Source organism: Ranitomeya imitator, chromosome 5, assembly GCF_032444005.1.
Source record: "Ranitomeya imitator isolate aRanImi1 chromosome 5, aRanImi1.pri, whole genome shotgun sequence".
Taxonomy (NCBI): domain Eukaryota; kingdom Metazoa; phylum Chordata; class Amphibia; order Anura; family Dendrobatidae; genus Ranitomeya; species Ranitomeya imitator.
The window spans coordinates 702,962,817-703,023,764 of record NC_091286.1 but is presented as its reverse complement, the minus strand read 5'-3'; the positions used below and the strand labels follow the sequence as shown (position 1 = coordinate 703,023,764).

Below are 60,948 nucleotides of genomic sequence, written 5' to 3'. Positions count from 1 at the left end.
CCTGTCTGCATAGCCTGGTTATTAAATATAGGGGGACCCCACAATTTTTTTTTGGGGGTCCCCCTACGTTAATAGCCAGTAAAGGCCAAAAATACAGCTGCGGGTTGATATTCATAGCCTGGGAAGGGGCCATGGGTATTACCCGATTCCTAGGCTACAAACATCAGTCCCCCAGTTTCTGGCTTTCCCACTCTGGACTTGAGAATTACGCAGGAGCCCACGCCATTTTTTTCCATCTTTTTAAAATTAAACAGATATTGCGTTTAAGGCCGGAGTCACACTTGCGAGAAACATGCACATCAATACCTGGCACTGCCGCCGGCACTTGGGTCCGAAGTGTGCGGCTGCATGTATTTCTATGTAGCTGAGCGCTCCGGTCCGAGTGCCGGGTATGGAGGTCAGAGACTCGTGCGAGTTTCTCGCAAGTGTGACCCCGGCCTAACAGAGATTTTGTGTGTGTCTTTATTTAACTCTATGTATCTTTTTATTATGTTTATTACTAAACGTTGGGCTTGGTCTATTATCTATCTTCTATCTATCATCTATCTATAGATCCATCTGTCTGTGTGTATAAACATTATTCTTCAGTGGAGTAAGTAAATGAAGAGGTTGGACAAGAAATGACATCACATTTTTTTATTTTGTGAACTATGTTAGCTTTATTTAGGTTACAAAAAGGCAGACAAATCCGCACCTGCGTTTTCTGGCAAGAGAGAGAAGAATCTGCACAGAAAATTCCACAGGCAAATCTGCAAAGTGTGCACATACCCTCAGGTTCTCACCTCGCAGAAGGGCACACGGCGATTTATGAGATTTCTCTGCAGCGTTATCGCACGTGGAGGACAAGTTTCTGGTGTAATTTACGGCTGGAGAACATTTCTAGCCGCTCCTGGGCTCTGTCGTCTCTTTGAGGACTCCGCTGTGCAGGAAGTGGAGCCGCTGACTGGTGGGAGCCGGGTGTCAGACCCCCCAAACATCTGACACAGAGCACAACAGTAGGCGGAGCCAGGACCACCCCTAATTATGCCATCAGGAGCGGTGTACAACCAGTGCTGACACATCGCGGCCGCCAGGTAACACTTTATTCCCTGACATTTCTCCTTACCAGTGTACGGCGTCTCTAGGAGAAGGGAGGGCGTCATCTCGGTGTACGGCGGCTCTAGGGGAAGGGAGGACGTCAACCCGGTGTACGGCGGGTCTAGGGGAAGGGAGGGCGTCATCCCGGTGTACGGCAGCTCTAGGGCAAGGGAGGGCGTCATCCCTGTGTACGGCAGCTCTAGGGCAAGGGAGGGCGTCATCCCTGTGTACGGCAGCTCTAGGGCAAGGGAGGGCGTCATCCCGGTGTACGGCGGCTCTAGGGAAAAGGAGGACGTCATCCCGGTGTATGGCGGCTCTAGGGCAAGGGAGGGCGTCATGCCGGTGTACGGCGGCTCTAGGGCAAGGGAGGGCGTCATGCCGGTGTACGGCGGCTCTAGGGGAAGGGAGGGCGTCATCCCGGTGTAGAGTGGATCTAGGGGAAGGGAGGGTGCTCTCACGGTGTACGGTGGATCTAGGGAAAGAGAGGGCGTCATCCCGGTGTACAGTGGCTCTAGGGGAAGGGAAGGCGTCATCCCGGTGTACAGTGGCTCTAGGGGAAGGGAGGGTGCCATCCTGGTGTCCAGCTGCTCTGTGGGAAGGGAGGGCGTCATCCCGATGTAGAGTGGATCTAGGTGAGGGCGTCATCCCGCTGTAGGGTGGATCTAGGGGAAGGGAGGGTTGCTCTCCTGGTGTACAGTGGATCTAGGGGAAGAGAGGGCGTCATCCCGGTGTACAGTGGCTCTAGGGGAAGAGAGGGCGTCATCCCGGTGTACAGTGGCTCTAGGGGAAGAGAGGGCGTCATCCCGGTATACAGTGGCTCTAGGGTAAGGGAGGGCGTCATCCCGGTGTAGGGTGGATCTAGGGGAGGGCGTCATCCCGGTGTAGGGTGGATCTAGGGGAAGGGAGGGTGCTCTCCTGGTGTACTGTGGCACTAGGGAAAGGGAGGGCGCCATCCCGGTGTCCAGCTGCTCTGTGGGAAGGGAGGGCGCCATCCCGATGTAGAGTGGATCTAGGGGAGGGAGTCATCCCGGTGTAGGGTGGATCTAGGGTAAGGGAGGGTTGCTCTCCTGGTGTACAGTGGATCTAGGGGAAGGGAGGGCGTCATCCCGGTGTACTGTGGCTCTAGGGGAAGGGAGGGCGCCATCCCGGTGTCCGGTTGCTCTGTGGAAAGGGAGGGCGTCATCCCGGTGTAGAGTGGATCTAGGGGAAGAGAGGGCATCATCCCGGTGTACTGAGGCTCTAGGGAAAGGGAGGGCGTCATCCCGGTGTAGAGTGGATCTAGGGGAGGGCGTCATCCAGGTGTAGGGTGGATCTAGGGGAAGGGAGGGTGCTCTCCTGGTGTACGGTGGATCTAGGGGAAGAGAGAGCTTCATCCTGGTGTACTGAGGCTCTAGGGAAAGGGAGGGCGCCATCCCGGTGTACAGTGGCTCTAGGGGAAGGGAGGGCGTCATCCCGGTGTACAGCAGCTCTAGAGGAAGGGAAGGCGCTCTCCCGTGTACAGTGGCTCTAAGGGAAGGGAGTGCGCTCTCCTGTGTACAGTGGTTCTATGGGAATTTCCTGTATCCTACTATGATCGCAGAATGTCACACTGGACACAGTGTAGTACGCACAGACCCCAGGGGTTACTTTATTTAATGTTGTTGAGCTTGAGACTTGATGAACTTTTAGAAGCCTAGCTGGGTCGACCAGGGTCTGCTCCGCTGTTATCTCGACAGGTGGTATAACAGCGTGACTGGTTCGCTCTGATTAGTCGTAGAGGACGGTGGCAGTGTGCAGCACTTGTGTTTCCTGACTGCACGTGATGGCGATGACATGACCACAGTATCTAAGGGAAAACTCCTATCATCACTTTGTATTAGAAAAATCCTGTTTGCAAAAAAAATAAGTAATTTTAATATTTTTAGCCAAAAAAAAAATTGTCCTTAAAATATAAACAATCGGCTTCACAGGGGTCTAACACCCTCACAATCATCTGGCTGCTAACATTAGGAGTCCGAACAGCACAGCGCCACACACCGAACAGTGGCCATTCTCAGTACTGCAGCTCCGAAGACATTCAGCTCACTAGGAGCAGCGCACGGAGCTGTACTGACCCCAGCATGTGCATCCAGCAGCTCATCAGTCACAGTGCTGGGGGTCAGATCCTCACCGACCGTTAGAGGGTCACCAATGTCGAACTCCTTTACCGCTAGAAAGACAGAATTGATAAATCCAATCTTATGTGAGGCTGAGAAAGCCCAAAGTCCCATCCTCAGCTGGCGAGGACTGATCTCGCCCACAGGCTCCTGTATGGCAGAGGCTCAGCTGTTTCTGTGGTGCGTCCTCTCGTGGACCCGGTGGTTAGACCTCTGGTGGAAGCTCTTGTCGCAGTGCTGGCACTTGTACGGCCTCTCCCCTGTGTGTGTTCTCTGATGATCTATCATGTTGGACTTTTTGCGGAAAGCCTTCCCGCAGGTGGAGCACTGATGAGGTTTCACCCCTGTGTGGATTTTCCGGTGTCGGGCGAAGCTGGAGTTGTCTCGGAAGGTCTTGTCGCACTGGGGGCACTTGTACGGCCTCTCGCCTGTGTGCGTTCGCAGGTGGATCTTGAGGTGGAAGCCGCGGATGAAGCTCTTCTCGCAGTGGGTGCACTTGTAGGGCCTCTCCCCCGTGTGTGTCCTCATATGCATCTGGAAATTAAAGTTTGTGCAGTTCTTGCCACAAATACCGCAGATAATAAGCGCCTGACCGCACTGCTGCAAATTGACGAGACCGTCCTCCTCCTCCGGGAGGGGAAGCTCGGGCTCACACACTGGGAAGAGTAGCGAATGAGGAGGCGCCTCGTTCTCTAGGGGGTCAGGCTGCTTGTTTTGGTCAGATTCGTGTAACGTGGCCACAGACTTAATCTGCCGGGCGAGCGCTTTCCTCCGAGTCCAATCTCCACAGGTCTGCTCGGGCGTCGGCTCTCTGGAATTCATCACGGTCCACTCACGGCCGGATTCTGAAATAAAAAGACAGTCTGAATCCTTGGTGGAAGGTCAGAAAGTGGCTGAACGCTCCAGTCACAGCCAAAGCTGTATATCTGCACTGCCGGAGCTCCGATCACTCACTCACTGTGACCCTGAACCAGCAGGGGGTGCAGGAAGTAAAAGGAGCTCGGGTTGCGTCACCACTGGTTATTACATGATTAGGATGAGACTGTCAGAATCCACACTGTCATACGAACAGCCTGCGCTGCCGCCATCTTACCAGACATCTGGAAACCACAACCTCCATCCTCCGCCTCCTCCTTTACTATCCCGGTGTGCAGAGAGTCAAGTACGAGACCTGCGGGCAGAGAGGGTGCAAATATATGGACGGAGCAAAAAGGGACAATATATATATATGTATGTATGTGTGAGAACTGGAGGCAGCTACCTGGGGTCCAGTCCTGTGGGGACGTGGCGGAGTCTCCGGTGTCGCCTAGATCCTCGTCTTTCACAGGCAGTAAATCTGGACAACACAAAAAGGACGTGATACCTGAGGGCAAACAGGCAGGCAGCATCCGCACCCCCAACTCACCAGGCTCAGCCTTCATGTCCCTCTGGTCAAGTTCCTCCGCCTCAACCGCACCACCTCGGTAGTTTATCCGCAGCACAATATCCGGCCCGAACCCTGCAACATCCAAGAGAAGAAAACTGATGACCTATGAGAGAAATGGCGTGTGCTCCAGCAAAATAACAAATCCGTATAAAGACCCCGTTACACGGAATGCAGTGACCCCTATTACACAGGGTGCAGTACACTCAGCGACCACATGGGCAATACAGAGACTCCCTATTACATGGGGTGCAGTGCAAAGAGCAACCACATGGTGTCAGTACAGAGACTCCCTATTACATGGGGTGCAGTGCACACAGGGACCACATGGTGTCAGTACAGAGACTCCCTATTACATGGGGTGCAGTGTACACAGCGACCACATGGTGTCAGTACAGAGACCACTTATTACATGGGGTGCAGTACACACAGGGACCACATGGTGTCAGTACAGAGACTCCCTATTACATGGGGTGCAGTGCACACAGCGACCACATGGTGTCAGTACAGAGACTCCCTATTACATAGGGTGCAGTGCACACAGGGACCACATGGTGTCAGTACAGAGACTCCCTATTACATGGGGTGCAGTGCACACAGCGACCACATGGTGTCAGTACAGAGACTCCCTATTACATGGGGTGCAGTGCACACAGCGACCACATGGTGTCAGTACAGAGACTCCCTATTACATGGGGTGCAGTGCACACAGGGACCACATAGTCAGTACAGAGACTCCCTATTACATGGGGTGCAGTGCACACAGGGACCACATGGTGTCAGTACAGAGACACCCTATTACATGGGGTGCAGTGCAAAGAGCAACCACATGGTGTCAGTACAGAGACTCCCTATTACATGGGGTGCAGTGCACACAGCGACCACATGGTGTCAGTACAGAGACTCCCTATTACATGGGGTGCAGTGCACACAGGGACCACATGGTGTCAGTACAGAGACTCCCTATTACACGGGGTGCAGTGCACACAGCGACCACATGGTGTCAGTACAGAGACTCCCTATTACACGGGGTGCAGTGCACACAGGGACCACATGGTGTCAGTACAGAGACTCCCTATTACATGGGGTGCAGTGCACACAGCGACCACATGGTGTCAGTACAGAGACTCCCTATTACATGGGGTGCAGTGCACACAGGGACCACATGGTGTCAGTACAGAGACTCCCTATTACATGGGGTGCAGTGCACACAGCGACCACATGGTGTCAGTACAGAGACTCCCTATTACATGGGGTGCAGTGCACACAGGGACCACATGGTGTCAGTACAGAGATTCCCTATTACATGGGGTGCAGTGCACACAGCGACCACATGGTGTCAGTACAGAGACTCCCTATTACATGGGGTGCAGTGCACACAGCGACCACATGGTGTCAGTACAGAGATTCCCTATTACATGGGGTGCAGTGCACACAGCGACCACATGGTGTCAGTACAGAGACACCCTATTACATGGGGTGCAGTGCACACAGCGACCACATGGTGTCAGTACAGAGATTCCCTATTACACGGGGTGCAGATCCTCTATTATGAGTGCAATACACACAGTGTCCACATGGCAACCGTACAGAGACTCCCTATTACATGGGGTGCAGTGCACACAGGGACCACATGGTGTCAGTAGAGACCCCTTATTAAATTGTGCACTGTACACACAGAGACCACCTTGTCAGTACAAAGACTCCCTATTACACAGGGTGCAGATCCTCTTATTAGTGCAGTACACACAGAGACCACATGGGCAATACAGAGACTCCCTATTACATGGGGTGCAGTGCAAAGAGCAACCACATGGCGACAGTACAGAGACTCCCTATTACATGGGGTGCAGTGCACACAGCGACCACATGGTGTCAGTACAGAGACTCCCTATTACATGGGGTGCAGAGCAAACAGCGACCACATGGTGTCAGTACAGAGACTCCCTATTACATGGGGTGCAGTGCACATAGCGACCACATGGTGTCAGTACAGAGACACCCTATTACATGGGGTGCAGTGCACATAGCGACCACATGGTGTCAGTACAGAGACTCCCTATTACATGGGGTGCAGTGCACACAGCGACCACATGGTGTCAGTACAGAGACTCCCTATTACATGGGGTGCAGTGCACACAGCGACCACATGGTGTCAGTACAGAGACTCCCTATTACATGGGGTGCAGTGCACACAGCGACCACATGGTGTCAGTACAGAGACTCCCTATTACATGGGGTGCAGTGCACACAGCGACCACATGGTGTCAGTACAGAGACTCCCTATTACATGGGGTGCAGTGCACACAGCGACCACATGGTGTCAGTACAGAGACTCCCTATTACATGGGGTGCAGTGCACACAGCGACCACATGGTGTCAGTACAGAGATTCCCTATTACATGGGGTGCAGTGCACACAGCGACCACATGGTGTCAGTACAGAGACACCCTATTACATGGGGTGCAGTGCACACAGCGACCACATGGTGTCAGTACAGAGATTCCCTATTACACGGGGTGCAGATCCTCTATTATGAGTGCAATACACACAGTGTCCACATGGCAACCGTACAGAGACTCCCTATTACATGGGGTGCAGTGCACACAGGGACCACATGGTGTCAGTAGAGACCCCTTATTAAATTGTGCACTGTACACACAGAGACCACCTTGTCAGTACAAAGACTCCCTATTACACAGGGTGCAGATCCTCTTATTAGTGCAGTACACACAGAGACCACATGGGCAATACAGAGACTCCCTATTACATGGGGTGCAGTGCAAAGAGCAACCACATGGCGACAGTACAGAGACTCCCTATTACATGGGGTGCAGTGCACACAGCGACCACATGGTGTCAGTACAGAGACTCCCTATTACATGGGGTGCAGAGCAAACAGCGACCACATGGTGTCAGTACAGAGACTCCCTATTACATGGGGTGCAGTGCACATAGCGACCACATGGTGTCAGTACAGAGACACCCTATTACATGGGGTGCAGTGCACATAGCGACCACATGGTGTCAGTACAGAGACTCCCTATTACATGGGGTGCAGTGCACACAGCGACCACATGGTGTCAGTACAGAGACTCCCTATTACATGGGGTGCAGTGCACACAGCGACCACATGGTGTCAGTACAGAGACTCCCTATTACATGGGGTGCAGTGCACACAGCGACCACATGGTGTCAGTACAGAGACTCCCTATTACATGGGGTGCAGTGCACACAGCGACCACATGGTGTCAGTACAGAGACTCCCTATTACATGGGGTGCAGTGCACACAGCGACCACATGGTGTCAGTACAGAGATTCCCTATTACATGGGGTGCAGTGCACACAGCGACCACATGGTGTCAGTACAGAGACACCCTATTACATGGGGTGCAGTGCACACAGCGACCACATGGTGTCAGTACAGAGATTCCCTATTACACGGGGTGCAGATCCTCTATTATGAGTGCAATACACACAGTGTCCACATGGCAACCGTACAGAGACTCCCTATTACATGGGGTGCAGTGCACACAGGGACCACATGGTGTCAGTAGAGACCCCTTATTAAATTGTGCACTGTACACACAGAGACCACCTTGTCAGTACAAAGACTCCCTATTACACAGGGTGCAGATCCTCTTATTAGTGCAGTACACACAGAGACCACATGGCGACAGTACAGAGACTCCCTATTACATGGGGTGCAGTGCACACAGCGACCACATAGTGTCAGTACAGAGACTCCCTATTACATGGGGTGCAGTACACACAGAGACCACATGGCGACAGTACAGAGACTCACTATTACATGGGGTGCAGTACACACAGAGACCACATGGCGACAGTACAGAGACTCACTATTACATGGGGTGCAGTGCACACAGCGACCACATAGTGTCAGTACAGAGACCACTTATTACATGGGGCGCTGTACACACAGACCACATAGTGTCAGTACAGAGACCACTTATTACATGGGGCGCTGTACACACAGACCACAGAGACTCCCTATTACACAGGGTGCAGATCCTCTTATGAGTGCAATACACGCAGTGACCACATGGCGACAGTACAGAGACTCCCTATTTTATAGGGCACAGTACACACAATGACCACATGGTGTTAGAGTAAGGTCTGGGTGTCTTCCTTCCCACAGGCAGTGATAGAAGCTGCACCCCCACATTTAGGATTTTTCAGCAGTTACCTTCCTGAGAGTGACCGCGCCTCTTGGATTCCTCTTCGCTGGTGATTCGGATCAGGACCCCAGAATTCTCAATACGATACCCTGAGAAGAGAAATGGAGCGATGAGAGGAAAAAACGGCAAGTTGTGTCCTACAACAGCAGCCGTCATCCATGGGAAATAGGTGGCCTATGTGCGGCTCCATCTCAGAGCAGCTTATTAGGTGCACATTAGAAATACACCTGAAAGTGACCAGAAGGGAAGAGCTACAACTGCTTACTCACTGCACCAGCCTCTTTACTTTCCCACAACTTCACCGTGCCGACATTTGCCCTTAGTGTGCAGTCACATGGCATTCAGGCACCCGTTTCTGAGCCCAGTTGTTGCTTGTGTCCGAATCCCCCACAAAAATGGATTTGGGCGTATGCGCCAACAAGGCCATAGGTTAGAATGGCACCGGAAGAGCGAACGGAGTGTGCACCATGTTTGGGCGCGTACGCCTCCTGGAGGCGAAACTCAGACTTGGTAGATGGGGCCCCCGTGTGTAACTAACGCAATGTGAAAGTGCCCGTACAGGGATTGCTCCACTAATCCTTACTCTCCTGCACTATCTCAAACTCCAGCACTCTCCAAATATCTCACCTCCCTCTTACACCCCCGACCCCATCTGCAGACCTGCTCCGCAACCTCATTTCCCTCCTTACACGCCGGACATTCTCATTCTCTCACCTCTTCTCTCTCCACCTTCTCCCTTCCTCCCACTTTCCCTCGCTCCTCATCTCTCCACTCTCTCAGCCTTCTCCCACCTCCTGTCCCTCTCCACCTCTCGCCTTCTCCACCTGCTCTGAATTTCTCCTTCTCCCCGCCTCCTGTCCCCCTCGCCTTCTCCCGCCTCCTCTGTCCCCCTCGCCTTCTCCTGCCTCCTGTCCCCCTCGCCTTCTCCCGCCTCCTCTGTCCCCCTCGCCTTCTCCCGCCTCCTGTCCCCCTCGCCTTCTCCCGCCTCCTCTGTCCCCCTCGCCTTCTCCCGCCTCCTCTGTCCCCCTCTGTCCCCCTCGCCTTCTCCCGCCTCCTCTGTCCCCCTCTGTCCCCCTCGCCTTCTCCCGCCTCCTCTGTCCCCCTCTGTCCCCCTCGCCTTCTCCCGCCTCCTCTGTCCCCCTCGCCTTCTCCCGCCTCCTCTGTCCCCCTCGCCTTCTCCCGCCTCCTCTGTCCCCCTCGCCTTCTCCCGCCTCCTCTGTCCTTCTCGCCTTCTCCCGCCTCCTCTGTCCTTCTCGCCTTTTCCACACCTCCTCTGTCCCCCTCGCCTTCTCCCGCCTCCTCTGTCCCCCTCGCCTTCTCTGTCCCCTTCGCCTTCTCCCGCCTCCTCTGTCCACCTCTCTTTTCTCCGCCTCACTGATGGTGATATATCTCCCGATTCAGAGCCCCACAGCTGATACCCTCAACTATTTCTCCCTCCTATCACTCACCATCTACTGGAAACTATCGTAATCTCTCCTACATATAACCCATTCCCTTGACCCCACTCTGCTGCTTTCTTTCTCTGGAATGTTCTTGGAACGCTTGTTTTATCTACAATAAGCGCCCCATCATTCATGACCTCTTTACCGCTCATAACCTATCTTTCCTGGCCTCATCGAAACATGGTTGACACCCTGCGACACCGACTTCCCTGCTACGCTGTGCTACAGGCCGGTGTCTCCACTTCACCCACATTCCTCGCCCCGGCAACAGACATGATGAAGGAGAGGGTCTTCTCCATTCTAACAACTTCACCTTCAACCCAATCCCGCCAAACCCTCTTTTTGTTTTTTATAAAAGTGCTCTCGGTCTGTATCCACTCTCCCTCCAACCTCCGAGTGGCTGTCATGTACCGACCAGGAGACTGCCTTTATTGAACAACTGTCCAACTGGCTTCTACATTTTCTGTGCAGACATCACTACCATCATCATGGGAGACTTCAACATCCCCACTGACACCCACCAGTCAGCAGCCCCAAAATTCCTGTCCCTTACTTCATCCTTTGGTCTTAATGGTCCTCCTCAGTCACCCACGAAGACGGACATACATTAGATCTTATAGTCACCCGACTCTGCTCCCTGGCTAACCTCACTCCCCCATCTGGCCACCAGCTACTCACTTTCTCATCCCTGTCCTCCTCACCTGTCCTCCATGTCCATCGACTAACACACTCCGGCAGAAACCTCACACACCTAGGCATCCACTGTTATGAACTGGTGGCCTAGGAGCAGCATGAGACGGACTCTGGAGAAGGTGGTCCCTGTACTGACCGCAAACCCTGAACCTAGCAGCGCAACTAGAAGTAGCCGTGGGGGGGGGTACCTAACACTCCCTAGACCCCTCGGCACAGCCTAAGATCTAACTACCCCTAAAGACAGAAACAGGAAACCTATCTTGCCTCAGAGAAAATCCCCAAAGGATAGATAGCCCCCCACAAATATTGACTGTGAGAGGAGAGAGAAATAACATACGCAGATATGAAATCAAGATTTTAGCATAGGAGGCCATACTAGCTAAAAAGAAAGGATAGAACAGAGTACTATGCGATCAGTACAAAAACACTAGAAAATATCCACCGCAGAAAATACGGATCATCATATCTGACTAAAGACATGGGGGGTATATCTGCATCTCCAGAGAAATATCTAGGCTGCAAAAAATCCTTCACAGACTAAGCTGGACAAAACAAAAACATGAAAATGCACAGAACTATAAGGTCCATGGCAGGTGGACAGCAAGAACCAAACCAGGACTTATCTTTGTAGAAAAGCACAGCAAACTGGAGAGACCAGCAGGGAAGTGAATCCTTCCAGAACAATGGACAACTGGCACTGACTGAAGGATCCTGCAAAGCTATATACCCCAGTCAGTTTTGCAATTAGTAGATACACCTGTCCACTCCTGCAGTCCAGGCACAACTGCATTACCCTCTACAACCACCGGAGGGAGCCAAAAAGCTGAATTCACAACAATCCACACGCTCTCCAATTCTACTCTCCCGCTGTCCTTCATATCTTCACTCCATAACAAGGTCCCCCCAATTTCTACAGCGCGACACTGGCATCGGCTATTGACTCAGTCGCCCCACTCGTCCATGGCAGAGTGTGACGAATCAGTAGACAACCCTGGCACAAGTTCACAACACCCTCACTAAAAAGCTTTGGCGAGTGTCCAGGGTTACAGAGAGACGGTTGAAGAAAACACATTCAAAGGAAGACTCCATTGCATCCATACAAGCCAGTGTCACATTCAAGTTGTCCCTCACATCTACTAAACAGGCCTACTTCACCACCCTCGTATCTTCCTTATCCCACAACGCCAAAACGGTAGAGATGAGCGGACGCGTGGAAGTTCTTCAACCAGAACCCCATTGAAAACAAGGAAGACCTGAACTTTGGAACTGGGAGAGTAAAGGCGGGCGCCATCTTGGGAGGAGGATTTTTTTTTCTAACAAGATGGTGCCACCGGCGCATGTGCAGTAGCAGCTATGGGATCACTGATACCTGCTACTGCCCAGTACTGCCTGGCGCCATTTACATACAGATTTTTTTTTCTTTTTTTTAAGGAATATCAGGAGAACAACAAAGAAATTATAAACACATTACACATGCGATCCGGCTGCCACCACCGGCATCTGCCTGCAGAAGGGTTTCCCCCCCCCCAAGATATAATAATCATTATGTAAACTAGGGAGAGATCAGTGACCTATCAGAAGCCATGCTGATGAATACCTAATCAGAGCACCACATGAAGACCCCCCCACAGGCCGCCCCGGAGCACGGGCATATCATTAACTCAACACTGAAAATAAAGATTAACCCCTTTCTGCCATTAGACGTACTATTCCGTCCATGTGGGGTGGGCTTTACTTCCCAAGGACGGAATAGTACGTCATAGGCGATCGGCCGCGCTCACGGGGGGAGCGCGGCCGATCGCGGCCGGGTGTCAGCTGCTTATCGCAGCTGACATCCGACACTATGTGCCAGGAGCGGTCACGGACCGCCCCCGGCACATTAACCCCCGGCACACCGCGATCAAAATGATCGCGATGTGCCGGCGGTGCAGGGAAGCATCGCGCAGGGAGGGGGCTCCCTGCATGCTTCCCTGAGACCCCCGCAGCAACGCGATGTGATCGCGTTGCTCCGGGGGTCTCCTACCTTCCTCCCTGCAGCAAATCCCGGATCCAAGATGGCCGCGGATCCGGGTCCTGCAGGGAGGGAGGTGGCTTACCAAGTGCCTGCTTAGAGCAGGCACTTAGTAACGCTGCAGCGCTGTTTGACAGATCGGTGATCTGTCAGAGTGCTGTGCAAACTGGCATATCACCGATCTGTATTGTCCCCCCCCTGGGACAAAGTTAAAAAGTAAAAAAAATTTTTTACAAGTGTGTAAAAAAAAAAAAAAAAAAATATATATATTATATATATATATATATTATATATATATATATATATATATATATATATATATATATATATATATATATATATATATATATATATATATATATATATATATATATACACATATTATTCCCATAAATACATTTCTTTATCTAAAAAAAAAAAAAACAATAAAAGTACACATATTTAGTATCGCCGCGTCCGTAACGACCCGACCTATAAAACTGGCCCACTAGTTAACCCCTTCAGTAAACACGTAAGAAAAAAAAGAAAAAACGGGGCAAAAAACTACGCTTTATTATCATACCGCCGAACAAAAAGTGGAATAACACGCGATCAAAAAGACAGATATAAATAACCATGGTACCGCTGAAAGCGTCATCTTGTCCCGCAAAAAACGAGCCGCCATACAGCAACATCAGCAAAAAAATAAAAAAAGTTATAGTCCTCAGAATAAAGCGATGCAAAAATAATTATTTTTTCTATAAAATAGTTTTTATCGTATAAAAGCGCCAAAACATAAAAAAAGATGTAAATGAGGTATCGCTGTAATCGTTCTGACCCGAAGAATAAAACTGCTTTATCCATTTTACCAAACGCGGAACGGTATAAACGCCTCCCCCAAAAGAAATTCATGAATAGCTGGTTTTTGCTAATTCTGCCTCACAAAAATCGGAATAAAAAGCGATCAAAAAATGTCACGTGCCCGAAAATGTTACCAATAAAAACGTCAACTCGTCCCGCAAAACACAAGACCTCACATGACTCTGTGGACCAAAATATGGAAAAATTATAGCTCTCAAAATGTGGTAACGCAAAAAATATTTTTTGCAATAAAAAGCGTCTTTCAGTGAGTGACGGCTGCCAATCATAAAAATCCGCTAAAAAACTCGCTATAAAAGTAAATCAAACCCCACTTCATCACCCCCTTAGTTAGGGAAAAATAAAAAAAAATTAAAAAATGTATTTCCATTTTCCCATTAGGGTTAGGGTTAAGGCTACAGTTAGGGTTGGGGCTAGGGTTACGGTTAGGGTTGGGATTAGAATTAGGGGTGTGTCTGGGTTAGGGGTGTGGTTAGGGTTACCGTTGATTTTAGGGTTAGGGGTGTGTTTGGATTAGGCTTTCAGTTATAATTGGGGGGTTTCCACTGTTTCGGCACATCAGGGGCTCTCCAAACGCAACATGGCGTCCGATCTCAATTCCAGCCAATTCTGCGTTGAAAAAGTAAAACAGTGCTCCTTCCCTTCCGAGCTCTCCCGTGTGCCCAAACAGGGGTTTACCCCAACATATGGGGTATCAGCGTACTCAGGACAAATTGGACAACAACTTTTGGGGTCCAATTTCTCCTGTTACCCTTGGGAAAATACAAAACTGGGGGCTAAAAAATAATTTTGGGGGGAATTTTTTTTTATTATTTTCACGGCTCTGCGTTAGAAACTGTAGTGAAACACTTGGGGGCTCAAAGTTCTCACAACACATCTAGATAAGTTCCTTGGGGGGTCTAGTTTCCAATATGGGGTCACTTGTGGGGGGTTTCTACTGTTTAGGTACATTAGGGGCTCTGCAAACGCAATGTGACGCCTGCAGACCATTCCATCTAAGTCTGTATTTCAAATGGCGCTCCTTCCCTTCCGAGCCCTCCCATGTGCCCAAACGGTGGTTCCCCCCCACATATGGGGTATCAGCGCACTCAGGACAAATTGCACAACAAATTTTGGGGTCCAATTTCTCCTGTTACCCTCGGGAAAATACAAAACTGGGGGCTAAAAAATAATATTTGTGGGAAAAAATTTTTGTTTTATTTTTACGGCTCTGCATTATAAACTTCTGTGAAGCACTTGGTGGGTCAAAGTGCTCACCACACCTCTAGATAAGTTCCTTAGGGGGTCTACTTTCCAAAATGGTGTCACTTGTGGGGGGTTTCAATGTTTAGGCACATCAGGGGCTCTTCAAACGCAACATGGCGTCCCATCTCAATTCCTATCAATTTTGCATTGAAAGGTCAAACGGCGCTCCTTCCCTTCCGAGGTCTCCCATGCGCCTAAACAGTGGTTTACCCCCACATATGGGCTATCAGCGTACTCAGGACAAATTGTGCAACAACTTTTTGGTTCCAATTTCTTCTCTTACCATTGGGAAAATAAAAAATTGGGGGCGAAAATTTAATTTTTGTGAAAAAAAAAAATATTTTTTATTTTTATGGTTCTGCATTATAAACTTCTGTGAAGCACTTGGTGGGTCAAAGTGCTCACCACACCTCTAGATAAGTTCCTTAGGGGGTCTACTTTCCAAAATGGTGTCACTTGTGGGGGGTTTCAATGTTTAGGCACATCAGTGGCTCTCCAAACGCAACATGGTGTCCGATCTCAATTCCAGTCAATTTTGCATTAAAAAGTCAAACGGCGCTCCTTCCCTTCCGAGCTCTGCCATGCGCCCAAACAGTGGTTTACCCCCACATATGGGGTATCGGCGTACTCAGGACAAATTGTACAACAAGGTTTGGGGTCCATTTTCTCCTGTAACTCTTGGCAAAATAAAACAAATTGGAGCTGAAGTAAATTTTTTGTGAAAAAAAGTTAAATGTTAATTTTTATTTAAACATTCCAAAAATTCCTGTGAAACACCTGAAGGGTTAATAAACTTTTTGAATGTGGTTTTGAGCACCTTGAGGGGTGCAGCTTTTAGAATGGTGTCACACTTGGGTATTTTCTATCATATAGACCCCTCAAAATGACTTCAAATGAGATGTGGTCCCTAAAATAAAATGGTGTTGTAAAAATGAGAAATTGCTGGTCAACTTTTAACCCTTATAACTCCCTAACAAAAAAAAAATTTTGGTTCCAAAATTGTGCTGATGTAAAGTAGACATGTGGGAAATGTTACTTATTAAGTATTTTGTGTGACATATCTCTGATTTAATTGCATAAAAATTCAAAGTTGGAAAATTGCGAAATGTTCAAAATTTTCGCCATGTTTCCGTTTTTTTCACAAATAAACGCAGATAATATCAAAGAAATTTTACCACTATCATGAAGTACAATATGTCACGAGAAAACAATGTCAGAATCACCGGGATCCGTTAAGCGTTCCAGAGTTAGAACCTCATAAAGGGACAGTGGTCAGAATTGTAAAAATTGGCCCGGTCATTAACGTGCAAACCACCCTTGGGGGTAAAGGGGTTAAACAGCACCCACAAGACGGATTCCATCACCAGGTATCATTGTAATCAGTATAACGGCGCTGACCTGACACTGTCTGTAGTCACTGAGCACAATCCTGCTGACAGGGACACTTTAAACAGTTACTCAACACCTCATCTCATCCCTAACCCATCTCTTCAACCTATCACTACACTTCTGGTACCATCCCTTCTGCCACAATCACATCTATCCTGAAGGAACCATCACCGACCCGACCTCTACAACCAGACATCGTCCCGTATTGATGCTCCCGTTCGTCTCCAAACACCTCGAACAAGATGCCCACGCTGAACTTTCCTCCCATCTAACTGCCTCTTTGACCTACAATCTGGCTTCTTTCCCCATTAAAATTGCCCTGACCAAAACTACTAACGACTTACTTACAGCCAAAGCTAACAGACAATTCTCTATAATCCTCCTCCTAGAACTGTCCTCTGCCTTCGACACAGTTGACCACTGCCTCCTACTACAGATCCTCTCTTCCTTTGGTGTCAAAGACCTCGCCCTATCGTGGATCTCCTCATACCTTACAATCTGCACATCTAGCATCTCCAGCTACCTTCTCATCCTGCCCTCTCTCCGTTGGAGTCTCTCTATGCTCTGTCCTAGGACTCCTTCTCTTCTCAATCTATTCACTCGGCCTAGGACAACATAAACTCTCATGACTTCCAGTATCATCTATACGCTGATGACACTCAGATCCACCTCTCTGGCCCAGACGTCACCTCTCTGCTGTCCAGAATCCCGGAGTGTCTATCAGCCATATCCTCCTCCTCCTCCTCTCGCTTCCTCCAACTCAATGTGGACAAATCTGAACTCTTGATCTTTCCTCCATCACGCATATCTTCCCTACCTGATCTTTCACAATAAATGATGCCACGTTTCCCGTGTACCAGAAATCCGCTGCCTCGGAGTAACCCTTGACTCTGCTGTGCCCTTCACATAGCACATCTAAGCCCTTGCCACCTCTAACTCAAGAGTATTTCCAGAATCCGTTCTTTCCTCAACACTCAATCCACTAAATTGCCCTCATCATCTCCCGCCTTGACTACTGCAACATCCTCCTCTGTGGCCTCCCTGCTAACACTCTCACACCTTCTCCAGTCCATCCATAACTCTGCTGACCAACTAATCCACCTCACTACTCCTCCGCAAATCTCTTCACTGGCTCCCATTCCCTCAGCATATCCAGTTCAAACTACTAATGCTGACTTACAAAGCCATCCAAAACCTGTCTCCCAGTCAGGAACGGGGACGGTGCGGAGATACTGTGCTTTTTATATGGACTCTGAGGGTGGAGCAATCAGGCAGCACTCACCGAGGTGGAGGAGAACATTGTGGATTTCGTGCATGGCGCTCCCGTAAAGACGGCGCTGCCAGTCTGCCAGGATGTCCCACTGCTCCTCCGAGAACGAGGCGACCACTTCTGTGAATGAGATGGAGGCCTGAGGAGGAAGATTCAGCAATCAGTAACACACCACGGTCACAACCGGCGCCGCCGGGCTCCTTCATGTACGTGGACTTGGGGTGACTTACCCGCTGAGCTGCCTCCATTGTCTGCATTCTCTTTTGGGCAAAATGAGGTGTGAAGGACACGGCCCGGACAGCTCCGCCCGCTGGACACGGCCCGGACAGCTCCGCCCGCTGGACACGGCCCGGACAGCTCCGCCCGCTGGACACGGCCCGGACAGCTCCGCCCGCTGGACACGGCCTGTGATAGCAGCAGTCAGTGGTGCACACAGGTCCAGGCTCCAATACAGCGACCACAAGCTCAGGAGCTTCTAAGTGTAAAGAAGACGACAGATCAGATTTCCATTACCAATGGTTTTTCTCCAAATTAGATTTATTGTGTTTTTTCCTTAACGATGATGCAATAAACAGATGAATATATTTTCTTGTGAGCGCGACGTCTCGGACCCTTCATAGCCTGAAGTAAGTGCGGTGTCGGGGAGACTGCGATGATTTCCTAGCAATCTCAGACTGTATAGGAATATAGCAGGGGAGGCACGCAAGCGCCAGTCAGAACTGACGGCGGCGGACATCGGGCCGCGGGGAGGAGGGGAAGTGCGGCCATCGGGGCAGGGAGATATGGCAGTCAGAGCACGGGGGAAAGGAACAGCGGCCGTCAGTGTAGGGTGGAGGGGAAGAGTGGTCAACAAGGCGCGGGGTGTAGGAAGGAGCGGCCGTCGCGGAAGACGGGAGGAGCGGTCGTCGGGGCAGGGAAATGTGGCAGTCAGGGCATGGGATGAAAAGGAAGAGCGGCCGTCAGTGTAGGGTGGAGGGGAAGAGCGGCCGTCAGTGTAGGGTGGAGGGGAAAAGCGGCCGTCAGTGTAGGGTGGAGGGGAAGAGTGGTCAACAAGGCGCGGGGTGTAGGAAGGAGCAGCCGTCGGGGAAGACGGGAGGAGCGGTCGTCGGGGCAGGGAGATGTGGCAGTCAGGGCATGGGGTGAAAAGGAAGAGCGGCCGTCAATGTAGGGGGGAGGGGAAGAGTGGTCAACAAGGCGCGGGGTGTAGGAAGGAGCAGCAGTCAGGGAAGACGGGAAGAGCGGTTGTCGGGGCAGGGAGATATGGCAGTCAGAGCACGGGGGAAAGGAACAGCGGCCGTCAGTGTAGGGTGGAGGGGAAGAGCGGCCGTCGGGGTGGAGGGGAAGAGCGGCCGTCAGTGTAGGGTGGAGGGGAAGAGCGGCCGTCAGTGTAGGGTGGAGGGGAAGAGCGGCCGTCAGTGTAGGGTGGAGGGGAAGAGCGGCCGTCAGTGGAGGGTGGAGGGGGAGCGCAGCCATCGGGGAGCGGCCGTCGGGGCAGGGAGATGTGGCAGTCAGGGCACGGGGGAAAGGAACAGCGGCCGTCAGTGTAGGGTGGAGGGGAAGAGCGGCCGTCAGTGGAGGGGAAGAGCGGCCGTCAGTGGAGGGTGGAGGGGAAGAGCGGCCGTCAGTGTAGGGTGGAGGGGGAGCGCAGCCATCGGGGAGCGGCCGTCGGGGCAGGGAGATGTGGCAGTCAGGGCACGGGGTGGAAGCAGTCGGGTCCGGGGGTCTGGGAGGGAGAGCGGCCGTTGGGTTGGGGGGTGCGGTGGAGGGGAAGAGAGGCTGTCGGGGCAGGGAGACGCGGAAGTCAGGGTGCGGGATAGAAAGAGCAGTCCTTGGGGCAGGGAGATTTGGTAGTCAGGGCATGGGGTGAAAAGAAGAGCGGCCATCTGTGTAGGTAGGAGAGGAAGAGCGGCCGTCGGGGCGGAGGGGAAGAGAGGTCGTCGGGGCACGGGGTGGAGGGGAAGGATGGTTAAAGGGGTGTGGGGGGAGGGAAGGAGCGGTTGTCGGGAAGAGCAGCCTTCGGGCCTGGGAGATGTGGAAGTCGGGGCGCGGAGTAGAAAAAGCGGCCCTTGGGACAGGGAGATGTGGCAGTCAGGGAACAGGATGGAAGCAGTCGGGTCGAGGGGTCCGGGAGGGTGGGGAGAAGCCGTCAGAGCGGTGGGAGGGAGTGGGGTGGAGGGGAAGAGCGAAAGTAGGTGGCGGGAGGAGAGGAGCGGGCTGTGGTAGAAAGGAAGAGCAGCAGTCAGGTCGGGACTCGGGGGATGGGGCGAGCAGGGTGGAGAGGAAGAGCAGCAGTCGGGGGATGGGGTGCGGGGTGGAAGGGAAGAGCAGTAGTCGGGTTGAGGGGTGCGGGGTGGAGGGGAAGAGCAGCAGTCGGGGGATGGGGTGCGGGGTGGAAGGGAAGAGCAGTAGTCGGGTTGAGGTGTGCGGGGTGGAGGGGAAGAGCAGCAGTCGGGGGATGGGGTGCGGGGTGGAAGGGAAGAGCAGTAGTCGGGTTGAGGGGTGCGGGGTGGAGGGGAAGAGCAGCAGTCGGGTCGGGGGGTGGAGGGGAAGAGCAGTAGTCGGGTTGAGGGGTGGAGAGGAAGAGCAGCAGTCGGGTTGAGGGGTGGAGAGAAAGAGCAGCAGTCGGGTCGGGGGGTGCGGGGTGGAGAGGAAGAGCAGCAGTCGGGTCGAGGGATGCGGGGTGGAGAGGAAGAGCAGCAGTCGGGTCGGGGGGTGCGGGGTGGAAGGGAAGAGCAGCAGTCGGGTCGGGGGGTGCGGGGTGGAAGGGAAGAGCAGCAGTCGGGTCGGGGGATGCGGGGTGGAGAGGAAGAGCAGCAGTCGGGTCGGGGGATGCGGGGTGGAGAGGAAGAGCAGCAGTCGGGTCGCGGGATGCGGGGTGGAGAGGAAGAGAAGCAGTCGGGTCGGGGATGCGGGGTGGAGGGGGAAGAGCAGCAGTCGGGTCGGGGATGCGGGGTGGAGGGGAAGAGCAGCAGTCGGGTCAGGGGGTGCTGGGTGGAGGGGAAGAGGAGCAGTCGGGTCGGGGATGCGGGGTGGAGGGGAAGAGCAGCAGTCGGGTCGGGGATGCGGGGTGGAGAGGAAGAGAAGCAGTCGGGTCAGGGGGTGCGGGGTGGAGAGGAAGAGCAGCAGTCGGGTCGGGGATGCGGGGTGGAGGGGGAAGAGCAGCAGTCGGGTCGGGGGTGCGGGGTGGAGAGGAAGAGCAGCAGTCGGGTCGGGGATGCGGGGTGGAGAGGAAGAGAAGCAGTCGGGTCAGGGGGTGCGGGGTGGAGAGGAAGAGCAGCAGTCGGGTCGGGGATGCGGGGTGGAGGGGGAAGAGCAGCAGTCGGGTCGGGGGTGCAGGGTGGAGAGGAAGAGAAGCAGTCGGGTCGGGGGTGCGGGGTGGAGGGGAAGAGCAGCAGTCGGGTCGGGGGTGCGGGGTGGAGAGGAAGAGAAGCAGTCGGGTCGGGGATGCGGGGTGGAGAGGAAGAGAAGCAGTCGGGTCAGGGGGTGCAGGGTGGAGAGGAAGAGAAGCAGTCGGGTCGGGGGTGCGGGGTGGAGGGGAAGAGCAGCAGTCGGGTCGGGGGTGCGGGGTGGAGAGGAAGAGCAGCAGTCGGGTCGGGGATGCGGGGTGGAGAGGAAGAGAAGCAGTCGGGTCAGGGGGTGCGGGGTGGAGAGGAAGAGCAGCAGTCGGGTCGGGGATGCGGGGTGGAGGGGAAGAGAAGCAGTCGGGTCGGGGATGCGGGGTGGAGAGGAAGAGAAGCAGTCGGGTCGGGGATGCGGGGTGGAGGGGAAGAGAAGCAGTCGGGTCGGGGGTGCGGGGTGGAGAGGAAGAGAAGCAGTCGGGTCGGGGGTGCGGGGTGGAGAGGAAGAGAAGCAGTCGGGTCGGGGGTGCGGGGTGGAGGGGAAGAACAGCAGTCGGGTCGGGGATGCGGGGTGGAGGGGGAAGAGCAGCAGTCGGGTCGGGGATGCGGGGTGGAGGGGAAGAGCAGCAGTCGGGTCGGGGATGCGGGGTGGAGGGGAAGAGCAGCAGTCGGGTCGGGGGGTGCTGGGTGGAGGGGAAGAGCAGCAGTCGGGTCGGGGATGCGGGGTGGAGGGGGAAGAGCAGCAGTCGGGTCGGGGATGCGGGGTGGAGGGGAAGAGCAGCAGTCGGGTCGGGGGGTGCTGGGTGGAGGGGAAGAGGAGCAGTCGGGTCGGGGATGCGGGGTGGAGAGGAAGAGAAGCAGTCGGGTCGGGGATGCGGGGTGGAGGGGAAGAGAAGCAGTCGGGTCGGGGGTGCGGGGTGGAGGGGAAGAACAGCAGTCGGGTCGGGGATGCGGGGTGGAGGGGGAAGAGCAGCAGTCGGGTCGGGGATGCGGGGTGGAGGGGAAGAGCAGCAGTCGGGTCGGGGGGTGCTGGGTGGAGGGGAAGAACAGCAGTCGGGTCGGGGATGCGGGGTGGAGGGGAAGAGAAGCAGTCGGGTCGGGGGTGCGGGGTGGAGGGGAAGAACAGCAGTCGGGTCGGGGATGCGGGGTGGAGGGGGAAGAGCAGCAGTCGGGTCGGGGATGCGGGGTGGAGGGGAAGAGAAGCAGTCGGGTCGGGGGTGCGGGGTGGAGGGGAAGAACAGCAGTCGGGTCGGGGATGCGGGGTGGAGGGGAAGAGCAGCAGTCGGGTCGGGGATGCGGGGTGGAGGGGAAGAGAAGCAGTCGGGTCGGGGATGCGGGGTGGAGGGGGAAGAGCAGCAGTCGGGTCGGGGATGCGGGGTGGAGGGGAAGAGCAGCAGTCGGGTCGGGGATGCGGGGTGGAGGGGAAGAGCAGCAGTCGGGTCGGGGGGTGCTGGGTGGAGGGGAAGAACAGCAGTCGGGTCGGGGATGCGGGGTGGAGGGGGAAGAGCAGCAGTCGGGTCGGGGGGTGCTGGGTGGAGGGGAAGAGGAGCAGTCGGGTCGGGGGATGCGGGGTGGAGGGGAAGAGCAGCAGTCGGGTCGGGGGTGCGGGGTGGAGGGGAAGAGCAGCAGTCGGGTCGGGGGGTGCTGGGTGGAGGGGAAGAACAGCAGTCGGGTCGGGGATGCGGGGTGGAGGGGGAAGAGCAGCAGTCGGGTCGGGGGGTGCTGGGTGGAGGGGAAGAGGAGCAGTCGGGTCGGGGGTGCGGGGTGGAGGGGAAGAGCAGCAGTCGGGTCGGGGGGTGCTGGGTGGAGGGGAAGAGGAGCAGTCGGGTCGGGGGTGGAGAGGAGCGGGCCGGGGGTAACAAGAATAACCAAAGTTCCCGAAATCACATGATCAGATGCTGGCGCCACGTGACCCCGGGGCCGGGAATACCTTCGTGCACGCGGCTTCTCCCGCTTTTCTCCCGTTTCTCCACAGACGCCTCTAATTCGCTTCTAAAATCTAGATCCGGGATAGTAGCTGTGCGCAGGCGCAGTACGCTTGGTCATCACGTGGTGCAGGTCGTCCTGGCGGTCATATTTCCGTAGTCCGATGTCAGCGACCTGAGGGGCGGCCGCGGCCATGTTATTGCAGCCTGAATCCCATCTTTGGCCGGAGCCGTGTCCAGTGACGTCACATCCGGCCGGAGCTCCGCGCTGTAGACGGCAGTTCTCTCAACCTCCTCAAAACTCCGCAATGACGTCACCCTACGTCATTACTGGACCATGACGTCATGAGTCACCTGATAAAAACAAGGTGAGCAATGGTGACGTCATACAGCAGCCGAGGATTCTCAATGCTGCACATCACTACAAGTCTCATCATCCTGTGTATGTGACTACTCCCCCATCATCCTGTATATGTGACTACTCCCCCATCATCCTGTATATGTGACTACTCCCCCATCATCCTGTATATGTGACTACTCCCCCATCATCCTGTATATGTGACTACTCCCCCATCATCCTGTGTATGTGACTACTCCCCCATCATCCTGCGTATGTGACTACTCCCCCATCATCCTGTATATGTGACTACTCCCCCATCATCCTGTATATGTGACTACTCCCCCATCATCCTGTATATGTGACTACTCCCCCATCATCCCGTATATGTGACTACTCCCCCATCATCCTGTATATGTGACTACTCCTCCATCATCCTGCATATGTGACTACTCCCCCATCATCCTGTATATGTGACTACTCCCCCATCATCCCGTATATGTGACTACTCCCCCATCATCCCGTATATGTGACTACTCCCCCATCATCCCGTATATGTGACTACTCCCCCATCATCCCGTATATGTGACTACTCCCCCATCATCCCGTATATGTGACTACTCCCCCATCATCCTGTATATCTGACTACTCCCCCATCATCCCGTATATGTGACTACTCCCCCATCATCCTGTATATCTGACTACTCCCCCATCATCCCGTATATGTGACTACTCCCCCATCATCCTGTGTATGTGACTACTCCCCCATCATCCCGTGTATGTGACTACTCCCCCATCATCCTGTATATCTGACTACTCCCCCATCATCCCGTATATGTGACTACTCCCCCATCATCCTGTATATCTGACTACTCCCCCATCATCCCGTGTATGTGACTACTCCCCCATCATCCCGTATATGTGACTACTCCCCCATCATCCCGTATATGTGACTACTCCCCATCATCCTGTATATGTGACTACTCCCCCATCATCCTGTATATGTGACTACTCCCCCATCATCCTGCATATGTGACTACTCCCCCATCATTCTGCATATGTGACTACTCCCTCATCATCCCGTATATGTGACTACTCCCCCATCATCCTGCATATGTGACTACTCCCCCATCATCCTGTATATGTGACTACTCCCCCATCATCCCGTATATGTGACTACTCCCCCATCATCCTGTATATGTGACTACTCCCCCATCATCCTGCATATGTGACTACTCCCCCATCATCCCGTATATGTGACTACTCCCCCATCATCCCGTATATGTGACTACTCCCCCATCATCCTGCATATGTGACTACTCCCCCATCATCCTGTATATGTGACTACTCCCCCATCATCCCGTATATGTGACTACTCCCCCATCATCCTGCATATGTGACTACTCCTCCATCATCCTGTATATGTGACTACTCCTCCATCATCCTGCGTATGTGACTACTCCCCCATCATCCTGTCTATATGTGACTACTCCCCCATCATCCTGTATATGTGACTACTCCCCCATCATCCCGCATATGTGACTACTCCCCCATCATCCTGCATATGTGACTACTCCCCCATCATCCTGTATATGTGACTACTCCCCCATCATCCCGTATATGTGACTACTCCCCCATCATCCTGTATATCTGACTACTCCCCCATCATCCTGCATATGTGACTACTCCCCCATCATCCCGCATATGTGACTACTCCCCCATCATCCTGCATATGTGACTACTCCCCCATCATCCTGTATATGTGACTACTCCCCCATCATCCCGTATATGTGACTACTCCCCCATCATCCTGTATATCTGACTACTCCCCCATCATCCTGCATATGTGACTACTCCCCCATCATCCTGTATATGTGACTACTCCCCCATCATCCTGTATATGTGACTACTCCCCCATCATCCTGTATATGTGACTACTCCCCCATCATCCTGTATATGTGACTACTCCTCCATCATCCTGCATATGTGACTACTCCTCCATCATCCTGTATATCTGACTACTCCCCCATCATCCTGCATATGTGACTACTCCCTCATCATCCTGTGTATGTGACTACTCCTCCATCATCCTGCGTATGTGACTACTCCCCCATCATCCTGTATATGTGACTACTCCTCCATCATCCTGTATATGTGACTACTCCCCCATCATCCGCATATGTGACAACTCCCCCATCATCCTGTATATGTGACTACTCCTCCATCATCCTGTATATGTGACTACTCCCCCATCATCCTGTATATCTGACTACTCCCCCATCATCCTGTATATCTGACTACTCCCCCATCATCCTGTATATGTGACTACTCCCCCATCATCCCGTATATGTGACTACTCCCCCATCATCCCGTATATGTGACTACTCCTCCATCATCCCGTATATGTGACTACTCCCCCATCATCCTGTATATGTGACTACTCCCCCATCATCCTGTATATGTGACTACTCCCCCATCATCCTGCATATGTGACTACTCCCCCATCATCCTGCATATGTGACTACTCCCCCATCATCCTGCATATGTGACCACTCCCCCATCATCCTGCATATGTGACTACTCCCCCATCATCCTGCATATGTGACTACTCCCCCATCATCCTGCATATGTCACTACTCCCCCATCATCCTGTCTGTGACTACTCCCCCATCATCCTGTATATGTGACTACTCCCCCATCAGCCTCTATATGTGACTACTCCCCCATCATCCTGTATATGTGACTACTCCCCCATCAGCCTCTATATGTGACTACTCCCCCATCATCCTGTGTATGTGACTACTCCTGTTATGAACTGGTGATTCAGAACCACAATGGACCTCACTTGCCTCAGTTAAGATCAGTGTTCATGACTCCACCATAAGAAAAAGACTGAGAAAAAATGTCCTGCATGGCAGAGTTCCAAGACGAAAACCACTGCTGAGCGATAAGAACATAAAGGCTCGTCTCAGTTTTTCCAGAAAACATCTTGATGATCCCCAAGACTTTTAGGAAAATACTCTGTGGACTGACGAGACAAAAGATGAACTTTTTGGAAAGGGTATGTCCCATCACATCTGGTGTAGAAGTAGCACAGAATTTCAGAAAAGGAACATCATACCAACAGTAAAATATGGTGGTGGTAGTGTGATGGTCTGAGGCTGGTTTGCTGCTTCTGGACCTGGAAGCCTTGCTGTGGTAAATGGAACCATGAATTCTGCTGTCTATCAAAGATCCAAGAAGTATCGTTTCTCCTTGCGGAGAGTGACATGTTAAGCATGTCGAGGTGAGGAGACTTAAAGCCGCAATGCTCCTCTGGGAAATATGCAAATTGTCTCTTCAGAGAAGAAGAGGACTAGAACTCTAGTGCCACCTATTGGAAGTAGCAATCCTCTCTGAAGAGACAATTTGCATATTTCCCAGAGGAGCATTGCGGCTTTAAATCTGCTCACCTCGACATGCTTAATATGTCACTCTCCGCAAGGAGAAATGATACTTCTTGGATCCCGGTCAGACGCCTCTCAATCAGCCAAACCTGATCTCCACTTTGCACTGATGAGGGGCAGTACCCCGAAACACAGTGTCTGCAAATTGAGATTCTGGTTTGGTTTTATCCTAAGTCATGTGACAAGGCTCGTTAAAGGGTCGACATTGTGTGTTAGGATTGCTACTTCCTGTAGGTGGGACTAGAGTTCTAGTCTTCTTCCTCTCTGAAGAGACAAGCTGTGTACCAAAAATATCCTGACGAAGAATGTCCGACCATCTGTTTGTGACCTCAAGCTAAAGCGCATTTGGGTTATGCAGCATAACAATGATGCAAAACATACCAGCAAGTCCACCTCTGAAAAACAAAATGAAGACTTTGGAGTGGCCTAGGCGAATTCCTGTCCTTAATCCGAATGAGGTGCTGTGACATGACCTTAAAAAGGTGGTTCATGCTCGGAAGCCTCCAATGTGGCTGAATTACAACAATTCTGCAAAGATGAGCGGCCAAAATTTCTCCAGAGAGTTGTAAAAGACTCATTGCCAGTTGTCGAAAACGCTTGATTGTAGTTGTTGCTGATAAGGGCGGCCTAACTAACCAAATATTCGGTTTAGGGGGCAATCACTTTTTCACACAGGATCCTGTAGGTTTTGATTTCTTTTTTTTTTTTTTCCCTTAAAGGGAATCTGTCACCCCAAAATTCGCCTATAAGCTAAGGCCACCGGCATCAGGGGCTTATCTACAGCATTCTGTAATGCATTCTGTAATGCTGTAGATAAGCCCTCGATGTATCCTGAAAGATGAGAAAAAGAGGTTAGATTATACTCATCCCAGGGCGTTCCCAGATCGTTCCGGTCCGATGGGCGTTGCTGTGCGGGTCCGGCGCCTCCCATCTTCATACGATGACGTCCTTTCTTTGCTTTCTGCCGCGGCTCCTGCGCAGGTGTACTGATTTGCCCTGTTGAGGGCAGAGCAAAGTACGGCAGTGCGCAGGTGCTGGGCCTCTCTGACCTTTCCCGCCTCCTGCGCACTGCAGTACTTTGCTCTGCCCTCAACAGGGCAAATCAGTACACCTGTGCAGGAGCCGGGGCAGAAAGCAAAGAAAGGACGTCATCGTAGCATTACAGAATGCTGTAGATAAGCCCCTGATGCCGGCGGCCTTAGCTTACAGGCAAATTTTGGGGTGCCAGATTCCCTTTAATAATAAAGACCTTCATTTTTAAACTGCATTTTGTGATTACTTGTGTTATATTTGTCTAATATTTGGTGATCGGAAACCTTTAAGTGTGACAATCATGCAAAAGAATAGGAAATCAGGACGGGTGTGAACACCCTGTGCATATGTGACTACTCCACCCATCGTACTGTACTTGAGACTACTCCCCCATCATCACGTGTACATAATTACTCTCCCATCATCTTGTTTATATGACTACTCCCCCCTAATCCTGTGAACATGACTCTTCCCTATCGTCCCGCGTACATGACTCCTCCTCCATCACCCCATGTACATGACTCCTCCCCCATCGTGCTCCCTGGCTGCCCTCCCGTGGGGGTCACTGTGTCTTGCTCTCCCACAGGGTCCCCACTCTCAGGGGGTGATGGAGCCGGCTGAGGTCTATGATCCGGTAAGTGTCTCCTCCCACAATGCCGCGCTGCACAGTGACCAGTGGGGGCAGCGCTGACCTCCCGCAACTCAGGATATGATCAGATAAGTAGGAGGCTACGTTGTATTGGCCGCCCACATGCTCCCCCTATAACTTACTGCCCCTCCCCTCTACAGGGGTCGGTCACATTCGAGGACGTGGCGATACACTTCTCAGAAGCGGAGTGGCGTTGGCTGCAGGACTGGCAGAAGGAGCTGTACCGGAGCGTGATGAAGGAGAACTACGAGACCGTGACCTCGCTGGGAGGCGCCTGGCAGACGGAGAGCTGCTTACCAGGTACGGGGGGCTAACAGCTCATTAGTCAGATCGCATGGGGATGGAGCTCCAGGCTTTGGCCATATTAGGGATGGATGACTCTACTACTCATTTCAGGGCTCAAGGCACAAGTGTGTGACGTCCTGCTGGTCCGAGGAGCAAGGAGACCCCCGACATCCGTGAAGGAGGAGAGCGGTAAGTGGAAGGGTCCTGTGATGGGGACGTTTCCGTATCATCCCCTCCCCCACTCTCGCTGCGGGGCTCTCACCTATAGGATGCCTCCGCTTCGTGAGATTACATTCTTATCAAAGCCTCATCATTTCCAAGATCTCTTATGTGTATCACGTGGCGTTCACTGGTGTTTCTTCTCTCAGATTCTACAGATTTGGACATGTCTTCCATTCGGACGGTGATTATAAAGGAGGAATCTGTGTCTGCTCCGTGTGTCAGCCAGGAATTGAGCAGGAGGAGGAGAAAAGGTGCCTCTGGCCCGGGGCTTGTGAAGGAGGAGGAGCAGGATGTGGACTGGCTGCCCGTCCCCTCATCCCTGAGCCGCAGCCTCAATGCCTCCTCCCAGAACAAGATCTTCCTGAAGCGGAAGTCGGCGTCCGTGCTGCTGGACTGTTACCGGAAGCAGCGCCAGCCGGACTCCACCTTCCCCTGTAGCATCTGTAAGAAAACCTTCCCCAGCCGTTACCGTCTCCGCATTCACTCCCGAGTTCACACTGGGGAGAAGCCATATATCTGCCGGGACTGCGGTAAGGGATTCTCCCGCTCAGACTATCTGAAGTTGCACCGCCGACTGCACACTGAGGAGAATCCATACAAGTGTTCCGATTGTGGCAAGGGCTTTTCTGACAAAGTTACCCGTAGAAAGCACCTGAGAGTCCAGCACAACCGTCTGGATCGAAGATTGAAGGAAGTAAGACGTCTCCTCCAGCAGGACACCACCGGCCGCCCGGCTGACTCTCCACCCAAGAAGCTGCACATGTGTGACGTGTGCAAGAAAGGTTTCAGTAAATCCTACAACCTGAAGGTCCACCAGAGAATTCACACTGGGGAGAAACCGTATCACTGTCCCAAGTGCGACAAGAGTTTCTCACAGAACATCCGGCTGAAAATCCACAAAACCACACATGAGGAGTGGGCACACGAAGCTGGACGCTTCCGGAGAGCCAAACCGACCGCTCCTCCAGAGAGGATCCACAAGTGTCATGTCTGTGAGAAGAGCTTCGGTAAGTCCTACACCCTTAAAGTTCATCTGAGGATCCACACGGGGGAGAAGCCATATCAGTGCGAGGAGTGCCACAAGTGCTTCTCCAAGAACAACCTTCTCACCGTCCACAAGAGAATCCACAGCGGAGAGAGGCCCTACCAGTGCATTGAATGTCCTAAGAGCTTCAGCGTCATCTCTCACCTCCGCGTCCACAGGAGGACCCACACCGGAGAGCGGCCGTACCAGTGCACCGAGTGCACCAAAAGCTTCAGTGACTATTCCTCCATGGTGCGGCACCACAGGGTGCACTCTGGTGCCAAGCCATACCTGTGCACCATCTGCAGCAAGAGTTTCCGTGAGAAGTCCCACCTGACCGTCCACAAGCGCACGCACACGGGCGAGCGGCCATACAAATGCGATGAGTGCGACCGAGCCTTCAGTGACTGCTCCTCTTTTGTTGAACACCGGCGAAACCATAGCGGCGCGCGGCCCTACAAGTGCGATGTGTGTGACAAGAGCTTCACCAAGGCCTACACCCTGAAGATCCACAAGCGCGTCCACACCGGCGAGCGTCCCTACAAGTGTAACCGATGTCCCCGGAGTTACAGTATCAAGTATCACCTGAAGGTGCACGAGAAGACTCATGACATGGGCCCCCGTGTGCGCGCTGCCCCCGTGAGGCCCAGAACTATATTAGTAGAGTAGTCAAGATGGCGGCTGCGTTCCCGCATCCGGGCGTTTCACGGTTTCTATTTTGCATGTTCATAATAATTGTCAGAAACTTATTATTTATTTTTAATAAATAGCTTCAGCTCTGAAATCACGCCCGTGTGAGCCGCCGACATGGTGCCGAGGGCCACCACAGGGCCAGGGCGTGGGGTGTACCCACTGAGAAAGCTGATCATAGGCTGGGATTACTCACAGGGTTGGACGCAGGTCACACCGCACACAGTCTGGGGGAGAACGAGGTTGTCAGCCTGGTCCTAAAATGTCAAGTGGCAGGGTCTTGACAACCTCGGCCCCTTTCTTCTGGTGGGGGGAGGAGGGATATTCCCCTAGAGGCCATTCTTTTAATACCTCTGGTGTAGAATTCCTTAAAATCATGTCACCTGCACCCCCCATCCCGATTGGCTCATTCCTCTGCTGATTTACTCTGTGCTGCTGGAAGAGCTTATATCTATATAATTACAGATGTGACCATATTGGAAGATGTGCACACATATCTCCTGAAATACTCTGTGCTGCTGGAGACCCCCTACTTCCACTAAGTAGATTCAGATGTGTCCCACTAGAACAGTCATGTCAAACTCTGGCTCAGGGTAATTATATTTGACCCATGATGCCATATGGAGGACTATGTGGGGCCATTATACTGTATGGAGCACTATGTGGGGCCATTATACTGTATGGAGCACTATGTGGGGCCATTATACTGTATGGAGCACTATGTGGGGCCATTATACTGTATGGAGGACTATGTGGGGCCATTATACTGTATGGAGCACTATGTGGGGCCATTATACTGTATAGAGGACTATGTGGGGCAATTATACTGTATGGAGGACTGTGTGGGGCCCATTATACTGTGTCAAGGGCTATGTGGGGCATTACATTGTGTGGAGGTCTATGTTGGGCTATCACACTGTATGGAGCACTGTGTGGCTATTATTATGTATGGAGGATTTTGTGGGGTCCATTGTTCTTTGTGGTGGTCACTGTTGGGGCATCATACGGTGTTGAGGTCACCATAGTTTGCCACGGGAGTTTGAGGGGGGTACAGTAGGGTCATCATACTTCCTCATACCGCACCATCCTCACACCGCACCATCCTCATAGCGCACCGTCCTCATATCGCACCGTCCTCACACCGCTCCGTCCTCACACCGCATCGTCCTCGGACAGTATCGTCCTCATATCGCATCGTCCTCACACCGCATCGTCCTCGCACCGCTCCGTCCTCACACCGCTCCGTCCTCACACCGCACCGTCCTCGGACAGTATCGTCCTCATATCGCACCGTCCTCATACAGCACTGTTCTCCCACAATATCATCCTCATACCGCACCATCCTCACAACTCACTTTCCACACACCGCATCGTCCTCATACCGCACCATCCTCAAACCACACTGTCCTCATACCGCACCGTCCTCATACAGCACTGTACTCATACCAAACTATTCTGATACTACTCCATCCTCATACTGAACCATCTTCATACAGGACCACCTGGACTCTCCTCATAGCGCAACATCCTCATACTGCCCCATCCTAGAACGTCCTGATATTGCACTATACCGTACCATCCTAATACGGGAAACCTTCTCTGCCATTCGCATACCGCACTGTTCTTCACTGTCCTCATCCTGGACTGTCCTCTTACCGCACCATCCCGGACTGTCCTGATACAACACCGTCCTGATGATGTCGCATTGCATTGTCCTGATACTGCACTGACAACCCTCCCAGATCTGGTACTTCATGTGATTCAGATGTTGATAATGTGAATGTTATTCATGATGATGATGTCTCTCATTGTACAGAAGAACTCAGCTATATCACGCTGCGGGGTGATGCTGCTAAGGATCCCCTCAAATGAGTGATGTCAAAGATATCAGCCAGAAAGATTGTTGAGATCCCACCACTGCCACAAGTTTGTCAGCAACGCAACTGCTGCCTTCAGTCATCATGACAATTACCCAATTGACTGACGAGTGATGGATGAGACCGCAGCTGTTTCCACTACTAGACCGGTTATTAGGGAACTCACAGTGAGTGTATGGTATATACACCTCCATTTCCAACACATGGAATATATATATACCCCCAGTATGAACACTGCCTTCTCTGCAATAACAAAAGGAACTACTAGCTCCCACCACCAATCGTTTATACAGGCTGAACACCCGTTACAGATAGCGTGTGGCTTCAAGGGTGCGGTTTACAGAGCAAGAGGAAAAAAAACTATTAAATTTTATATTTAATCCGGAAAGGTAGGCAGTGTTTCTAAAAAATAAAAAATGGGAACACCACAATATGGTATATACAATTACGTAAAATAAAAAGGACTGACAAAGAAAAATTACTAAACTTGATGTCACGGATATAACAAAATTACAGGATATCTTCGCCCCTGGAGGTCCCAGGCGGGAGATATCGCCGTCCATCATCCATCAGACCGTTATGAAATTGGAGATGTAAGAATAGCCTTACAGTGATGTGAGTGAATGCGTTATGTTCGTTCCTTCGCCACAATGCCAAAAATACAGTATATCTCCCATAAATATGGGATTGATGCAAACTCCAATATTTATTATTGACCACTGGCTCCACCTGGTTTGCCATCAGTGCTTTGATCAGAACAAGCTCTTTCATTTGGAAGCGTACTTGCGCAAACTCTCAGCTTTGATGTCTTCTTACCAGCAAAACTCACTGCTGAGAAAGCCTACATAGCTGTCACCCGCAGTCAGAGTGCCCAGAACGCAGGCAACGTACTTCCTTCTAGACCCTCATCATCCATTGGAATAACAGAACCATTTATGGACACAGAGCAGGTACCAGAGGGGTTCAGTGCCTTAATGTCACTTCTAGCTGCCTCTAGCCGGTAGTTCCAGGCGGCCCTGCGAAAGGTGCCAGTCTAGAGGCATTATGGAACCTGACAGAGAAGCCCATATCCGACTCCGATAATGAAAGGGTATTCTGGAACAAGGTGAGATTGTACTGTGAGAATGTTCCCTGTAACCTCCAACAGAAGTGGCTGAGGGAAAGATAACTGGTCATACCCTATCAGTTTAGGGAGTAGTTGTGGATTGTCCAAGAGATACCCCTAGCTGGACACTTGGGGGTCTTCAAAACCTAGGCCCGGATGTCCCACCACTTCTATTGGCCTAAAATGGAAAAAATATTGCCAACCACTGCCTCTATCACGTGTCAAAGAGTGGGGAGGGCAGGACCTGCTTCCAAAGCTCGCCTTATCCCTTTGTTGTTGACAGAGGAGCCTTTCCAGAGGATTGCTGTGAACATCTTGGGTCCACTGGCTGTCCCCAGCACCTCTAGAAAACAATTCATCCTTACTGTGTGTCACGGATCCCAGGGAGGATATCTTTATCATCCCCACCGCTCACACTAATATGTCATGAACTAGGGTTGTTTGGTTACCCAGTTCTTTCTGAAGGGGATTTATCTATATCCCAGTTCCAATTTGGACCCTGCAGCTATCTGGTGCCCCACCTACCCTCAGGTCAAACAGGGCACTGCACCAAGGATAATTAGTCACCAGAAAGGCTGCTTTACTTTGTACTGGCTAATGGGCACACAACCGCGAGGGCGACATAACTACTCCCACTCAGGCAGGAACAATAATTATCAACGCCGTCCATCACTACAGAGTCTCCCAAATGGACTGGACAAATCCGCTGCCAGCAGCTCAGATTTCTTAATAACTGGTCCGGAGCCAACCCAAATTAGTAGCGTAATTCACTTCAGAGGTCGTGACAGTACTGTTATGAAAGGCAATTCAGTATAACAATGGACATGGAGGTCAGAGCACACACAGTGATCTGACAATAACCCAAAATAACAAAACGAGCTCTGAGACATGGAAACTCTGCAGACCGCAATCCCTGATCCTCTCCAAACACAACTAGAGGCAGCCGTGGATTGCGCCTAACGCTCCCTATGCAACTCGGCACAGCCTGAGAAACTAACTAGCCTGAAGATAGAAAAATAAGCCTACCTTGCCTCAGAGAAATACCCCAAAGGAAAAGGCAGCCCCCCACATATAATGACTGTGAGTAAGATGAAAAGACAAACGTAGGGATGAAATAGATTCAGCAAAGTGAGGCCTGATATTCTAGACAGAACGAGGATAGGAAAGATAACTTTGCGGTCTACACAAAACCCTAAAGAAAACCACGCAAAGGGGCAAAAAGACTCTCCGTACCGAACTAACGGCACGGAGGTACACCCTTTGCGTCCCAGAGCTTCCAGCAAAACAAATAGACAAGCTGGACAGAAAAAATAGCAACAAATAGCAAAGAAGCACTTAGCTATGCAGAGCAGCAGGCCACAGGAATGATCCAGAGAAACACAAGTCCAACACTGGAACATTGACAGGAAGCATGAATCAAAGCATTAGGTGGGGTTAAGTAGAGAAGCACCTAACGACCTCACCAGATCACCTGAGGGAGGAAACTCAGAAGCAGCAGTACCAGTTTCCTCCACAAACGGAAGCTCCCAGAGAGAATCAGCCGAAGTACCACTTGTGACCACAGGAGGGAGCTCTGCCACAGAATTCACAACAGTACCCCCCCCTTGAGGAGGGGTCACCGAACCCTCACCAGAGCCCCCAGGCCGACCAGGATGAGCCACATGAAAGGCACGAACAAGATCGGGAGCATGGACATCAGAGGCAAAAACCCAGGAATTATCCTCCTGAGCATAACCCTTCCATTTAACCAGATACTGGAGTTTCCGTCTTGAAACACGAGAATCCAAAATCTTCTCCACAATATACTCCAATTCCCCCTCCACCAAAACCGGGGCAGGAGGGTCAACAGATGGAACCATAGGTGCCACGTATCTCCGCAACAATGACCTATGGAAGACGTTATGTATGAAAAAAGAATCTGGGAGGGTCAGACGAAAAGACACAGGATTAATAACCTCAGAAATCCTATAAGGACCAATGAAACGAGGTTTAAACTTCGGAGAGGAAACCTTCATAGGAATATGACGAGAAGACAAGCAAACCAGATCCCCAACACGAAGTCGGGGACCCACACGGCGTCTGCGATTAGCGAAACGTTGAGCCTTCTCCTGGGACAAGGTCAAATTGTCCACTACATGAGTCCAAATCTGCTGCAACCTGTCCACCACAGTATCCACACCAGGACAGTCCGAAGACTCAACCTGTCCTGAAGAGAAACGAGGATGGAACCCAGAATTGCAGAAAAATGGCGAAACCAAGGTAGCCGAGCTGGCCCGAATATTAAGGGCGAACTCAGCCAAAGGCAAAAAGGACACCCAGTCATCCTGATCGGCAGAAACAAAGCATCACAGATAGGTTTCCAAGGTCTGATTGGTTCGTTCGGTCTGGCCATTAGTCTGAGGATGAAAAGCCGAGGAAAAAGACAAGTCAATGCCCATCCTACCACAAAAGGCTCGCCAAAACCTCGAAACAAACTGGGAACCTCTGTCAGAAACGATATTCTCTGGAATGCCATGCAAACGAACCACATGCTGGAAGAACAACGGCACCAAATCAGAGGAGGAAGGCAACTTGGACAAGGGTACCAGATGGACCATCTTAGAAAAGCGATCACAGACCACCCAAATGACTGACATCCTTTGAGAGAAGGGAAGATCTGAAATAAAATCCATACAGATATGTGTCCAAGGTCTCTTCGGGACCGGCAAGGGCAAAAGCAACCCACTGGCACGAGAACAGCAGGGCTTAGCCCGAGCACAAATCCCACAGGACTGCACAAAAGAACGCACATCCCGCGACAGAGATGGCCACCAAAAGGATCTAGCCACTAACTCTCTGGTACCAAAGATTCCAGGATGACCAGCCAACACCGAACAATGAACCTCAGAGATCACTTTATTTGTCCACCTATCCGGGACAAACAGTTTCTCCGCTGGACAACGATCAGGTTTATTAGCCTGAAATTTTTGCAGCACCCGCCGCAAATCAGGGGAGATGGCAGACACAATTACTCCTTCCTTGAGGATACCCGCCGGCTCAGATAAACCCGGAGAGTCGGGCACAAAACTCCTAGACAGAGCATCCGCCTTCACAGTTTTAGAGCCCGGAAGGTACGAAATCACAAAGTCAAAACGGGCGAAAAACAGCGACCAACGAGCCTGTCTAGGATTCAAACGCTTAGCAGACTCGAGATAAGTCAGGTTCTTATGATCAGTCAATACCACCACGCGATGCTTAGCTCCTTCAAGCCAATGACGCCACTCCTCGAATGCCCACTTCATGGCCAGCAACTCTCGGTTGCCCACATCATAATTCCGCTCAGCAGGCGAAAACTTCCTGGAAAAAAAAGCGCATGGTTTCATCACTGAACAATCAGAACCTCTCTGCGACAAAACAGCCCCTGCTCCAATCTCAGAAGCATCAACCTCGACCTGGAACGGAAGAGAAACATCTGGTTGACACAACACAGGGGCAGAAGAAAAACGATGCTTCAACTCTTGAAAAGCTTCCACAGCAGCAGAAGACCAATTGACCAAATCAGCACCCTTCTTGGTCAAATCGGTCAATGGTTTGGCAATACTAGAAAAATTGCAGATGAAGCGACGATAAAAATTAGCAAAGCTCAGGAACTTTTGCAGACTTTTCAGAGATGTCGGCTGAGTCCAATCATGGATGGCTTGTACCTTAACAGGATCCATCTCGATAGTAGAAGGGGAAAAGATGAACCCCAAAAATGAAACCTTCTGCACACCAAAGAGACACTTTGATCCCTTCACAAACAAAGAATTAGCACGCAGGACCTGAAAAACCGTTCTGACCTGTTTCACATGAGACTCCCAATCATCCGAGAAGATCAAAATGTCATCCAAGTACACAATCAGGAATTTATCCAGGTACTCTCGGAAGATGTCATGCATAAAGGACTGAAACACTGATGGAGCATTGGCAAGTCCGAATGGCATCACTAGATACTCAAAATGACCCTCGGGCGTATTAAATGCAGTTTTCCATTCATCGCCTCGCCTGATTCGCACCAGATTATACGCACCACGAAGATCAATCTTGGTGAACCAACTAGCCCCCTTAATCCGAGCAAACAAATCAGACAACAAAGGCAAGGGGTACTGAAATTTAACCGTGATCTTATTTAGAAGGCGGTAATCTATACAAGGTCTCAGCGAACCATCCTTCTTGGCTACAAAAAAGAACCCTGCTCCTAATGGCGACGATGACGGGCGAATATGCCCCTTCTCCAGGGATTCCTTCACATAACTGCGCATAGCGGTGTGCTCAGGCACGGATAAATTAAACAGTCGACCTTTTGGGAATTTACCACCAGGAATCAAATTGATAGCACAATCACAATCCCTATGCGGAGGTAGGGCATCGGACTTGGGCTCATCAAATACATCCCGGTAATCAGACAAGAACTCTGGAACTTCAGAAGGGGTGGATGACGAAATTGACAAAAATGGAACATCACCATGTACCCCCTGACAACCCCAGCTGGACACCGACATGGATTTCCAATCCAATACTGGATTATGGGCTTGTAGCCATGGCAACCCCAACACGACCACATCATGCAGATTATGCAACACCAGAAAGCGAATAACCTCCTGATGTGCAGGAGCCATGCACATGGTCAGCTGGGTCCAGTATTGAGGCTTATTCTTGGCCAAAGGCGTAGCATCAATTCCTCTCAATGGAATAGGACACTGCAAGGGCTCCAAGAAAAACCCACAACGCTTAGCATATTCCAAGTCCATCAAATTCAGAGCAGCGCCTGAATCCACAAACGCCATGACAGAATATGATGACAAAGAGCAGATCAAGGTAACGGACAGAAGAAATTTTGACTGTACCGTACCAATGGTGGCAGACCTAGCGAACCGCTTAGTGCGCTTAGGACAATCAGAGATAGCATGAGTGGAATCACCACAGTAGAAACACAGCCCATTCAGACGTCTGTGTTCTTGCCGTTCAACTCTGGTCAAAGTCCTATCGCACTGCATAGGCTCAGGTTTAAGCTCAGGTAATACCGCCAAATGGTGCACAGATTTACGCTCACGCAAGCGTCGACCGATCTGAATAGCCAAAGACATAGACTCATTCAGACCAGCAGGCATAGGAAATCCCACCATGACATCCTTAAGGGCTTCAGAGAGACCCTTTCTGAACATAGCTGCCAGCGCAGATTCATTCCATTGAGTGAGCACTGACCATTTTCTAAATTTCTGGCAATATACCTCTATCTCATCCTGACCCTGACAAAGAGCCAGCAAATTCTTTTCTGCCTGATCCACTGAATTAGGCTCATCGTACAGCAATCCGAGCGCCAGGAAAAACGCATTGATATTACTTAATGCAGGATCTCCTGGCGCAAGAGAAAATGCCCAGTCCTGAGGGTCGCCGCGCAAAAAAGAAATAATAATCAAAACCTGTTGAACTGGATCACCAGAGGAACGAGGTTTCAAGGCCAGAAATAACTTACAATTATTTTTGAAACTCAGAAACTTAGTTCTATCTCCAAAAAACAAATCAGGAATAGGAATTCTTGGTTCTAACATAGATTTCTGATCAATAGTGTCTTGAATCTTTTGTACTCTTGCCGAGAGCTGATCCACAAATGAAGACAGACTTCTAATGTCCATCGCTACACCTGTGTACTGAACCACCCAAATGTCTAGGGGAAAAAAAAGACAAAACACAATGCCAAGAAAAAAAAATGGTTTCAGAACTTCTTTTTTCCCTCTATTGAGAATCATTAGTACTTTTGGCTTCCTGTACTGTTATGAAAGGCAATTCAGTATAACAATGGACATGGAGGTCAGAGCACACACAGTGATCTGACAATAACCCAAAATAACAGAACGAGCTCTGAGACGTGGAAACTCTGCAGACCGCAATCCCTGATCCTCTCCAAACACAACTAGAGGCAGCTGTGGATTGCGCCTAACGCTTCCTATGCAACTCGGCACAGCCTGAGAAACTAACTAGCCTGAAGATAGAAAAATAAGCCTACCTTGCCTCAGAGAAATACCCCAAAGGAAAAGGCAGCCCCCCACATATAATGACTGTGAGTAAGATGAAAAGACAAACGTAGGGATGAAATAGATTCAGCAAAGTGAGGCCCGATATTCTAGACAGAACGAGGATAGGAAAGATAACTTTGCGGTCTACACAAAACCCTAAAGAAAACCACGCAAAGGGGCAAAAAGACTCTCCGTACCGAACTAACGGCACGGAGGTACACCCTTTGCGTCCCAGAGCTTTCAGCAAAACAAATAGACAAGCTGGACAGAAAAAATAGCAACAAATAACAAAGAAGCACTTAGCTATGCAGAGCAGCAGGCCACAGGAATGATCCAGAGAAACACAAGTCCAACACTGGAACATTGACAGGAAGCATGAATCAAAGCATTAGGTGGGGTTAAGTAGAGAAGCACCTAACGACCTCACCAGATCACCTGAGGGAGGAAACTCAGAAGCAGCAGTACCAGTTTCCTCCACAAACGGAAGCTCCCAGAGAGAATCAGCCGAAGTACCACTTGTGACCACAGGAGGGAGCTCTGCCACAGAATTCACAACACAGTACATTATAGAGCAAGGAGAAACAAAACTAATACTTTTATATTTTACTCCAAAAAGGTGGGAAGTGTTTGCAGAAGTATAAAAAGATATTATAAGAGTAGACAAGTATGGTATGTACAGTACAATTACAAATAAAATGGGATTAACATTGAAAAAAAACAGTTTCTTATGTCATTTCATCATGGCTGTCCATGTCCTGTGGGGGATGGGCATATATCCCAGTGCATCGCAGATGTGACTCTCGGCTCATTCCTTGAACAAAAGACTAGTGAAGACTGATGTTTCACTTACTTATCTCCGTGCCCAAAACCAAGGCACTTCCTCTGTGGTGACCTCACTCAGAGGCTGAATACTCCCCTTTCTTAGAGTTATGACACGCCATTTCTATACATAATTCGCTGTATGAACCTCATAGAAGAACGATACAATGATCATGATGCTCACCACATCATGGGGGTTTCTTTAAGTATAAACACGGAGTAGATATATGACCCGGTCATGAAGAAATCCATTCCTTGCATTTCGTTGGGTTTAGATCCTAGCGATTTCAGTGAGTTATAGTAACATAGTTATTAAGGTTGAAGGAAGACTTTAAATCCATCTAGTTCAACCCATAGCCTAACCTATCGTGCCCTAACATGTTGATCAAGAGGAAGGCAAAAAAAACCATGTGGCAAAGAGTAAGCTCCAAATTGGAGAAAAAAATTCCTTCCCGACTCAACATATGGCAATCAGACTAGTTCCCTGGATCATCGCCCTTTCAAGGAATCTAGTATACATACCCTGTAACATTATACTTTTCAATAAATGCATCCAGTCCCCTCTTAAATTTAAGTAATGAATCACTCATTACAACATCATACGGCAGAGAGTTCCATAGTCTCACTGCTCTTACAGTAAAGAATCCAACGGCGTACTGGGACCCGCACCTGTCCCTGCCACAATAAATGGGCCCTGACTTTCCCTTATCTCAGGGGTACCTATGATAGTAAGGAGGCCTGAGCCACCAGCGTATCCCTGTCTCCTGTGCAGGCCCTGTCAGTGGCCCCCTCTCCCCCCAAGGGAGGTGGATTGCACCAGTGTATAAATACAGCAATAAACAGGGTATACAGACAAGGTAACAAAGTCTCAAACTCACCAAATGCTCACACAACCACAGAGGAAACACAGAGAAGGAAAAAACTTAGGAAGGAAAACAGGTTTAACATACAACCAAAACAGCAGACACCAATCTCTGTAAATAAACCTCCAATCTCCTAATACCACGTTCCTTCACTCTCCAAGCCAGGCAGCTGAACTGATCACTGACAATAGCAGTAGTCAAGGCTGGGTCTATATAGAGGATGAGATTACAAAATCCACTTCAGCTGAGAGACCCAGCTCTCAGCAAAGGTTAACTCCTGCACTGCTGGCACAAAGCAGCCAGGTCAGAACACAGGAGAAGAGCTTCTGTTCACTGTGTGTGAACGAGGCCCAGAGCGCTGCGGTTCTCTGGAACCTCTCTGTCGTGGTAGCCCCGTGACAGTACCCCCCCTTCTACGAGGGACCTCCGGAACCTCAGGACCAGGTTTCTCAGGATGAGCTGTATGAAATGCCTGAACCAACCTAACCGCATGGACATCGGCAGCAGGTACCCACGTCCTCTCCTCAGGACCGTACCATCTCCAGTGTACCAGATATTGTTGGGACCGATGAACTAAACGAGAATCCATAACCCTGGAAATCTGGAACTCGAGATTTCCATCAACAAGGACCGCAGATGGAGGTGAAGGGGACGGATTGGATGACGCCACAACCTTCTTGAGTAAGGAGCGATGAAAAACATTATGGATCTTAAACGACTGAGGCAAAGCCAACCGAAAAGCAACAGAATTCACGACGGCCACAAGGGCCAATGAACCTAGGGCCTAATTTCCACGAGGGAACTCTCAGCTTAATATTTTTTGAGGACAACCAAACCCAATCACCCACACACAGGTCCAGACCTTCCACACGTCTCCGATCAGCCGCATTCTTATACCTGGAACCCATCCTCTTTAATTTATCAAGAACCCCTTGCCGTACGGACGTGATGGATGAAGAAAACCTCTCCTCTTCAGGAACACCTGAGGAATCCCTCCTATTAAATGAAGTAAATTGAGGATGAAAACCATATGCCCCGAAAACGGGGACTTACCAGCAGACTCATGAGTACGATTGTTTATAGCAAATTCTGCTAACAGTAAGTACTTAACCCAGTCCTCCTGATTCTCTGAGATGAAACACCGGAGATCCAATTTGGAGAACCACTTAGCCCCCACAATTTGATTAAAGAGATCCGGAATTAGAGGGAGCGGAAAAGAATCCCGAACCGTAATTTGATTTAATTCACGGAAATCTAAGCATGGACGTAAACCCCCATCCTTCTTCTTTACAAAGAAGAACCCAGCTGAAATGGGAGATGAGGAGGGTCTGATATGACCTTTGGCCAGACTCTCCGTGATATAATCCTTCATGGCTTGCCTCTCAGGGGCAGAGATGTTGTATAGCATACTCTTAGGCAGTTTAGCACCAGGAATGAGACGTATGGCGCAATCATAAGGGCGGTGTGGAGGTAGCTCCTACCTTCCCTCCTCAGAGAATACATCCTCAAAATCTGAGATGAATTCTGGCAGAACCTGAGAAGCCACCCCGGCCAGCCGGGTGCCCAAGCAATGTTCCTGGTAAAACTTACTCCATTTAGTAACCTCTTGAATCTGCTAGTCTAGCACCGGATTGTGTAGCGTGAGCCAGGGTAAACCGAGAACTATAGGCGATGGTAATCCCCCCAACACATAACAATCTATTGACTCGGAGTGCAATGCCCCTATTTGCAGGCTCACCCCTCGGACAATCTGGGTGAAAGTCCCTTGGCTCAAAGGTGCAGAGTCAATCGCAATTATAGGTATGGGTCTAGGCAAATCCTGAGTTTTAAACCCCTGGGCCAGCACGAACTCAGCATTGATTAAATTAAACCCTGCCCCAGAGTCTAAGAAGGCAGAAACTAAGAGGTTATTTTCACCAAGACGAATCTCGGCAGGTAAGAAAAATTGTGGCTTACCTATGGAGGACACTAGAACACCTGGGTTGCCAACCTCCCCACAACCCAGGCTCACTAGTTTTCCGGCGGTTGTCTTCTAGAAGGACATACATACGCATAATGACCCTTTCTGCCACAGAAAACACATACACCTCCCTTACGCCGTACCACTGCTGCCCCCTTAGAACGAGTTGCGCCACCTAACTGCATAGGTTCCCCTAGAGACACAGGTTCTGATAACTCCAAATTCAAGTCACCCTTAAAAAGCGGCATCTCCTTAAGTCTCTGGCGCAGGCGGCGGTCTACACGAATCGCTAGAGACATAGCAGCCTCCAGAGTGGCTAATCTCTCCTGTAGGGTGAAGGCATCTTTTATCTTATCAGATAATCCCTGATAGAATTGACTGCGAAGTGCAGGATCATTCCACATAGTATCAGTAGCCCGTCTCCGAAACTCAGAGCAGTAATCCTCCACTGGCCGATCTCCCTGCTGGAGATGACGTATTGTGGACTCAGCGAGGGAGACGCGGTCAGGATCATCATACACATGACCCAAGGCTTGAAAAAACTCCTCCAGTGTCCGTAACGGCAAAGCGTCAGAGGGAAGTGAAAAAGCCCAGGCTTGGGGATCACCTTGTAAGAGCGAGATTACAATCCCGACTCTCTGGCCCTCAGAACCTGAAGTGTGAGGACGCAACCTAAAGTATAATTTACAGGCCTCCCTGAATGTAACAAACTTGTCACTACCCCCAGAGAACCTGTCAGGTAATGCAATCTTAGGCTCCAGTGAAGCTTGTGGAGGTGTAGCAACCCCTGCAGTGGCCACTGGAGTGCACTGTACAACCGCCGAGCGGAGGTCAGCCACCTCTAGACTGAGTTGCTGCAATTGTCCAGCTAACGCAGCCATGGGGTCCATATTGGATATAGACAACCAACTAGGATAATATGAGGATATAATTACTTAGACAACCAAAAAAGAAAACAATATCCTAAAAAAATATTTTATTAATGATATTAAAAAAATTAAAGATACTTAGATGTACTTAAATGTATGACTACCAACATCAACCACCTAAATCTGAGTGGGGTAGGAAAAATTCAGGAAGTAATAGTAATAATAATAGCAGATATATTCCTCACACAGTCCCTGTTAGGTGGCCCTAAAATAGCTCACGCCTACCTAACAGCGGAGGTTGGCACCCTAGAATTCGATGTGGCGCCCCCGCTCCACGTCGACTGTCCCTTCTTGCCCTACTGCGCCCTACCAACTACCCACACCCAGACCCCAACAACATACACACAAATTGACCTAAGGTCACACTAACAAAAAAATGTGTAAAAAAGGTGAAAAAAACAGTGTAGCAAAAAACTACTAAAAACAACACAGCAAAAAGTAGTGCTGCGTAAATGTCCACTAGATTGCATGTACCCCATGGGCTATATCGAAAAATGATCTAGATGATCTAAATATTCATCAATAGGAGAATTCTATATCGTAATAATATCAGGAAACCCTATACAGATAATAGTCAAAAAATACCCAGGGGTACAATAGAGCAGAGAGGTCCTATGCTCAAATTCACTTATGAGGTCAAAAAAATAGATACCTCTAGTGTGTATACTTATATATCACTGTCTTTGTTAGTACGTAATGACCTGTGGGTCATGATGGCAGACCTATACACAGGACTTGTAAAAAATAAACAAAATGCTAGAAAAAACTGAGAAAAACTAAACAAAATGAAATCTATATGTCTCTGTTGGATACCCAGTCCAATGTATATCAAATCCAGAATAGCAAAATGTAAGAGCTCACTCAATAGATGGTCATTTATACTGTACATAACTTCAAAGTCATATGTAAAGAACTTCAGATGCATGAAATAAAAAACCTAGCAAAATAGTCAAAGAAAAAATAAAAAATTAGGAAAATTGAAAAAAATATATGTACATAGCAATGCTAGTTATTGACCATTAAATTTCACATAGATACATCTGCTATATCAGAATGCCACATGTAGTGTGTCTCCTACACGGTTAATCAGTGCAGCTGGTCCATCTGAGGTTAATACCTGGTTATTATCCAATACCTGGTCCAATGTATCTCTTATAAGAGCTCACTTGTATGGGTGATATAATTATTTACACCCTAAATGCCAAACAGATCGACACATTATAGCCAATGCATATAGGAGCCCAAACCAGCTCTTACATTTTGCTATTCTGGATTTGATATACATTGGACTGGGTATCCAACAGAGACATATAGATTTCATTTTGTTTAGTTTTTCTCAGTTTTTTCTAGCATTTTGTTTATTTTTTACAAGTCCTGTGTATAGGTCTGCCATCATGACCCACAGGTCATTACGTACTAACAAAGACAATGATATATAAGTATACACACTAAAGGTACCGTATATACTCAAGTATAAGCCGACCCGAGTATAAGCCGACCCCCCTAATTTTGCCACAAAAAACTGGGAAAACTTATTGTCTCGAGTATAAGCCTAGGGTGGAAATGCAGCATTTACCGGTGAATTTCAAAAATAAAAATAGATCATTATTTCCCCATAGCTGTGCCATATAGTGCTCTACACCGTTCATTATTTCCCCATAGCTGTGCCATATAGTGCTCTGCACCGTTCATTGTGCCCCATAGCTGTGCCCCATATACAGTGCTCTGCACCGTTCATTGTGCCCCATAGCTGTGCCCATATACAGTGCTCTGCACCGTTCATTGTGCCCCATAGCTGTGCTCCATATAGTGCTCTGCACCGTTCATTGTGCCCCATAGCTGTGCCATATACAGTGCTCTGCACCGTTCATTGTGCCCCATAGCTGTGCACATATATGGTGCTCTGCACCGTTCATTGTGCCCCATAGCTGTGCCATATATAGTGCCCTGCACCGTTCATTGTGCCCCATAGCTGTGCACATATATGGTGCTCTGCACCGTTCATTGTGCCCCATAGCTGTGCACATATACAGTGCTCTGCACCGTTCATTGTGCCCCATAGCTGTGCCCATATACAGTGCTCTGCACCGTTCATTGTGCCCCATAGCTGTGCACATATACAGTGCTCTGCTCCGTTCACTGTGCCCCATAGCTGTGCCCCATATACAGTGCTCTGCACCGTTCATTGTGCCCCATAGCTGTGCACATATACAGTGCTCTGCTCAGTTCACTGTGCCCCATAGCTGTGCCCCATATACAGTGCTCTGCACCGTTCATTGTGCCCCATAGATGTGCCATATACAGTGCCCTGCACCGTTCATTGTGCCCCATAGATGTGCCATATACAGTGCTCTGCACCGTTCACTGTGCCCCATAGATGTGCCATATACAGTGCTCTGCACCGTTCACTGTGCCCCATAGCTGTGCCCCATATAGTGCTCTGCACCGTTCATTGTGCCCCATAGATGTGCCATATACAGTGCTCTGCACCGTTCACTGTGCCCCATAGCTGTGCCCCATATAGTGCTCTGCACCGTTCATTGTGCCCCATAGCTGTGCCCCATACAGTGCTCTGCACCGTTCATTGTGCCCCATAGCTGTGCTCCATATAGTGCTCTGCACCGTTCATTGTGCCCCATAGCTGTGCCCATATACAGTGCTCTGCACCGTTCATTGTGCCCCATAGCTGTGCCCCATATATAGTGCTCTGCACCGTTCATTGTGCCCCAGAGCTGTGCCCCATATAGTGCTCTGCACCGTTCATTGTGCCCCACAGCTGTGCCCCATATAGTGCTCTGCACCGTTCATTGTGCCCCATAGCTGTGCCCATATACAGTGCTCTGTACCGTTCATTGTGCCCCATAGCTGTGCCCCATATATAGTGCTCTGCACCGTTCATTGTGCCCCATAGCTGTGCACATATACAGTGCTCTGCACCGTTCATTGTGCCCCATAGCTGTGCACATATATGGTGCTCTGCACCGTTCATTGTGCCCCATAGCTGTGCCCATATACAGTGCTCTGCACCGTTCATTGTGCCCCATAGCTGTGCCCATATACAGTGCTCTGCACCGTTCATTGTGCCCCAGAGCTGTGCCCCATATAGAGCTCTGCACCGTTCATTGTGCCCCATAGCTGTGCCCATATACAGTGCTCTGCACCGTTCATTGTGCCCCAGAGCTGTGCCCATATACAGTGCTCTGCACCGTTCATTGTGCCCCATAGATGTGCCATATACAGTGCTCTGCACCGTTCATTGTGCCCCATAGCTGTGCCCATATACGGTGCTCTGCACCGTTCATTGTGCCCCAGAGCTGTGCCCCATATACAGTGCTCTGCACCGTTCATTGTGCCCCATAGCTGTGCCCCATATAGTGCTCTGCACCGTTCATTGTGCCCCATAGCTGTGCCCCATATAGTGCTCTGCACCGTTCATTGTGCCCCAGAGCTGTGCCCATATACAGTGCTCTGCACCGTTCATTGTGCCCCATAGCTGTGCTCATATACGGTGCTCTGCACCGTTCATTGTGCCCCAGAGCTGTGCCCATATACAGTGCTCTGCACCGTTCACTGTGCCCCATAGCTGTGCCCCATATAGTGCTCTGCACCGTTCATTGTGCCCCAGAGCTGTGCCCATATACAGTGCTCTGCACCGTTCATTGTGCCCCATAGCTGTGCCCATATACGGTGCTCTGCACCATTCATTGTGCCCCATAGCTGTGCCCCATATAGTGCTCTGCACCGTTCATTGTGCCCCATAGCTGTGCCCCATATAGTGCTCTGCACCGTTCATTGTGCCCCATAGCTGTGCCATATACAGTGCTCTGCACCGTTCATTGTGCCCCATAGATGTGCCATATGCGGTGCTCTGCACCGTTCATTGTGCCCCATAGATGTGCCATATACAGTGCCCTGCACCGTTCACTGTGCCCCATAGCTGTGCCATATACGGTGCTCTGCACCGTTCATTGTGCCCCATAGCTGTGCCCATATACAGTGCTCTGCACCGTTCACTGTGCCCCATAGATGTGCCATATACGGTGCTCTGCACCGTTCATTGTGCCCCATAGATGTGCCATATACGGTGCTCTGCACCGTTCACTGTGCCCCATAGATGTGCCATATACGGTGCTCTGCACCGTTCACTGTGCCCCATAGATGTGCCATATACGGTGCTCTGCACCGTTCATTGTGCCCCATAGCTGTGCCCATATACAGTGCTCTGCACCGTTCATTGTGCCCCATAGATGTGCCCATATACAGTGCTCTGCACCGTTCACTGTGCCCCATAGATGTGCCATATACGGTGCTCTGCACCGTTCACTGTGCCCCATAGATGTGCCATATACGGTGCTCTGCACCGTTCATTGTGCCCCATAGATGTGCCATATACAGTGCTCTGCACCGTTCACTGTGCCCCATAGATGTGCCATATACAGTGCTCTGCACCGTTCACTGTGCCCCATAGCTGTGCCCATATACAGTGCTCTGCACCGTTCATTGTGCCCCATAGATGTGCCCATATACGGTGCTCTGCACCGTTCACTGTGCCCCATAGATGTGCCATATACAGTGCTCTGCACCGTTCACTGTGCCCCATAGATGTGCCATATACGGTGCTCTGCACCGTTCACTGTGCCCCATAGATGTGCCATATAGTGCTCTGCACCGTTCACTGTGCCCCATAGCTGTGCCATATACGGTGCTCTGCACCGTTCACTGTGCCCCATAGCTGTGCCATATACAGTGCTCTGCACCGTTCACTGTGCCCCATAGCTGTGCCATATACAGTGCTCTGCACCGTTCATTGTGCCCCATAGATGTGCCATATACAGTGCTCTGCACCGTTCACTGTGCCCCATAGCTGTGCCATATACAGTGCTCTGCACCGTTCATTGTGCCCCATAGATGTGCCATATACAGTGCTCTGCACCGTTCACTGTGCCCCATAGATGTGCCATATACGGTGCTCTGCACCGTTCACTGTGTCCCATAGATGTGCCATATAGTGCTCTGCACCGTTCACTGTGCCCCATAGATGTGCCATATACGGTGCTCTGCACCGTTCATTGTGCCCCATAGATGTGCCATATACAGTGCTCTGCACCGTTCATTGTGCCCCATAGCTGTGCCCATATACAGTGCTCTGCACCGTTCATTGTGCCCCATAGATGTGCCCATATACGGTGCTCTGCACCGTTCACTGTGCCCCATAGATGTGCCATATACAGTGCTCTGCACCGTTCACTGTGCCCCATAGATGTGCCATATAGTGCTCTGCACCGTTCACTGTGCCCCATAGCTGTGCCATATACAGTGCTCTGCACCGTTCATTGTGCCCCATAGCTGTGCCCATATACAGTGCTCTGCACCGTTCATTGTGCCCCATAGATGTGCCCATATACGGTGCTCTGCACCGTTCACTGTGCCCCATAGATGTGCCATATACAGTGCTCTGCACCGTTCACTGTGCCCCATAGATGTGCCATACAGTGCTCTGCACCGTTCACTGTGCCCCATAGCTGTGCCATATACAGTGCTCTGCACCGTTCACTGTGCCCCATAGATGTGCCATATACGGTGCTCTGCACCGTTCACTGTGCCCCATAGCTGTGCCATATACAGTGCTCTGCACCGTTCACTGTGCCCCATAGCTGTGCCATATACAGTGCTCTGCACCGTTCATTGTGCCCCATAGATGTGCCATATACAGTGCTCTGCACCGTTCACTGTGCCCCATAGATGTGCCATATACGGTGCTCTGCACCGTTCACTGTGTCCCATAGATGTGCCATATACAGTGCTCTGCACCGTTCACTGTGCCCCATAGATGTGCCATATACAGTGCTCTGCACCGTTCACTGTGCCCCATAGATGTGCCATATACTGTGCTCTGCACCGTTCACTGTGCCCCATAGATGTGCCATATACAGTGCTCTGCACCGTTCACTGTGCCCCATAGCTGTGCCATATACGGTGCTCTGCACCGTTCATTGTGCCCCATAGATGTGCCATATACGGTGCTCTGCACCGTTCATTGTGCCCCATAGATGTGCCCATATACAGTGCTCTGCACCGTTCACTGTGCCCCATAGATGTGCCATATACAGTGCTCTGCACCGTTCATTGTGCCCCATAGATGTGCCATATACAGTGCCCTGCACCGTTCACTGTGCCCCATAGCTGTGCCATATACGGTGCTCTGCACCGTTCATTGTGCCCCATAGCTGTGCCCATATACAGTGCTCTGCACCGTTCACTGTGCCCCATAGATGTGCCATATACGGTGCTCTGCACCGTTCATTGTGCCCCATAGATGTGCCCATATACAATGCTCTGCACCGTTCACTGTGCCCCATAGATGTGCCATATACGGTGCTCTGCACCGTTCATTGTGCCCCATAGCTGTGCCATATACAGTGCTCTGCACCGTTCATTGTGCCCCATAGATGTGCCATATACAGTGCTCTGCACCGTTCAATGTGCCCCATAGATGTGCCATATACAGTGCTCTGCACCGTTCATTGTGCCCCATAGATGTGCCATATACAGTGCTCTGCACCGTTCATTGTGCCCCATAGATGTGCCATATACAGTGCTCTGCACCGTTCACTGTGCCCCCTAGCTGTGCCATATACGGTGCTCTGCACCGTTCACTGTGCCCCATAGATGTGCTCCATATACGGTGCTCTGCACCGTTCATTGTGCCCCATAGCTGTGCCATATACAGTGCTCTGCACCGTTCATTGTGCCCCATAGATGTGCCATATACAGTGCTCTGCACCGTTCATTGTGCCCCATAGATGTGCCATATACGGTGCTCTGCACCGTTCATTGTGCCCCATAGCTGTGCCATATACAGTGCTCTGCACCGTTCATTGTGCCCCATAGATGTGCCATATACAGTGCTCTGCACCGTTCAATGTGCCCCATAGATGTGCCATATACAGTGCTCTGCACCGTTCATTGTGCCCCATAGATGTGCCATATACAGTGCTCTGCACCGTTCATTGTGCCCCATAGATGTGCCATATACAGTGCTCTGCACCGTTCATTGTGCCCCATAGCTGTGCCATATACAGTGCTCTGCACCGTTCATTGTGCCCCATAGCTGTGCCATATACAGTGCTCTGCACCGTTCACTGTGCCCCATAGATGTGCCATATACAGTGCTCTGCACCGTTCATTGTGCCCCATAGCTGTGCCATATACAGTGCTCTGCACCGTTCATTGTGCCCCATAGATGTGCCATATACAGTGCTCTGCACCGTTCACTGTGCCCCATAGATGTGCCATATACAGTGCTCTGCACCGTTCATTGTGCCCCATAGATGTGCCATATACAGTGCTCTGCACCGTTCACTGTGCCCCATAGATGTGCCATATACAGTGCTCTGCACCGTTCACTGTGCCCCATAGCTGTGCCATATACAGTGCTCTGCACCGTTCATTGTGCCCCATAGATGTGCCATATACAGTGCTCTGCACCGTTCACTGTGCCCCATAGATGTGCCATATACAGTGCTCTGCACCGTTCATTGTGCCCCATAGATGTGCCATATACAGTGCTCTGCACCGTTCACTGTGCCCCATAGATGTGCCATATACAGTGCTCTGCACCGTTCACTGTGCCCCATAGATGTGCCATATACGGTGCTCTGCACCGTTCATTGTGCCCCATAGATGTGCCATATACAGTGCTCTGCACCGTTCACTGTGCCCCATAGATGTGCTCCATATACGGTGCTCTGCACCGTTCATTGTGCCCCATAGCTGTGCCATATACAGTGCTCTGCACCGTTCATTGTGCCCCATAGATGTGCCATATACAGTGCTCTGCACCGTTCATTGTGCCCCATAGATGTGCCATATACGGTGCTCTGCACCGTTCATTGTGCCCCATAGATGTGCCATATACAGTGCTCTGCACCGTTCACTGTGCCCCATAGATGTGCCATATACAGTGCTCTGCACCGTTCATTGTGCCCCATAGCTGTGCCATATACAGTGCTCTGCACCGTTCATTGTGCCCCATAGATGTGCCATATACAGTGCTCTGCACCGTTCACTGTGCCCCATAGATGTGCCATATACAGTGCTCTGCACCGTTCATTGTGCCCCATAGATGTGCCATATACAGTGCTCTGCACCGTTCACTGTGCCCCATAGATGTGCCATATACAGTGCTCTGCACCGTTCACTGTGCCCCATAGATGTGCCATATACAGTGCTCTGCACCGTTCATTGTGCCCCATAGATGTGCCATATACGGTGCTCTGCACCGTTCATTGTGCCCCATAGATGTGCCATATACAGTGCTCTGCACCGTTCACTGTGCTCCATAGATGTGCCATATACAGTGCTCTGCACCGTTCATTGTGCCCCATAGATGTGCCATATACGGTGCTCTGCACCGTTCACTGTGCCCCATAGATGTGCCATATACAGTGCTCTGCACCGTTCATTGTGCCCCATAGATGTGCCATATACGGTGCCCTGCACCGTTCATTGTGCCCCATAGATGTGCCATATACAGTGCTCTGCACCGTTCACTGTGCCCCATAGATGTGCCATATACAGTGCTCTGCACCGTTCACTGTGCCCCATAGATGTGCCATATACAGTGCTCTGCACCGTTCACTGTGCTCCATAGATGTGCCATATACAGTGCTCTGCACCGTTCATTGTGCCCCATAGATGTGCCATATACAGTGCTCTGCACCGTTCATTGTGCCCCATAGATGTGCCATATACAGTGCTCTGCACCGTTCATTGTGCCCCATAGATGTGCCATATACGGTGCTCTGCACCGTTCACTGTGCCCCATAGATGTGCCATATACAGTGCTCTGCACCGTTCATTGTGCCCCATAGATGTGCCATATACAGTGCCCTGCACCGTTCACTGTGCCCCATAGATGTGCCATATACAGTGCTCTGCACCGTTCACTGTGCCCCATAGATGTGCCATATACAGTGCTCTGCACCGTTCATTGTGCCCCATAGATGTGCCATATACAGTGCTCTGCACCGTTCATTGTGCCCCATAGATGTGCCATATACGGTGCTCTGCACCGTTCATTGTGCCCCATAGATGTGCCATATACGGTGCTCTGCACCGTTCACTGTGCCCCATAGATGTGCCATATACAGTGCTCTGCACCGTTCATTGTGCCCCATAGATGTGCCATATACAGTGCCCTGCACCGTTCACTGTGCCCCATAGATGTGCCATATACGGTGCTCTGCACCGTTCATTGTGCCCCATAGATGTGCCATATACGGTGCTCTGCACCGTTCATTGTGCCCCATAGATGTGCCATATACAGTGCCCTGCACCGTTCACTGTGCCCCATAGATGTGCCATATACAGTGCTCTGCACCGTTCATTGTGCCCCATAGATGTGCCATATACGGTGCTCTGCACCGTTCATTGTGCCCCATAGATGTGCCATATACAGTGCTCTGCACCGTTCATTGTGCCCCATAGATGTGCCATATACGGTGCTCTGCACCGTTCATTGTGCCCCATAGATGTGCCATATACAGTGCCCTGCACCGTTCATTGTGCCCCATAGATGTGCCATATACGGTGCTCTGCACCGTTCATTGTGCCCCATAGATGTGCCATATACAGTGCCCTGCACCGTTCACTGTGCCCCATAGATGTGCCATATACAGTGCTCTGCACCGTTCACTGTGCCCCATAGATGTGCCATATACGGTGCTCTGCACCGTTCATTGTGCCCCATAGATGTGCCATATACAGTGCTCTGCACCGTTCACTGTGCCCCATAGATGTGCCATATACGGTGCTCTGCACCGTTCACTGTGCCCCATAGATGTGCCATATACAGTGCTCTGCACCGTTCATTGTGCCCCATAGATGTGCCATATACAGTGCTCTGCACCGTTCATTGTGCCCCATAGATGTGCCATATACAGTGCCCTGCACCGTTCACTGTGCCCCATAGATGTGCCATATACAGTGCTCTGCACCGTTCACTGTGCCCCATAGATGTGCTATATACAGTGCTCTGCACCGTTCACTGTGCCCCATAGATGTGCCATATACAGTGCTCTGCACCGTTCATTGTGCCCCATAGCTGTGCCATATACAGTGCTCTGCACCGTTTACTGTGCCCCATAGCTGTGCCATATACAGTGCTCTGCACCGTTCACTGTGCCCCATAGATGTGCCATATACGGTGCTCTGCACCGTTCACTGTGCCCCATAGATGTGCCATATACAGTGCTCTGCACCGTTCATTGTGCCCCATAGATGTGCCATATACAGTGCTCTGCACCGTTCATTGTGCCCCATAGATGTGCCATATACAGTGCTCTGCACCGTTCACTGTGCCCCATAGATGTGCCCATATACAGTGCTCTGCACCGTTCACTGTGCCCCATAGATGTGCCATATACAGTGCTCTGCACCGTTCACTGTGCCCCATAGATGTGCCATATACGGTGCTCTGCACCGTTCATTGTGCCCCATAGATGTGCCATATACAGTGCTCTGCACCGTTCATTGTGCCCCATAGATGTGCCATATACAGTGCTCTGCACCGTTCACTGTGCCCCATAGATGTGCCCATATACAGTGCTCTGCACCGTTCACTGTGCCCCATAGATGTGCCATATACAGTGCTCTGCACCGTTCACTGTGCCCCATAGATGTGCCATATACGGTGCTCTGCACCGTTCACTGTGCCCCATAGATGTGCCATATACAGTGCTCTGCACCGTTTACTGTGCCCCATAGCTGTGCCATATACAGTGCTCTGCACCGTTCACTGTGCCCCATAGCTGTGCCATATACAGTGCTCTGCACCGTTCACTGTGCCCCATAGATGTGCCATATACAGTGCTCTGCACCGTTCATTGTGCCCCATAGATGTGCCATATACAGTGCTCTGCACCGTTCATTGTGCCCCATAGATGTGCCATATACAGTGCTCTGCACCGTTCATTGTGCCCCATAGCTGTGCCATATACAGTGCTCTGCACCGTTCACTGTGCCCCATAGATGTGCCATATACAGTGCTCTGCACCGTTCACTGTGCCCCATAGATGTGCCATATACAGTGCTCTGCACCGTTCACTGTGCCCCATAGATGTGCCATATACAGTGCTCTGCACCGATCACTGTGCCCCATAGATGTGCCATATACAGTGCTCTGCACCGTTCACTGTGCCCCATAGATGTGCCATATACAGTGCTCTGCACCGTTCATTGTGCCCCATAGATGTGCCATATACAGTGCTCTGCACCGTTCATTGTGCCCCATAGATGTGCCATATACAGTGCTCTGCACCGTTCACTGTGCCCCATAGATGTGCCATATACAGTGCTCTGCACCGTTCACTGTGCCCCATAGATGTGCCATATACAGTGCTCTGCACCGTTCATTGTGCCCCATAGATGTGCCATATACAGTGCTCTGCACCGTTCATTGTGCCCCATAGATGTGCCATATACAGTGCTCTGCACCGTTCACTGTGCCCCATAGATGTGCCATATACGGTGCTCTGCACCGTTCATTGTGCCCCATAGATGTGCCATATACAGTGCTCTGCACCGTTCACTGTGCCCCATAGATGTGCCATATACGGTGCTCTGCACCATTCATTGTGCCCCATAGATGTGCCATATACAGTGCTCTGCACCGTTCACTGTGCCCCATAGATGTGCCATATACGGTGCTCTGCACCGTTCACTGTGCCCCATAGATGTGCCATATACGGTGCTCTGCACCGTTCACTGTGCCCCATAGATGTGCCATATACAGTGCTCTGCACCGTTCACTGTGCCCCATAGATGTGCCATATACAGTGCTCTGCACCGTTCACTGTGCCCCATAGATGTGCCATATACGGTGCTCTGCACCGTTCACTGTGCCCCATAGATGTGCCATATACAGTGCTCTGCACCGTTCACTGTGCCCCATAGATGTGCCATATACAGTGCTCTGCACCGTTCATTGTGCCCCATAGATGTGCCATATACAGTGCTCTGCACCGTTCACTGTGCCCCATAGATGTGCCATATACAGTGCTCTGCACCGTTCATTGTGCCCCATAGATGTGCCATATACAGTGCCCTGCACCGTTCACTGTGCCCCATAGATGTGCCATATACAGTGCCCTGCACCGTTCACTGTGCCCCATAGATGTGCCATATACAGTGCTCTGCACCGTTCATTGTGCCCCATAGATGTGCCATATACAGTGCTCTGCACCGTTCATTGTGCCCCATAGATGTGCCATATACAGTGCTCTGCACCGTTCATTGTGCCCCATAGATGTGCCATATACAGTGCCCTGCACCGTTCACTGTGCCCCATAGATGTGCCATATACAGTGCCCTGCACCGTTCACTGTGCCCCATAGATGTGCCATATACAGTGCTCTGCACCGTTCACTGTGCCCCATAGATGTGCCATATACGGTGCTCTGCACCGTTCACTGTGCCCCATAGATGTGCCATATACAGTGCTCTGCACCGTTCACTGTGCCCCATAGATGTGCCATATACAGTGCTCTGCACCGTTCATTGTGCCCCATAGATGTGCCATATACGGTGCTCTGCACCGTTCACTGTGCCCCATAGCTGTGCCATATACAGTGCTCTGCACCGTTCACTGTGCCCCATAGATGTGCCATATACAGTGCTCTGCACCGTTCATTGTGCCCCATAGATGTGCTCCATATACAGTGCTCTGCACCGTTCACTGTGCCCCATAGCTGTGCCATATACAGTGCTCTGCACCGTTCACTGTGCCCCATAGATGTGCCATATACAGTGCTCTGCACCGTTCACTGTGCCCCATAGATGTGCCATATACGGTGCTCTGCACCGTTCACTGTGCCCCATAGATGTGCCATATACAGTGCTCTGCACCGTTCACTGTGCCCCATAGATGTGCCATATACAGTGCTCTGCACCGTTCATTGTGCCCCATAGATGTACCATATACAGTGCTCTGCACCGTTCACTGTGCCCCATAGATGTTCCATATACAGTGCTCTGCACCGTTCACTGTGCCCCATAGATGTTCCATATACAGTGCTCTGCACCGTTCACTGTGCCCCATAGCTGTGCCATATACAGTGCTCTGCACCGTTCACTGTGCCCCATAGATGTGCCATATACAGTGCTCTCCACCGTTCACTGTGCCCCATAGATGTGCCCATATACAGTGCTCTGCACCGTTCATTGTGCCCCATAGATGTGCCATATACAGTGCTCTGCACCGTTCACTGTGCCCCATAGATGTGCCATATACAGTGCTCTGCACCGTTCACTGTGCCCCATAGATGTGCCATATACAGTGCTCTGCACCGTTCACTGTGCCCCATAGATGTGCTATATACAGTGCTCTGCACCGTTCACTGTGCCCCATAGATGTGCCATATACAGTGCTCTGCACCGTTCATTGTGCCCCATAGATGTGCCATATACAGTGCCCTGCACCGTTCATTGTGCCCCATAGATGTGCTCCATATACAGTGCTCTGCACCGTTCACTGTGCCCCATAGATGTGCCATATACGGTGCTCTGCACCGTTCATTGTGCCCCATAGATGTGCCATATACAGTGCTCTGCACCGTTCATTGTGCCCCATTGCTGTGCCATATACAGTGCTCTGCACCGTTCACTGTGCCCCATAGATGTGCCATATACGGTGCTCTGCACCGTTCACTGTTCCCCATAGATGTGCCATATACAGTGCTCTGCACCGTTCATTGTGCCCCATAGATGTGCCATATAGTGCTCTGCACCGTTCACTGTGCCCCATAGATGTGCCATATACGGTGCTCTGCACCGTTCATTGTGCCCCATAGATGTGCCATATACGGTGCTCTGCACCGTTCACTGTGCCCCATAGATGTGCCATATACAGTGCTCTGCACCGTTCACTGTTCCCCATAGATGTGCCATATACAGTGCTCTGCACCGTTCACTGTTCCCCATAGATGTGCCATATACAGTGCTCTGCACCGTTCACTGTGCCCCATAGATGTGCCATATACAGTGCTCTGCACCGTTCACTGTTCCCCATAGATGTGCCATATACAGTGCTCTGCACCGTTCACTGTTCCCCATAGATGTGCCATATAGTGCTCTGCACCGTTCACTGTTCCCCATAGATGTGCCATATACAGTGCTCTGCACCGTTCATTGTTCCCCATAGATGTGCCATATACAGTGCTCTGCACCGTTCACTGTGCCCCATAGATGTGCCATATACGGTGCTCTGCACCGTTCACTGTGCCCCATAGATGTGCCCATATACAGTGCTCTGCACCGTTCACTGTTCCCCATAGATGTGCCATATACAGTGCTCTGCACCGTTCACTGTTCCCCATAGATGTGCCATATAGTGCTCTGCACCGTTCACTGTTCCCCATAGATGTGCCATATACAGTGCTCTGCACCGTTCATTGTTCCCCATAGATGTGCCATATACAGTGCTCTGCACCGTTCATTGTGCCCCATAGATGTGCCATATACGGTGCTCTGCACCGTTCACTGTTCCCCATAGATGTGCCATATACAGTGCTCTGCACCGTTTATTGTGCCCCATAGATGTGCCATATACAGTGCTCTGCACCGTTCATTGTGCCCCATAGATGTGCCATATACAGTGCTCTGCACCGTTCACTGTGCCCCATAGATGTGCCATATACAGTGCTCTGCACCGTTCATTGTGCCCCATAGATGTGCCATATACAGTGCTCTGCACCGTTCACTGTGCCCCATAGATGTGCCATATACAGTGCTCTGCACCGTTCATTGTGCCCCATAGATGTGCCATATACAGTGCTCTGCACCGTTCACTGTGCCCCATAGATGTGCCATATACAGTGCTCTGCACCGTTCATTGTGCCCCATAGATGTGCCATATACAGTGCCCTGCACCGTTCACTGTGCCCCATAGATGTGCCATATACAGTGCTCTGCACCGTTCATTGTGCCCCATAGATGTGCCATATACAGTGCTCTGCACCGTTCACTGTGCCCCATAGATGTGCCATATACAGTGCTCTGCACCGTTCATTGTGCCCCATAGATGTGCCATATACGGTGCTCTGCACCGTTCATTGTGCCCCATAGATGTGCCATATACAGTGCTCTGCACCGTTCACTGTGCCCCATAGATGTGCCATATACAGTGCTCTGCACCGTTCATTGTGCCCCATAGATGTGCCATATACAGTGCTCTGCACCGTTCACTGTGCCCCATAGATGTGCCATATACAGTGCTCTGCACCGTTCATTGTGCCCCATAGATGTGCCATATACAGTGCTCTGCACCGTTCATTGTGCCCCATAGATGTGCCATATACAGTGCCCTGCACCGTTCACTGTGCCCCATAGCTGTGCTCCATATACAGTGCTCTGCACCGTTCACTGTTCCCCATAGATGTGCCATATACAGTGCTCTGCACCGTTCACTGTGCCCCATAGATGTGCCATATACAGTGCTCTGCACCGTTCATTGTGCCCCATAGATGTGCCATATAGTGCTCTGCACCGTTCACTGTGCCCCATAGATGTGCCATATACAGTGCTCTGCACCGTTCATTGTGCCCCATAGATGTGCCATATAGTGCTCTGCACCGTTCACTGTGCCCCATAGATGTGCCATATACAGTGCTCTGCACCGTTCATTGTGCCCCATAGATGTGCCATATAGTGCTCTGCACCGTTCACTGTGCCCCATAGGTGTGCCATATACGATGCTCTGCACCGTTCATTGTGCCCCATAGATGTGCCATATACGGTGCTCTGCACCGTTCACTGTGCCCCATAGATGTGCCATATACAGTGCTCTGCACCGTTCATTGTGCCCCATAGATGTGCCATATACAGTGCTCTGCACCGTTCACTGTACCCCCTAGCTGTGCCATATACAGTGCTCTGCACCGTTCATTGTGCCCCATAGATGTGCCATATACAGTGCTCTGCACCGTTCATTGTGCCCCATAGATGTGCCATATACAGTGCTCTGCACCGTTCACTGTGCCCCATAGATGTGCCATATACAGTGCTCTGCACCGTTCATTGTGCCCCATAGATGTGCCATATACAGTGCTCTGCACCGTTCATTGTGCCCCATAGATGTGCCATATACAGTGCTCTGCACCGTTCACTGTGCCCCATAGATGTGCCATATACAGTGCTCTGCACCGTTCACTGTTCCCCATAGATGTGCCATATACAGTGCTCTGCACCGTTCATTGTGCCCCATAGATGTGCCATATAGTGCTCTGCACCGTTCACTGTGCCCCATAGATGTGCCATATACAGTGCTCTGCACCGTTCATTGTGCCCCATAGATGTGCCATATAGTGCTCTGCACCGTTCACTGTGCCCCATAGATGTGCCATATACAGTGCTCTGCACCGTTCATTGTGCCCCATAGATGTGCCATATACAGTGCTCTGCACCGTTCACTGTGCCCCATAGATGTGCCATATACGGTGCTCTGCACCGTTCACTGTGCCCCATAGATGTGCCATATACAGTGCTCTGCACCGTTCACTGTGCCCCATAGATGTGCCATATACGGTGCTCTGCACCGTTCACTGTGCCCCATAGATGTGCCATATACAGTGCTCTGCACCGTTCACTGTGCCCCATAGATGTGCCATATACA

The 60,948-nt window shown here is 50.9% G+C and overlaps 3 protein-coding genes across 6 annotated transcripts; 1 reads left to right on the top strand and 2 right to left on the bottom strand.

Moving 5' to 3' along the window:
- Window positions 1-623: 623 nt before the first annotated feature.
- On the bottom strand, window positions 624-23,142 carry LOC138638863 (zinc finger protein 300-like). 2 transcript variants are annotated; one of them, XM_069728556.1, is made up of 8 exons: window positions 23,012-23,142; window positions 17,974-18,218; window positions 17,756-17,882; window positions 8,844-8,924; window positions 4,618-4,710; window positions 4,474-4,548; window positions 4,306-4,383; window positions 624-4,057 (listed from the first exon to the last, which is right to left on the bottom strand). In XM_069728556.1, exons 2-8 carry the CDS (start codon window positions 17,998-18,000, stop codon window positions 3,378-3,380), a joined length of 1,161 nt encoding a protein of 386 aa, XP_069584657.1. In that variant the 5' UTR covers window positions 18,001-18,218; window positions 23,012-23,142; the 3' UTR covers window positions 624-3,377. The 2 variants fall into 2 exon arrangements, with proteins under 2 accessions (XP_069584657.1, XP_069584658.1); XM_069728557.1 differs by having other exon boundaries at window positions 3,243-4,057; window positions 4,474-4,710; window positions 23,012-23,105.
- Window positions 20,721-23,202, bottom strand: LOC138637964 (uncharacterized). The gene is made up of 2 exons (XM_069726886.1): window positions 23,118-23,202; window positions 20,721-22,609 (listed from the first exon to the last, which is right to left on the bottom strand). Exons 1-2 carry the CDS (start codon window positions 23,200-23,202, stop codon window positions 20,721-20,723), a joined length of 1,974 nt encoding a protein of 657 aa, XP_069582987.1.
- Window positions 22,990-30,800, top strand: LOC138638859 (zinc finger protein ZFP2-like). 3 transcript variants are annotated; one of them, XM_069728548.1, is made up of 5 exons: window positions 22,990-23,374; window positions 28,408-28,455; window positions 28,611-28,770; window positions 28,867-28,944; window positions 29,124-30,800. In XM_069728548.1, exons 2-5 carry the CDS (start codon window positions 28,429-28,431, stop codon window positions 30,668-30,670), a joined length of 1,812 nt encoding a protein of 603 aa, XP_069584649.1. In that variant the 5' UTR covers window positions 22,990-23,374; window positions 28,408-28,428; the 3' UTR covers window positions 30,671-30,800. The 3 variants fall into 3 exon arrangements, with proteins under 3 accessions (XP_069584649.1, XP_069584650.1, XP_069584648.1); XM_069728549.1 differs by lacking the exon at window positions 28,408-28,455 and having other exon boundaries at window positions 22,998-23,374; XM_069728547.1 differs by lacking the exon at window positions 22,990-23,374 and having other exon boundaries at window positions 28,198-28,455.
- The last annotated feature ends 30,148 nt before the right edge of the window (window positions 30,801-60,948 follow it).

Excerpts from the sequence above, each read along its gene's own strand:
- LOC138637964 (XM_069726886.1), bottom strand. The coding sequence starts at position 23,202 with ATGGCCGCGGCCGCCCCTCAGGTCGCTGACATCGGACTACGGAAATAT. Across the intron at positions 22,610-23,117 it reads GCACCACGTGATGACCAAGC|CACCCCCCGACCCGACTGCT; the intron begins GTACTGCGCCTG and ends CCCTCCACCCAG.
- LOC138638859 (XM_069728547.1), top strand. The coding sequence starts at position 28,333 with ATGTACATGACTCCTCCCCCATCGTGCTCCCTGGCTGCCCTCCCGTGG. Across the intron at positions 28,771-28,866 it reads GACGGAGAGCTGCTTACCAG|GGCTCAAGGCACAAGTGTGT; the intron begins GTACGGGGGGCT and ends TACTCATTTCAG. Across the intron at positions 28,945-29,123 it reads ATCCGTGAAGGAGGAGAGCG|ATTCTACAGATTTGGACATG; the intron begins GTAAGTGGAAGG and ends TTCTTCTCTCAG.
- LOC138638863 (XM_069728557.1), bottom strand. The coding sequence starts at position 18,000 with ATGCAGACAATGGAGGCAGCTCAGCGG. Across the intron at positions 4,711-8,843 it reads GCGCGGTCACTCTCAGGAAG|GGTTCGGGCCGGATATTGTG; the intron begins GTAACTGCTGAA and ends TGGATGTTGCAG. Across the intron at positions 4,384-4,473 it reads CCCACAGGACTGGACCCCAG|GTCTCGTACTTGACTCTCTG; the intron begins GTAGCTGCCTCC and ends CTCTGCCCGCAG.